The sequence below is a fragment of the Carcharodon carcharias genome, chromosome 8, assembly GCF_017639515.1.
Source record: "Carcharodon carcharias isolate sCarCar2 chromosome 8, sCarCar2.pri, whole genome shotgun sequence".
Lineage (NCBI taxonomy): Eukaryota > Metazoa > Chordata > Chondrichthyes > Lamniformes > Lamnidae > Carcharodon > Carcharodon carcharias.
The window spans coordinates 60582592-60654680 of record NC_054474.1 but is presented as its reverse complement, the minus strand read 5'-3'; the positions used below and the strand labels follow the sequence as shown (position 1 = coordinate 60654680).

General features: G+C 42.4%; 1 protein-coding gene across 1 annotated transcript; it reads right to left on the bottom strand.

Moving 5' to 3' along the window:
* Positions 1 to 20213: 20213 nt before the first annotated feature.
* On the bottom strand, positions 20214 to 37714 carry thoc3 (THO complex 3). Its single transcript, XM_041193813.1, has 6 exons — positions 37518 to 37714; positions 35664 to 35820; positions 30833 to 31037; positions 29605 to 29766; positions 27683 to 27783; positions 20214 to 20922 (listed from the first exon to the last, which is right to left on the bottom strand). The coding sequence occupies exons 1-6, from the start codon at positions 37698 to 37700 to the stop codon at positions 20759 to 20761; spliced, it is 972 nt and encodes a 323-aa protein (XP_041049747.1). The 5' UTR covers positions 37701 to 37714; the 3' UTR covers positions 20214 to 20758.
* Between the last annotated feature and the right edge of the window lie 34375 nt (positions 37715 to 72089).

Genomic DNA, 72089 nt, shown 5'->3' with positions numbered 1-72089 from the left:
CAAGAAGTCCCTCTTCTGTCCATTGCAGCTCCTGTCACTGCAGAGACTAGACAACTGCTGGCCAATCAGATTGGCTGACAGCTGTCTAAGGCAGGATTTCACCCCAAGTGAGGGTTGGAAGTCCTGCCTGCAGCCAATCCTCATTCAAGTGTAGAAGAGTGAGGTAGACAGAATCAGCAGGGATGTGTTCCCCATTGACTCTTCAAATGGCAGGAAGGGAAACCCCATCATCCAAAATATCCTTGGCTGTTAAGTTATTACAGATCGGAGAGTGTAGATGCAAAATTGCAAGTCTACACACTCTGCTTTCATTGTGTGCGTGGCCATGAAAATTATAATAGAACAGGTTTGACAGGCAAGTATGACACCAGGAAGATTTTTTAAACAGGAATACATGCAAGATTTTTAATTGATCATAGATTTTCTCTACATCAACACAAAATCAAAATAAATGTAGATGTTGGAAATCTGAAATAGAAAACAGAAAATTCTGGAAATATTCAGCCTTCTGGCAGCATCTGTGGAGAGAGAAAAAGCTAATGTTTCAGATCAATGTCCTTCCATCAGACCATTCAGTCCTATATAAATATATATATATATATCATCTATATGGCTCAGAATGGCATGCTGCACATCCTTGTTAACTCAGATTTTTTATTTCTTTTTAAACTAACAACAGCTCAAGGGAAAATTAATTTCATTAGTACCTTGTGAGAACAAATAGTTCTATATCCTACACATGAGTTAATGTTCTTATTCTCCCAATCAACTCAAGTTGTAACCAAAGCAACTCACTAAAATTCTGAAATGGATGACATGAGAAAGGTGTTTACTGGTGCTACACTGCTGACTCAGCAAGAACCTGCTACAATCCACAAAAATCCTGTACAAGCTGTAACTAAATAACTTGGAACCAAATAAATCTGTTACCAGAGTCAAGCAAAGCAGCACAAACACATTTTCCATTACTGCATCCTCCTCAATAACACAATGTCAATTGGTGTAATAAGCAACACATTGATGACTGTTTCTAAGTACTTCCACTCATTAATTAACAGTACCTTAATTGGTGCAATAAACATATTTAACAACTACATTTTCCGTATTCTCTGCATTCCTTGCCTTGAGAATGATAGAATTGAATAACATAATGACTGTGCCAGTTATGGTTTAGTCCTGTTCCTCTTCACTTTCAATGATTTATCAACTTCCCCTTAAAATTCTGATTCCCTCACTGTTTCTGGCAGACCAATCAATGCCCTGACAATGCTCGTGTATACCACCAAGTAAAACAAACACATGCTCAACTGCAGGCAGGCATTATTGAACTTTATTTACACTTTCCCAACAGACAGGGCAGCTGAGAGAGCAGTATAACAAAATGCTCAGCCAAAAAGAACAATTTATACATTAAAATATAAAATGGTACATGCACATAATTTCCCAGAATACAATATGACTAAACCAACATCAACAAGATTTGAGAAGTTAACAGGTTGAGTTGCAAATTTGTTGTTACTGTAATCACAACTAAAACACATATGACCAATATTTCCAGAGTAATTTAAATGTAAAAAAATGTTTTTCCTTAACACTAGTATGTCTTTTCAATAAAAAAATCATAATCTGTCAACAAGTAACGAAAGGAAGTTTCCTTCTTCTCCTTTCCTACATATTTTCAATTAACCTAAATGGCTTCTTTCTCTTTGTGTAGCTTCTTCCACATCCATTATCTTGACTGTGCTCTCTCAGCATCTATGTCAAACCCTAACTTTGACTATTAACCCCAATTAATGGTTAGGACTGTGACATTGACTGATTCGTCTTAATTAAAGACTTTGGTTCACTTTACTCTACCAGTGGTTCTGTGATACCAGCAAACTCTCAATTTCTTTCTGACTTTCACTTTGAACAGAAGGAGGAATTTGGATTATGAGGTTTACCTTGCTCTTCTTTCATCAAATTTCATCTTTCAAGCATTGATTTACATGATACTAAAGGAGTTTCTCTCCAATCTTCATTAGGTAAGTGAATGCATCTAGTCTCTTTAAAACAACTCCAATCACATACTTCTCCTCAATGCCTCCATGATTTTTCAGCATGGCCTTCTGACCAGCACTGTCTCTTAAGTGTCATGCCTTGTATATCAAGGCTCACCTTCACTTTGTCTTGCTTTTCTCTCACTTTTCTACTGATGTCAGGCTTAAGCAAACTAAACCCTGTCCTGGATTGTGTTTAAACACTAACCCGTGAGGTGAGCAACCTGTTGTAGATTGTCAGGTTATTCTGTAGAACAGAAAATTGTCTAGCCAATGTCAAAGAGAAACATGGAAATTACTGCCGAGCAAATACTTCTGCAAAGACCTCTTCCCACTTCTTCCTGCAGCACCATTTGATGCTGGGTGCTATGGTGATATTAGGGTGTGTTTGACTCCATTCTTACTCAGAAATATTTCAAACTCTTCTGATGTAAACTGTGGACCATTATCTGACACCAACACCTCTGTCAACCCATAAATTGCAAACAAACCCCTCAAACCTCAATAGTTTTGGCACTTGTGGTATTGGGCGTAGACTCAACATGTATCCACTTGCTATGATTATCTACCACCAAGGTATCTTTTCCCCTCCACTTCAAAGAAATTGACATGTACTCGCTCCCAATGTTTTCTTGTATTTGACCGTGGAATGAAAGGAACTTTGGTTGGATCAATTCTCGTTCTGAGACACAATTAACAACTTCTCACCAACTCTGCAATATCTCTATCTACCTTTGGATATCAAAAATAGGTTCTTGCTACTGATTTCATACAGACTATCCATGTGTGCTCCTGATGAATCTCTCTCTAAGCCTTGGCAGAATGATGATTCTTAAAATCCATAGGAAACAAACTTGATCTACACAATTCATTTCTACATGCAAAATACTCCTGCAATTTCTCATCATCACACTCCTTACTCATTCATGACATAATTGAGCACTTTACTGAGCATCACACCCTTGCGTGTTCCTTCACTAATTTCTCTAGCAGATACTAGAGTATCATTTTTGTATGTAAAGCAATTCACAGGTAACTCCGTGGCCAAAAATGGGTCAGTATTCATGGGAAATCTTGAAAGAACATCTGATAATTAATCTTGTACCGATAGCTTATTTTATCATTTGGTCCTGCTTGCTCAAAGACCACTTTCCACTCTTTTAGCACTTCTTCAATGTCAGACTTACTCTTACTGATCCCTAATGTAAGTAACTCAGTCCAGTTTAACCACATCTTCTTAAGCCAATTCCTTCTTGTCAGGGAGATTTTGTTCCCTCTTACTACTGGCAATGGCAAGAAATCGAATACAGCATCCTATTCCACGCTCACACTGACTTCACCTAATGCTGGATACTAGTGTTGGAATAACAAGTCAGTTTCGTACCAATTTTGCGTAAGGGAGTGTTGCATTGAGATTTCTTGTATTCTCCTTCTGAGACCCATACACAGCTGTAGCTGTATCAACGATGAAAATAAGTTGTGAATCTCCGAATTTCATTTCTACTGTAAACACTGGAATTTTACCTTCAGCCCTATTATTCTTATCTTCCATCTTGCTTTCTGACTGAGTACAATTCTTTACCTTCCTGCTCAATAACATCAGCTTCTGTTTCCAAATCTATCACATACACATTCAAGGACTTCCAGATTCCTAGGTTAGTCTTACATCTAGCATGGTCTTGACCTGGCTTTATTATGACCTAGAGTATTGCTGTTTCCTCTACTCCTGCATTCTGTCTGGATATGACCAACTTTCCCGAAGGCATAGCACTTTGATCAGAAATGAGGGCATTTAGATGGTTGATGACTACAATGTTAATGGAGAATCTAAATTTCAGACTCAAACTGTGAACTTGGATGTCATGGCTTGGATCTTGTTGAAATTCGGCGGAGGTAAGCGGAATGTGGAGCTGAGGCCACAATCAGATCAGCCATGATCTTATTGAATGGCAGAGCAGGCTCGAGGGGCTGAATGGCCTACTTCTGCTCCTGATTCATATGTTCGTATAACCTTTGCTGCCAGCTCAGGAAAAGAGCTCCTTTGCAATCTGCAACTCTCTCTTTCTGCCATTTCCATGGCTGTGGCCTCATCATAGGCCTCCTTCAATGTGAGCTTATTGCCTTTGCTCAATAGCTTGGCCTGGATTTGATTGCTCTACCCCCTACGAATGCGTCTCTAAGGGAGATTTCTAAGTTTGCGCCTTGCCCACAGTGACAAGAGAATTTATTTAATTCAAGAATGTAATTTGCTGCAGTCTCACTTAGCAACCGCTTCCTTTCATGGTACACAACTCTCAGTGCAATCTTATTCTTAGTCGTGCCACAATACAAGCCCAGAATCTCATTAATTTCAGAATAGTCCACTGTACAGGGGTCATATGGGCAACATCAGTTAGACACCACCTCAAAAGCATCTGGGCCTATTCATAACGAAGAAAACATTTACTTTAGCCTTTTACTTTATTCGCTTCCAGTCAAATGTGTAACCTTAGTTCTTAATTGCACCAGTCCTTCTTGTTAATGTTGAATTCTCCCACTGCCCCCAAATGTGTGCCATTTTTCAATTGCGTACCATGCTGACTTACTGTGTACCTGAATATGACGTGCACATAAAGCAATCTTTCAAATCACTCAAATTTCCTCAAAATCAACTTTTGGAATATTGTTCCAAAAAACATGTTACAATATTTGTCAATCCTTAATTTCTCAAATAAATTCTAAAAAAGAATCCCATCCTCTCCTTGTCGCCACCTTTCTGTTCTGTATTACATTGCGTAAGACCAACACTTGCTCAACGACAGGCAGCCATTATTGAGCTAATTCTATTTACACCTCCCTAACAGAGACAGAAGCAGAGTGGGTGTTATAATAAAATGCTTGGCTATTACAATATATTTCAACAACCCTGTGTGCAAAACAAAATTTTCTGTAAGTTATCCTTTTACTCTATTGGTGACGATCTTAAATAAGCCCTTTAGTTACTGATTCAGGCTGTGCAAAAAGTGTTTCTTCCTTTTTGCCTTATCAAACAGCCCAGCTTCTCTAGCCTTTCCTCATTAACAAGACCTTTTATCTTTGATATTATCAATAGATTTCTTATATAGTCTCTCCATGGTTTTGTCATCCTTCATTAGGATGTCCAAACAGGTTAGGTTATTTTCACCAGAGATTTGTATAGGTTTAATATTGCTTCTTTGTTCGAATACTCTGACTGTGCCCCTATTCTTGTGGCATCTGCAAATTTTGACACTGTGAATCTTGCACATGTCTACATCATTTACACAGATATTAAGAACAATGTTCCTAACACTAACACCTTGGAGACAACACTATTTACATCGAAGTCATCCGTAACCACTAATCTTTGACCTTTAGCCGAATCTGACCTTTAGCCGAATTTCAACCTATGCTTCCATATTTTCTTTAAATGCACGCACTGCCTTTGTGGCACCTTGTCAAATGCCTATTTATAAAACATTTCAGTTACATAAAATATTGATATAGGTCTTTAAAATCGTGAAAAGTTTTATAGAGTGAGAACATAAGGCACACAAATATGAGGCAGTCACTAATAAATCCATAAGGAATTCAGGACAAGTTTGTTTCATGAGAGATTAGTGGGGATGTGGAATTCACTACCAATGGACTGGCTAAAGTAAATGGTATAGATGCATTTAACAAGAAACTAGATAAGTACATAAGGAAGAAGGGGTTAGAATATATTTATAGGATGAGATGAAGTAAGGTAGAAGGATGCTTGTATAGAGCGTAAACACCACCATTGACTGAATGGCCTATTTCTGTGCTGTAAAATTCTATATCAATTTTAGCTAACCAATTTTGTAAGTATAGTGATTGTTTATAGGTAATACATATTAGGATTCTGGAATTCACCACATTCATCACTTACCAAAGTAAATGTTAATTGTTCTTTAGCAAGCCAATATGTTTTTGTGTCTTATATGCTAAAGGCACCACATAAAAACACTAAAAGTTTTTTTATTTGGTAGTGACATAGGAGCTATAATATCACCCTGTAAAATAAATCCCAATAGCATTTCTTGTCAAATTACATGATTCACTTTCCAGTACCTGCCATTTATCATTGTACATTGAGACATATGCTTCTTCTCTATGCCCTCAAAATCAACAAAATACACAGAAACAAATAAAAGCTGATTAAGAGAACAAAACAACATGCTAAGACTTCCCCTGATTCTATTTCCAGTCTATACTGAATTAGCTGATCTCAGCCAAAGCAACCGTATAAGTGATACACTTGGCCTCCACATCCTGGGTTGAGATGGGGTATATCTGAGATCCACAAAGTCAAGTCGAGCATTAAGCACATGATTACATATGCCACATGTTACTGACGCAAAGCAACCTGAAGTTCAAAACTTACAGATACTTACAATTATCTTCTGGTAGACCTCAGGAGTATTTAAGTAGATACAATTGTATGGATTTGCTTTACAAAAAGCAGCAACTTTAACAGGATAGGCCATGATAGCAGCTAAATATCACAACTGTGCTACAAACCACTGACTATCGGCATCCACAAACAATGCCTTCCTGAGATTCACTATTGCACAAAAATTACAATACACTATTAGTAAGTCAACATCAACTGTGACAAAGGCAGTCTTAAACTCTTAGCATTTACAGTTTCCTAAAAGCACTGCATGAAAAACTGCTCCTGAACAGTCACATGTGGTGTGATAATGTACTGCAGTGATACTTAGAATGGCAATTCAGTAAGAGAATCACCGCCCATTATGGATCATTATGCCCATTATGAATCACTGCAATATGGAATAAAAACAGAAAATGCTGGAAATATTCAGCAGGTCTGGCAGCATCTTTGGAGAGAGAAACAGAATTACTCTTTCGGGTCTGTGGCCTTTCATCTGATTTCCAGCATCCACAGTATTTTGCTTTTGAGTTAGCAATGTGGACCTTAATTGTTTAAGGATGTGTTTCAAACTTACCAGCAATACCCTTTGAATAAATATAAAATAGGGCTAACAATAATGATGGGTCAACTAGGTCAATTCAGTGCCAGAGAACAAAATCTCACACTTACAAAATTAAACTATTTGTAACAATAAATGAATGACTAGAATTAGTTTTTTTTTGAATTAATAGTTTTTTAAGTAGTCTCTTTGCTGATTAGAAAGGACATACTGCCATCTACTGACAAACTAATGAAATATCATAATTGCATATGAAATGCACATTAATTTATACTTAGTTTTTGTACATTTCTCTGAACTAATCACTCTAATCCAGCCCATTCATTCCATCCTTGCGCAAAGTGTTCATCAATATTATGTGGAACTAATTGAATAATTTGCTGTCATCCCTCAAGAGGTGAACTTGTACCTAAAATCAAACTGAACCACTGTAAAATGTGCAGCATCAGCCATTTAACCAGGGCTGCCAGATACAAAAATGTATATGAGGATGAAAAGAAATTTGGGGTTTATGCGATTTATTTATACATTTGAAGTAGTCAAGAAATCTCTTGCTCAATGCTCAAGCTAGTCAGCAGGCAAAACATGTGACATTAGAGACGGCTAAAAGATAGGATTAAAACAGGGAAAATAAAAATGTATAATACAATATTCACTTAGAAAGGACTTTATTAGCTATGAAGTGCTATGTCATCAAGTCATGAAAGACACTCCAGAAAGAAAGCAAAGAAGGTAAAGAATGAAAATAGATAAAGCATGAGGGGGCTGTCCACTGATTTATTTTTAGTGCAGCTGTTTGTAATGCTATGTTTGCTTTATTTCTATCTTCTTCTGTCTATATTCTTTTGTTGTTATAGGGTAAGGTTATACGAACCAAGTATCGCAGTGCAGAATATACTGGAAATCAGAACTCTGATGAAAGATCATCAATTTGAAATGTTGGGCTTAATTTTCAATTCAAGATCAGGAACTCGACGCTTGGATAATTTCCAAGCCCTCGCACCCATGCCACAACTGCAACGCCCACACTATTTTAAGATGTAAAGACCCTAACTGGGGCTCGAGGCTAGCTTGGTACCCAATTAATGGCAATGAATGTAACCAGATGGGAGCTACCTGCAGGGCACCAGCAGAAAAGGCAGGCGGCAGCCATGATGGGGCCTGCTGCTGCCTTGAAGAAGAAAGCAGGCAGTACCTCAAGAGGGCCAGCAGCTTCATCAAGCACAAAAAGTGGCCAACCAGCCAACGGAAGGCAAAGCTTGTGATCCAGCACAAGGTCCCCAAGTTCCTGAAATTTAACATCAGCAAAAAGACCTATTCTGCCTACTTTGACCAGACAGCTGCTCACTAACCTTCACCAGATTGTTTGGAAGTTTCCATTTGAAAAAATTGCTTCTTGTCCCTCACAGTCCATTAACAAGTTCCTCAAGGAATTTAATAAGCCATTAATTGGAGACAAGCAGGTTCCCCATTCACCTCCTCCCACCCTCCCATTGCAAATTGCATCATGTTCCAGAGGTGGCTGGGTCCAGTGCCACCCTCTGGGAATGAGATTTTCAAATTGTACCTGCACCCGTTCCATCCCCCACAGGCCCATCAACTCTGTTTCTCTCTCCACCAAGAGACCTGCTGAGTATTTCCAACATTTTCTGTTTTGATTTTGGATTTGCTGTTGCTACAATGCTGGCATCTACGCAGCACTGTGGAAAATTGCCAAGTTATATCCTGTACACAATAAGCAGAACAAATCCAACCCAGCCAATTGCAGCTCCATCAGTCTACTCTTGATCATCAATAAAGTGATAGAAGGGGTCATCAACAGTGCTATCTAGCAGCACTTGTTTAGGAATAACCAGCTCACTGACACTCAGTTGGATTCCGGCAGGGTCACTCAGCTCCTGACCTCATTACAACCTTAGTTCAAACATGGACAAAAGAGCTGAACTCAAGAGGTGAGGTGACTGTGACTGGCCTTGACATCAATATAGCATTTGACCAAGTGAGGCATCAGGGAGCCCTAGCAAAACTTAAGTCAATGGGAATCAGGGGGTTTAGACATACCAAGCACAAAGGAAGATGGATGTGGTTGTTGGAAGTCAATCATCTCAGGTCCAGGACATCACTGTAGAATTCCTTAGGGCAGTATCCTAGACACAACCAACTTCAGCTGCTTCATCAATAACCTTCCTTCCATCATAAGGTCAGAAGTGGGGATGTTTGCTGATGATTGCACAATGCTCAGAACCATTCACGACCCCTCAGATACTGAAGCAGTCCATGTCCGAATGAAGCAAGACCTGGACAATATCCAGACTTGGGCTGACATGTGGCAAGTAACATTCGTGCCACACAAATGCCAGGCAATGACCATCTCCAACAAGAGTGAATCTAGCCATCGTCCCTTGATATTCAATGGTACTACCATCGAATACCCCACTATCAACATCCTGGGGGTTACGATTGACAAGAAACTGAACTAGATTAGCCATTTAAATACTGTGGCTGCAAAAGCAGGTCAGAGGCTAGGAATCCTGCAGTGAGTAACGCACCTCCTGACTCCCCAGAGCCTGTTCACCACCTACAAGGCACAAGTCAGGAATGTGACGGAATACTCTATAGTTGGCTGGATGAGTGCAGCTCAAACAACATTCAAGAAGCTTGACACCATCCACAACAAAGCAATCCTCTTGATTGGCACCCCATCCACAAACATTCATTCCCTCCAAACAGATGTGGCAGCAGTGTGTACCATCTACAAGATGCACTGCTGGAACCCACCAGCACCTTCCAAACCCACAACCACTACCATCTAGAAGGACAAGGGCAGCAGGCACATGGGAACACCACTACCTGGAAGCTCCCCTCCAAGCCACTCACCATCCTGACCTGGAAATATATCACCTTCCTTCACTGTCACTGGGTCAAAATCCTGGAACTCCCTCCCTAATAGCACTGTGGGTGTATCTACACCACATGGACTGCAGTGGTTCAAGAAGGCAGCTCATCATCACCTTCTCAAGGGCAATTAGGGATGGGCAATAAATGCTGGCCGAGCAAGTGATGCTCACATCCCTTGCATGAATAAAAGAAAATCTCCAGCATCTGCAGTATTTTGCTTTGGCATTGTAATGCAGTGCATGTGATGTACATTTTAATTTGACATTTGTTTTACCCATATCATATCAGAACATAATTTCAGTTTCATCCCAATCAATGTCTCACAGATATCAACACTTTCAACCTTAAAACCAAGGATGGAAACAGCAAGCCTCCTTTGATTTTTAAATTTGGCAACAGATCACAATTTGATAGCTTTCTTGCCATTCCCTCAACCATATTTCTATTTACTTTACTTCATTTCATAATGTAACAAAGACCAACCTTATACAAAAACTGGGAGTGCAGTATTCTAGCAGTGCTCAAATTAAGTGGCAATCTCTCACTAAACCACTTAAACAGCCCACTTTCTGCAAAGGTTTCTATCATTATTAACGATGCATGGTCTGTGAGGAAGAATGACGTACGAGACCCAGTGCAACATAATAAGGCAAAAATGTATTTACATAATTAGTTTGTTTCCCATCTACAAGTTTATTTAATGGGTAGCAGAACTCTGGTGGGTAAAACCTGTTTTTCCAAAAGATTAAACACTTTTAATGACAATGTTCATATACTTAACTAAATTGGTCTACAAGAAAATAAGAGAAAGAAGCCTTTTCTCTATCCAATTTAATTACTGCTTTTTTGAGCTTGTGAAATGAATTTGAAACAATAAAGTAGGATGACGGTACACAGCAGTTAATAGACTGGACTTAAGAAAATGGCAGTAAATTGGATTTATGGTCAATAGAGAACAGTAGCATTGCTGTAATGTTACATTTTTTTTTTAATTGTTTCACGGGATGTGGGCATTGCTGGCTCAGCCAGCATTTATTGTCCACCCCTAAACTGGACTAGTGATCCAGAGGACTTAATGCTCCAGGGAGAGGGCAGCTGGAAGAATTTAACTTCAATTAATTAATAAATCTGCAATAAAAAGCTAGTCTCAGTAACAATCATGAGACTGCTGGATTGTCATAAAAATCCTTCTGTTTGTGCCATTTTTACCTGATCTGGTCTGCTCCAGACTCTCAGTAATGTAGCTGATTCTTAACTACCCTCTGAAATGGCCTATCAAGCCACTCAGTTGTGTCAAACTGCTACAGGAGAAAAGTGGAAGAAGAAAACAGACAGACCATCCGGCATCAACCTAGGCACCAGGAAAGACAACAACACAGCCGGTCAAGTCAACCCTCCAAAGACCTCCTCACTAACATCTGGGGACTTATGCTAAAATTGGGAGAACTCCCATAGACTAGTCAAGCAACAGCCTGACACAGCCATAGTTACTGAATCATACCCTCCAGCCTACGTCCCAACTCCTCAATCGCTACCCTGGGTATATCCTGTGTCATTGGCAGGACAGACCCACCAGAGGTCACCACACTGAAAGGTTGAGGGCTTGCTCCAGTACCCCAAAACACCTCAAGAGTCAGATGTCTTAAGTCAGCGATCTTTATTACAAGCATGCAAGGAGAAACCCCACTCTCATGAGTAGCGGTTCTACAGTACAATGTTTGAGCAATTAATTTATACAGTTACAAAAAGTTCACTTGGCCAGCTGTTTTGTCTTTAACTAGATCTTTCCACCTTATTCCCCTGATCTTATTTTATCACATTGTCATATGTCTGTCTTTTCCCTCCAATCTCATCTCCTCTTTAGATCTTTCATACATGACCCTGTCTCACAGACAAGCTTCTCTCAAATTTTAGCAGCTTACGTTTTATGTCAAGTATCCCATAATCCCCATTCATCCCTCTCCTTTTACAGCACAATGGTGTACAGTTCGGAATCCTCAACATTGACTCCGGACCCCATGAAGTCTCATAGCATCTGGTCAAACATGGGTATGGAAATCTCCTGATGATTAAAGAGGAGAAGACTACCATACAACCCCTTACGCCTACTCCACCAGTCAATACATTCAAAGCTGGATTTCTGCCTCAACTCTATTGTCCCACCTGCAATCCATATCCATAGATTCTCAAAGAGATGAAAAGTCTGTCTGTCTCACCTTAACCATATTCAATGATGGAGCATCCACAACCCTCTGGGGTAGAGAATTCCAAAGATTCACAACCCTTTGAGCAGAGAAATTTCTCAATTCAGTCTAAATGATCCCTTATCCTGTGACTGCGTTCAAGGTTCCCCAGTCAGAGGAAACAACCTCTTAGTGTGTACCTCTCAAGCCCCTTCAGAATCTTGCATATTTCCATGAGATCAACTTCTAAATCTTCAAAATGCCGGAGTATAGACCCAAGTTAGCCAGCCTCTCATGACAGGATAACTCCCTCACCCCAGGAACCAATCTAGTAAATTTAGCTGTGCCAATAAACCTAGATATACCACTTCCAAGGCAAGTATATCCTTTCTTCAACATAGGTTATTAACTAACCTCCTCCTCAGTTGATTAATCAGTACGCCTCCATGTCAAACACCACTTGGAAGAAGCACTGAGGGTAGCAAGGCAAAAGTTTCTGATGAAAGGCAATCGACCTACAATGTTAACTCCCGTTTTAAAATTCTTTCATGGAACATAAACGTCACTGACAAGGCCAGCATTTGTTGCTCTTCCCTAATCGTCCTCGAGAAGGTCAGGCTGCATCTGGATCAAAATCCTCAGTTCTTTGTTTTTTTTTGTTCAATGGCATTAGGTGAATTGTTCATTCAGAGAATCAGTACAGACACATGGCTTCCTTCTGTGGTGTAACAATCCTATAATTCTAACTGTGATTCCGAGTTCCCTTTCTGACAGTACTGTGAGTGTACCTACACCAGACAGACTGCAGTAGTTCAAGACAGTGGCTTACCACCACCTTGTCTTGTTAGCACCACACTCATCTCATGACTGAATTTTTAAAAAATCAATTTACCTTATGATAAGCATGGAAGGATAGAACCATTGGAGCATAATAAACAGCTGACTTAGGAACACTTGAGCAATTAAAAGAAGCCACTTGTAGTTAATAATTATTGGTTGCACTGCCCAATCCTCTGAACGCCTTGGCTTTAGATAAAAGTTGTATAAAATTTCTGATTTCAGAAACACATCTCTTTGAACAAGGGCTAAAGATAAAACATTAAATCTTTTACTTCACAGAAAAGGTAGTTAATTAAAACTGAAAGACTTTGAAGGGGTGTATGCTGGATTAAAGGCAAAAAGGAGGATACCCTCAGGACTATGAAAATTATTGCTAGACTTAGAACAAACTGATTCAAGAGAGATGTAAAGAGTTACATAACAGTCATACTCGTATGCTTCAAGGACAGAAGTAAAGAGTTTACTTGTAAAACAATTGCAGTAGATAAAACAGAATACCTAACACATGGGGAAAATGGTGACAGAGCGGTCATGTCACTGGATTAGAAATCCAGAGGCACAGGAGATAAATATGGGCTGCTAAAATGATGGCTGCATAGATATAAGTGCAAATTGGAATACTGTAAAAAGGAAAAAAAACAAGTACCATCTTAATGATGGGAATAAGCACAATTAATATTATAACAAAACTCCTGGTGTAGAATCACAGATGCACAGGGCTGAATTTTCACACTAGGGCCAGGAAACGGGAATCAGGACTGTTTCAGGGTCCCAAACCTGCTACCAAGGGGAAACTCATTTGTTTCACAATTTTCATGGGGTGACCCTTTAATTGACATGGGGACAAGTGTGATGCCCAATTAGAGGCTCCGGAGGTGAGAAGAGAGGCAGTTCAGAGGATGTGCGTACCCAACTGAAACTCAGCATGGTAGCTATTACTGAGGCTGTCATTTGACAGAAGGAAGCAAGCTGCAGAGTTTCTCAAAACCTTGGACAGCACTGGAGTGGATCCAGATGTCTCAGGAAAGCCAGAGCCTGACACCCAGACAGGGATACCCTTAGGTTCTCAGGGGCAGACCTCTAAGTTATGTTCATGCTCATCAGGAAGAGGAAGGTAATGGTGTGGGAGTAGGTAGTGGCTGCAGTGAACAACCAGAGCCTGGTTAGAAGGGCTCGGAACCAGTATCGGAAGAGGTTCAATGACCTGAAAGCACTCTGATAAAGTGAGTGCTAATCCCAAACCTCAGGACAAGCCTCTGAGTATTCACCCTTTAGCAGATATACCAGCTGAGTGTCAGGATGCATGCTACTCCTGAACATGAAAGGAGTGTGTGTGCAAGGCACTTACTCAACCCTCAGAATGGTTCAGAATCATAGCGCTGCTGAGGACCTGTCACCACTGAGCTTTGCAGCTTCTAATGGATAGGGGAAGATGACACTGGACACAGAGGGCACAACACCTTATCTCACTCCTTACCAACCTTGCAGGAGAAATGAGCACACAATGTCCCAAAGAGGGCCTCAGACCACAAGAGGAGTGCCATTTTTCCAGCACATTTTCCCAATGGAACAGAGAGCCATTATTTAGCCAGGATAGTGGAAGAAGAAGTCAACCCTGGCGAGTCGGAGTTGGACTTGGTAATTACTGAAGACAATGTGGTCATTATGGGGTTGCAGAGCACTCCATCCCATCTGATACATACACTGAGTAACCTCAACACTGCAGAGACTTCAACTCTCTTAGGCTAGCTCACATCATCTCTTCAGTGTCTCCCACAAGTGCAGACACACAACTCACAGCACCCTCTCTCCCTCCCCTCCATAGGCCCAGAGGAGCAAGGAGATGAAGAAGCACCATCACACCTTACAACAGCACTGTTCACCAGTCGGTCGGTCCTTACGTATATAGACACAGTAGCAGAGGACAATAGTGAGCAGGAGGAACTATGCAGGAGGAGATGCCAGAGGCAGAGGCAGCTGCAGGCAGTTCCCCTCGGAGGAGGGAGGACAGACACAGCCCTGTTCACCTGGGCACAGGTGCAGGGCCTCAGGAATCACCAGAAAGATTGTGACATGAATAGATTGGAGAAGCTGGGGTTGTTTTGCTTAGAGAAGAGAAAGTCAAGAAGGGATTTGATAGAGGTGTTCAAAACCATGAGGGGTCTGGATATCAAGAGGATAGGGAGAAACTGTTCCCAATGACAGAAGGAACTAGGCCCAGGGGACACCAATTTAAGGTGAACCAAAGGCAACATGAATAAAACATTTTTTAGGCAGTGTGATTAGGATCTGGAATGCATTCCCTGGCAGAACGGTGGAGGGAGATTCAATTGTGGCTTTCAAAAGGGAATTAGGCAATTATCTGAAGAAAAGAAATTGCAAGGCTATGGGAAAAGGGCAGGGGAGTGAAACATGCCAAGTTACTCTTGCAGCGAGCTGGCAAGGAAGTGTGGTCTAAACGGCCTCTTCTATGCTGCAACCATTCTATGGTTCTAGTGCATTATTTTACTTTTGATGGAGCCAATATCATTGATGTGCAGCACTGCATACAATAACCCAATGCAGGCCTAAGCAACGTCTCTTGGAATTTTAGAATCAGAGGCTTGCAATTCTCTTCAATGGTCTATGTATAAACTCTAAAATCTTATTTGTCCTTTTATGCTTTTTTCTATATATGCGCTCAACTTTGAAGATGTTATGTGTACCTTAAAATCTTTGTTCCTCGATTTTGTTAATGATATTCCCATTTAGAATACACTTTCCCTATAACTTATTTCACATTTCTCTAAGATAAAAGCAAAAAACTGCGGATCCTAGAAATCCAAAATAAAAACAAAAATACCTGGAAAAACTCAGCATGTCTAACAGCATCTGCAGAGAGGAACACAGTTAACGTTTCGAGTCCGTATGACTCTTCAACAGAACTAAGGAAAAAGAGAAAAGAGGTGAAATATAAGCTGGTTTAAAGGGGGTTGGGACAGGTAGAGCTGGATAGGGGGCCAGTGATAGGTAGAGATAACCAAAAGATGTCATAGACAAAAGGACAAAGAGGTGTTGATTCTGGTGATATTATCTAAGGAATGTGATAATAAAGGTACAGATAACCCTAGCGGTGTTGGGGTGGGGGGAAGGGATCGAAATAGGCTAAAAGGCAGAGATAAAAAAATGGATGGAAATACATCTAAAAATAATGGAAATAGGTGGGAAAAGAAAAATCTATATAAACCTCCGCACCTCATCTTCTGACTAGGCACTTTACAGCCTTCCAGACTGAATATTGAGTTCAACAATTTTAGATCATGAACTCTGTCCTCCATCCCCACCCCCTTCCCCTTTCCGATTCCCCACCCCCCCCCCCGCCCCACCCCGCCACCTTTTTTCCAATAATTTATATAGATTTTTCTTTTCCTACCTACTTCCATTATTTTTAAATGTATTTCCATCCATTGTTTTATCTCTACCTTTTAACCTTTTTTGATTCCTTCACCCCACCCCACACCCCACTAGGGCTATCTGTACCTTGTCCTGCTTTCTACCCTTAATTAGCACATTCCTCAGATAATATCACCACCTTCAACACATTTGTCTGTGACATCTTTTCGTTATCTCCACCTATCACTGGCCCTCTATCCAGCTCTACTTGTCACACCCCACCACCGCCCCCCCACCCCCCCCCCCACCCCCTTAAACTAGCTTATATTTCACCTCTCTTCTATTTTTACTTAGTTCTGTTGAAGGGTCATTCGGACTCGAAACATTAACTGTGCTCCTCTCAGCAGATGCTGCCAGACCTGCTGAGTTTTTCCAGGTATTTTTGTTTTTGTTTTGGATTTCCATCATCCAGTTTTTTTTGCTTTTTTTCTCTTATAATCATTTTCTTCCTCAGTTTGCCATGCTCCTTAAGCTTCAAATAGCTTCACAATAATTATATTTGGACATAAGTCATGAGTAACAGAAATCAAAATCAGTCCCAATCAAAAACATTGAGGCAGATCACTGCTTACATCCTGTCAATCAATAAAACATCCACTTAGTCCTACTAGCTTTGTGTTGCAGTGAAATTCCACTATCCATGCTGCTGTGTTTCCTTTCATACTAAGGGCTTTAACTACTGTCACCAAGTCGTGTGGCACCTTATCAAACACCTTCTGGGATCCACATATGCAGAATATCCACCATTTTGCCTTTAACTTTACACCAAACTCTTTTGAAAATTTAACTAAGTTTGTTAAGCACAAGCAGCCCTTTACAATTCTATGCTGACTATTCTGGATTAGCCATGCCTCACTAATGGTTCACTAGTCTCATCCCACAGGAATGTCGACTGCCAGTCTTTTTCCCTTAGTCTTCCCAATTTTCTTTACATTTTCTTTCTTTTTCCCAATCGCCAATGTATGCCTATTTAAAACCCCATTTATCCTGAAGCTCCAGCCTTTGATACACCACTCCTGCTTCCAGTCAGAATATATTTAACTTGCACCTTCAATATCTCATTTAAATTATCCCACGATACTGAATCTGACTTTATGCCAACAAATTGTGAGTACAGTCCCCTTTGATCTCATTAAAACAGGCTAATTTCTAATCCGTTGCTTTTCTTCATTTTCAATGTGAACATAATTAGGTTATGGCCAGTATTACAAATTTGAGGTCAGCCCAAGCCATTCTCCAGGGTTTCGAATCACCTGACACTTTTGTAAGCAGACTCAGCATTGCTAATGACAAGCTAACCCTCAGGCACAAAACTTAACTCAAGCAAATTTTAAAATATAAATTAACCCAACATTTTCCAATAAATCAAATAGCTAAAACAAAAAAATTCAATACACAAGTGAAATGTAAGGCAGAAGACAGTGCTATGAGGCTTCTGCATTATCATTTGTGCAAGCCTTAATTTTTCATTAAATTTAAATTCATGTGGGCATCGCTGGCTAGAACAAAATTTTTTGCCCATCCCCCAATTGCCCTTGAGAAGGTGGTAGTGAGCTGTCTTCTTAAACCGCTGCAGTCAACATGGTGTAGGTACACCCACAGTGCTGTTAGGAAGGGAGATCAAGGATTTTGACACAGCGACAGTGAAGGGGCAGCGATATATTTCCAAGTCAGGATGGTGTGCAGATTTGGACGGGAACTTCCAGGTGGTGGCGTTCCCATGGATCTGTTGCCCTTGTCCTTCTAGACGGTAGCGGTCGTGGGTTTGGATCCTTGATGAGTTTCTGCAGTGCATCTTGTAGATGGTGTGCACTGCTGCCACTGTTCATCAGTGGTGGAGGGAGTGAATCTTTGTGGATGGGGTGCCAATGAAGCAGGCTTTTTTGTCCTGGATGGTGTCAATTTTCTCAAGTGTTGTCGGAGCTGCACTCATCCAGGCAGGTGGAAAGCATTCCGTCACACTCTTGACTTGAGCCTTGTAGATGGTGGACAGGCTTTGGGAGTCAGGAGGTGAGTTACTTGCCACAGGATTCTTAGCCTCTACATGCTCTTGCAGCCACAGTATTTATATGGCTAGTCCAGTTCAGTTTCTAGTCAATGGTAACCCCCAAGATGTTGATGGTGGTGGATTCAGCGATGGTAATGCCATTGAATGGATATGAAGTGTGTCAGCTCAACTCTCCAACAGAGTCCAAAACAACTTAAACTGATTTACAAATATCAAACATGCTTCACATTAGTTCAGGCAACAATTTAATTGCTCCTCAAAGTTGCAGATTTAATTTATCCAAAGTGTAACATGTCTGCTAGTAAGATCAAACTAAAAATTCAGAGGTTCTATTAATTTAAGGCCTAGGTTACATTTTTTTTCTCCCTTGCATACAGGATTAATGATTTTTTTTAAAAAAGGATTTTTCCCTCCAGCCAACAGAGTGATGCATGATTTGCAAAGGAGATTTGTTGTTTTTCTCTTCAGACTTTTCAATTGCATGCAATTCATTGCATCAGATTGAATGTAGTTCATAATTTTCAAAACTGCTTTCATGACAGCTTTGATATCAGTTACCCCTAACAAGTGATACAAATAAGATTCCAAAATTTGAGAAAGCAAATAGGTTTATAAAGTCCCAACATTGCTAGCACCAAGTTTCTTCGATGGTAACAGATGTCAGAACTTCCATGATGTCTATGATCCTTGAACGACATAATGTTGAGCAGTTCCTCCTTCATTGTGCAGGGCCAGACACAGTAAACAAAAGACTGCAAATTACAACTTGCTCTTACCATCGCAAGATTCATCCAATGCAAGAGTTAAATATGCACACATCAGGGTGTTTGAACGCAGCTGTGATTCAACTTCACTGATTAAAATTTCAGTGGTCTACTCTGTGAAAATAAAGGTGAAGATCTGACATGTCCTTTTGTAATTAACTTACCTGTGCATAGGATCGCAACACTATCAATGCCACACTTTCGCAAACATGCATACATTCAATGCCACTTGATACAAAACAAGCCGAGCCTGTGGCTAGTTAAGTAAATTTACTAAAAATTTGTATTTTTCAAGCCGCTTTCACTTTTAAATATTTCAGAACCCTTTGGAAAGTGTTGGTCAATAAGGTTAGTTCTGAAGATTTGAGAACCTAAACTGAGATAAATGGTCGTGACAAAGAAGTCACAATACTTATCCTTCATAGCAAGCCTCGTTGTGGACTTGAAACTTGTTTAATGCTAACATTTCAAAAGCACTTCGGCTTCTTAAGCCTGCAATTCTAAGCCATCTTAAACAACAAGCAGGCACTTTTCAAGAAACCATTACCTGACTCAATTCGCTGCTGGTAACAAGTAAACATTTTGCCTTTTGCTTCTCTTAGAAAATCCTGATCCCATTTCTAAAGCTAGTGCCAAATTTCCAAAAGTTCCAACTCCCTTTCCCCAACTATGAGGTGTGTGACTGCCTGCAACAAATAAAATCCCACCCTAAAGTCAAAAAGATGTACTTGAGGTCTCAAAAAGCTGCATGTTGCCCACTCCAGCTACAAGCACAGGCTATAAGGAAAGTTAGGGCTTGAAGTTGAACTACAATTAAAACGTCAAAGATGAATTGGAGACAAGGATTCAGATAGAAAGAATCATTAATCATTATAATCTGTTTTGTAAAATAAGTTAGATTCAAATACTTTGATTTCAAGTTGAACCATGACAGCAAGAGACCATAGATACCAACTTTTAAAAGGCAAGTCCAGAACTGACATCAGATGCATTTCTTGCCAGTGACTGATAAATAGAATGGTCTTCCAAGTAATGAAGGTAAAAACTTTGAAGTGATTCAAGAAACAGTTCAATACTATGATGGTTTGGTTTTTAATCAATGATAAGTTAGATGGGTCAAATGGCCACCCCCATCTGTACATACATTTTTGTGAAGTTACCTTTCTCCATTGTTGGATCAAAAAGGATTTCAAAATGAAGTATGGAACTACTGAATTAATTACATATTAAAAACATGTACTAGACATTTTGTGAGTGCAATTCCAAGTGGAATAAATATCAAAGAACTAACCCTAACTTTCAACAGCTGTACATTTTTTACTGAATAGTATACAAAACCTGCAGAGGTTACATTCATACCAAATTGGTCAAAGTATATTTTTAAGCATTATTTTCGCACTTTAATTAGATATGCTGGTATTCTAGTTCTCCATCGGCTGAAGTTTAAACACAGTACAAGTGTAAAAAAAAATTAAAAATAACATTCCATTTCTACAAAGAGTCATCTAAAAATGAAATCCATACATTTGGGTCCACAATGAATGCAGTTTTTATATGCTGTATTTGGCATGATGTTAATGTGTACATTTCAGCTGCACACACTTTCAGTAGTTTAATATTAGGAGTCATTAGGGAGTCCAAAGAGCTTAACTGTTCCAGCTTCCCGACTGCTATCGTACTTGCCATCTTTATCATCGCAAGCAAAAGCTAAGAGTGGTCGCTTCGGATGCCACGCTACAGTAAAAGTAGGTGAGTCGCACTGTACTTCCCATAACTTCTCACCTATGGGAAGAAAAATAACTTAAAATAAGTAACAGAATAAAAGGTACTTACAAAATACTGTTCTACTTTTTAAAATATGGCTGGAACAAGTCAGGTTAAATAACCCAGAGAAAAATAATCAGCCAATCATCCACTGCAGCTGAGATAGCCAAGTGACCACATACTAAAACACTGGAATTACACAAATGACAAATTAGAATCTATATCCCCAGTGGACATTCAAAACTGAATTACTATACGGATGAGAGTTTCTCAATTCTAAATGGAATGCACCATCACCACTGCCAATGCTAAATCCACTTCATAAAAGAAAGGCGAATGGTTGAAAGTTTATTCTTTCATGGGACGTGGGCTCACTGGCTAGACCAGCATTTTTAGTGCCCATCCCTAATTGCCCTCGAGAGGGTTGTGTTGAGCCGACACCTTGAACTGCTGCAGTACATGCGGTGTAGGTATACCCACAGTGCTGTTTGGGGTGGTGTTCCAGGATTTTGATCCGGCGACAGTGAAGGAACAGCAATATAGTTCCAAGTCAGGATGGTGTGGGGCTTGGAGGGGAATTTGCAGGTGACAGTGTTCCCATGCATTTGCTGCCCTTGTCTTTCTAGGTGGTAGAGGTCACAGGTTTGGAAGCTGCTGTCAAAGGAGTCTTGGCGAGTTGCTGTAGTGCATCTTATAGATGGTACACACTGCTGCCACTGTGCATTAGTGGTGCAGGGGGTGGACGTTGGAGGTATTGGATTTGATGCCAGTCAAGAGGGCTGCTTTGTCCTGGATGGTACAGAGCTTCTTGAATGTTGATGGAGCTGCACTCATCCAGACAAGTGCAGAGTATTTCATCACACTCCCGAATTGTGTCTTGTAGATGGTGGACAGACTTGGGGGAGCCAGGAGGCAAGTTACTCACTGCAGATTCCCAGCCTCTGGCCTGTTCTTGTAGCCTCAGTATTTACATTTCTGGTCCAGTTCAGTTTCTGGCTCATGATAGCCCCCCAAGATGCCGATAGTGGGAGATTCAGTGATGGTAATGCCATGGAATGTCAAGGAGAGGTGGTTCCACTCTCTCTTGTTGGAGATGGTCATTGCCTGGCATTTGTGTGGCACAAATGTTACTTGTCACTTGTCAGCCAAGTCTGAATGTTGTCCAATTCTTGCTGCATATGGGCAAGGACTGCTACAGTATCTGAGGAGTCACGAATGGTGAACATTGTGCAATCATTAGCAAACCTCCCCACTTCTGACCTCATGATGCTCCTGCAGTGATGTCCTGGGACTGAAATGAACAACATCCAACAATCATCCTTTGTGCTAGGTATGACTCCAACCAGTGGAGAGTTTGCCCCGATTCCCATTGACTCCAGTTTTGCTAGGGCTCCTTGATGCCACACTCGGGTCAAATGCAGCCTTGATGTCTAGGACAGTCACTCTCACCACACCTCTGGAAGTCAGCTCTTTTGTCCATGTTTGGACCAGGGCTGCAATGAGGTCAGGAGCTGAGTGGCCCTGGCAGAACCCAAACTGAACCTCAGTGAGCAGGCTGTTTCTGATTAAGTTCCGCTTGTTAGTGCTGTCAACGACACCTTCCATTAGTTTGCTGATGATCAAGAGTAGACCGATAGGTGGTAATTGGCTGGGTTGGGCTTGTCCAGTTTTTGGTGGACAGGACAAAGTGAAAACAATATTTTTGATAGTCTTATAATTTTAGGTATTGAGCACTGCATTTGACTCCAATTAACAATGGTCTAGCACTGTCAAACTTCATTCACAAGGCTAAAATTGATACAATCAACCTAAATGCAAAGATGAAAAGATTATGTAACTTAAAAAAATTAAGGGCTATTTCTACAAGGTCGTTATCTACACAGTATCCAGAATTCCAAAGCTTGCTATAACTTCAATATTTCCATCTTTAAGACTCCTCCTTAAAGAAGTTATTGCTGATACTTAAGTACAGAGAACTCACTTTGCTCATATTTCAAATTATGTAACACATTTCATTTACTAAACTTTGCAAAACATGGGGCCTCACATGCTCACAACCTAAAGGGTCAACACTGTGATCCTTGAAACTCAACTGCTCAAAGCTGAAGGCTCACAAACAACATCTAACTGAGGAGGTCTGGGGCCACGAAGTTATAGGCTTGTCCCATGGTCAGCCAGGAAGGAAGCATAAGACAGACATAATTGAGATCCTAAATAAGAGATAAAGAAAACTGCATGCCAGGCCCAGCTGTCGCTCCTCCCCAACACAAAAACAAAACTACCTGGAAAAACTCAGCAGGTCTGGCAGCATCGGCGGAGAAGAAAAGAGTTGACGTTTCGAGTCCTCATGACCCTTCAACAGAACTAGGTGAATCCAAGGAGAGGGGTGAAATATAAGCTGGTTTAAGGTGGGGAATGTTTGGGTAGGGGGAGAGAAGTGGAGTGGGGTGTGGTTGTAGGGACAAGCAAGCAGTGATAGGAGCAGATAATCAAAAGATGTCACAGACAAAAGAACAAAATAACAGGTGTTGAAGTTGGTGATATTATCTAAACGAATGTGCTAATTAAGAATGGATGGTAGGGCACTCAAGGTATAGCTCTAGTGGGGGTGGGGGGCATAAAAGATTTAAAAAATAATGGAAATAGGTGGGAAAAGAAAAATCTATATAAATTATTGGAAAAAACAAAAGGGGGAAGAAACAGAAAGGGGGTGGGGATGGAGGAGGGAGTTCAAGACCTAAAGTTGTTGAATTCAATATTCAGTCCGAAAGGCTGTAAAGTGCATAGTCGGAAGATGAGGTGCTGTTCCTCCAGTTTGCATTGGGCTTCACTGGAACAATGCAGCAAGCCAAGGGCAGACATGTGGGCAAGAGAGCAGAGTGGAGTGTTAAAATGGCAAGCGACAGGGAGGTTTGGGTCATTCTTGCGGACAGACCGCAGGTGTTCTGCAAAACGGTCGCCCAGTTTACGTTTGGTCTCTCCAATGTAGAGGAGACCACTTTGGGAGCAACAAATGCAGTAGACTAAGTTGAGGGAAATGCAAGTGAAATGCTGCTGCACTTGAAAGGAGTGTTTGGACCGTTGGATGGTGAGGAGAGAGGAAGCGAAGGGGCAGGTGTTACATCTTTTGCTTGGGCATGGGGAGGTGCCATAGGAGGGGGTTGAGGAGTAGGGGCTGATGGAGGAGTGGACAAGGGTGTCCCGGAGGGAACGATCCCTACGGAATGCTGCCGGGGGGGGTGAAGGGAAGATGTGTTTGGTGGTGGCATCATGCTGGAGTTGGCGGAAATGGCGGAGGATGATCCTTTGAATGCAGAGGCTGGTGGGGTGATAAGTGAGGACAAGAGGGACCCTATCATGTTTCTGGGAGGGAGGAGAAGGCGTGAGGGCGGATACGCGGGAGATGGGCCGGACACGGTTGAGCGCCCTGTCAACGACTGTGGGTGGAAAACCTCGGTTAAGGAAGAAGGAGGACATGTCAGAGGAACTGTTTTTGAAGGTAGCATCATCAGAACAGATGCGACGGAGACGAAGGAACTGAGAGAATGGGATGGAGTCCTTACAGGAAGCGGGGTGTGAGGAGCTGTAGTCGAGGTAGCTGTGGGAGTCGGTAGGCTTGTAATGGATATTGGTAGACAGTCTACCACCAGAGATTGAGACAGAGAGGTCTCAGGAAGGGAAGGGAAGTGTCAGAGATGGACCACGTGAAAATGATGGAGGGATGGAGATTGGAAGCAAAATTAATAACTTTTTCCAAGTCCCGATGAGAGCATGAAGCAGCACCGAAGTAATCATCGATGTACCGGAGAGAGTTGTGGAAGGGGGCCGGAGTAGGACTGGAACAAGGAATGTTCCACATACCCCATAAAGAGACATGCATAGCTGGGGCCCATGCGGGTACCCATAGCCACACCTTTTATTTGGAGGAAGTGAGAGGAGTTGAAGGAGAAATTGTTCAGTGTGAGAACAAGTTCAGCCAGACGGAGGAGAGTAGTGGTGGATGGGGATTGTTCGGGCCTCTATTCGAGGAAGAAGCGGAGGCTGAGCGTCAACTCGCAGACACTTCCTCCTACCTCTCCCTGGACCATGACCCCACCACTGAACATCAAGCCATTGTTTCCAGGACTGTCACTGACCTGATCTCCTCTGGGGATCTTCCTCCCACAGCTGCCAACCTGATAGTCGCCCAACCTTGGACGGCCCGCTTCTACCTCCTACCCAAAATCCACGAACAGAACTGTCCCGGTAGACCGATCGTGTCAGCTTGCTCCTGCCCCACGGAACTCATTTCTCATTATCTTGACTCCCTTCTCTCTCCCCTTGTCCAGTCCCTTCCCACCTACATCCGTGATTTCTCTGACATCTTACGTCACATCAACAATTTCCAGTTCTCTGACCCCAACCGCTTCCTCTTCACCATGGACGTCCAATCCCTCTACAACTCCATCCCCCACCAGGATGGTCTGAGGGCCCTTAGCTTCTTCCTCAAACAGAGGCCCGAACAATCCCCATCCACCACTACTCTCCTCCGTCTGGCTGAACTTGTTCTCACACTGAACAATTTCTCCTTCAACTCCTCTCACTTCCTCCAAAAAGGTGTGGCTATGGGTACCCGCATGGGCCCCAGCTATGCCTGTCTCTTTATGGGGTATGTGGAACATTCCTTGTTCCAGTCCTACTCCAGCCCCCTTCCACAACTCTTTCTCCGGTACATCGATGATTACTTCGGTGCTGCTTCATGCTCTCATCGGGACTTGGAAAAATTTATTAATTTTGCTTCCAATCTCCATCCCTCCATCATTTTCACATGGTCCATCTCTGACACTTCCCTTCCCTTCCTGAGACCTCTCTGTCTCAATCACTGGTGATAGACTGTCCACCATTATCCATTACAAGCCTACCGACTCCCACAGCTACCTCGACTACAGCTCCTCACACCCCACTTCCTGTAAGGACTCCATCCCATGCTCTCAGTTCTTTCGCCTCCGTCGCATCTGTTCTGATGATGCTACCTTCAAAAACAGTTCCTCTGACATGTCCTCCTTCTTCTTTAACCGAGGTTTTCCACCCACAGTCGTTGACAGGGCCCTCAATCGTGTCCGGCCCATCTCCCGCGCATCCGCCCTCACGCCTTGAAACATGATAGGGTCCCCTTTGTCCTCACTTATCACCCCACCAGCCTCTGCATTCAAAGGATCATCCTCCGCCATTTCCGCCAACTCCAGCATGATACCACCACCAAACACATCTTCCCTTCACCCACCCCCCACCCCCCCGGCCGCATTCCGTAGGGATCGTCCCCTCCGAGACACCCTGGTCTACTCCTCCATCACCCCCTACTCCTCAACCCCCACCTATGGCACCACCCCATGCCCACGCAAAAGATGTAACACCTGCTCCTTCGCTTCCTCTCTCCTCACCGTCCAATGGTCCAAACACTCCTTTCAAGTGAAGCAGCATTTCATTTGCATTTCCCCCAACTTAGTCTATTGCATTCGTTGCTCCCAATGCGGTCTCCTCTACATTGGAGAGACCAAACATAAACTGGGCGACCGCCTTGCAGAACACCTGCGGTCTGTCCGCAAGAATGACCCAAACCTCCCTGTCGCTTGCCATTTTAACACTCCACCCTGTTCTCTTGCCCACATGTCTGTCCTTGGCTTGCTGCATTGTTCCAGGTGAAGCCCAACGCAAACTAGAGGAACAGCACCTCATCTTCCGACTAGGCACTTTACAGCCTTCCAGACTGAATATTGAATTCAACAACTTTAGGTCTTGAACTCCCTCCTCCATCCCCACCCCCTTTCTGTTTCTTCCCCCTTCCTTGTGTTTTTTCCAATAATTTATATAGATTTTTCTTTTCCCATCTATTTCCATTATTTTTTAAATCTTTTATGCCCCCCACTCCCACTAGAGCTATACCTTGAGTGCCCTCAATTAGCACATTCGTTTAGATAATATCACCAACTTCAACACCTCTGTGTTCTTTTGTCTGTGACATCTTTTGATTATCTGCTCCTATCACTGCTTGCTTGTCCCTACAACCACCCCCCCCCCAACAAAAAACCAGCTTATATTTCACCCCTCTCCTTGGATTCACCTAGTTCTGTTGAAGGGTCATGAGGACTCGAAACACCAACTCTTTTCTTCTCCACCGATGCTGCCAGACCTGCTGAGTTTTTCCAGGTAATTCTGTTTTTGTTTTGGATTTCCAGCATCCGCAGTTTTTTTGTTTTTATTTTTGTCCCTCCTCCCCACTGCCCGCGCAGGCAGCACTCAGCGCTGTCACTCATGATCCATGCAGGACGGGCCTTAATTGGCGGGCCCGCATCAAATCACGGTGCGGAGCTGATCGCAGGCGGTGGTCGGCTTCCCAATCGTCCCAGCCCGCCCCTGCCGAGCACCCCCGCCAAGGGAAATATCCTGCCCCAGGTGTCAAAAATGGGAGTGTTTCATTCTCCCCAGCGCTAGAATATTCCTCACCTTGAAAGCAAAACTAAACAAAGTTTATGCACATCAACATTTCACTCCATGTCAATGCGATGCATTAGAATTTTACCAAGAAGAGTTAACAGGGAATTATGTGCACATAAATAAACTTGTGAAAGGCCACTTAAACCTCCATGTGTTGCAATTAAAAAGTAGACACCACAAGCATGAATGAAAGCAAGTTTCCAAAATGCCACATAACATTCAAGTGAAAATGCTAAAGTTAATAAAATATAAATGATTTGTGTGGCAAAAGTATTGGCCATCAGTTAAGATTGTATTTTCATACCAGTTTCCACTTCTGCAATGTCAATGAAGTGGTCCTCTGAAGCTGATGCTAGCATTTTTCCATCATGGCTAAAACTCAACGTTCTCACAGGCCAGTCAAGTCTGAAGGGAGGAGTGGGAAAAAAGTGTACAAAATTTCATTACCCAATAACAGCAAAAGTTCTCAACAGATTCCTGTTTCTAAAGCCTTATCTGCCAACTAATGATTGAAACATAAGAGTAAAATGAAACCTCAAGACAATATTTCCCCACCCCCCCATTTTTACTTCCTTTTCAAATCTGACTAGGACCAAAAATCAATTTTTAAAAACTTGGATTTGCTTTAAAACAACTATTCATTGCCAAAATTGTAATCTCCACTGCCTATTATTACTACTGTCACAGAAGTGATCTTCTACCATTTCTTTTGATGTCTCTGCCTCAAATGTATGCCTAGTGCTAACTCATTTGCCTTGCCACTTCATGATAATTGACCAGCAGAAAAGTAAACAGGCATATGGGGAGAAGCAATGAAATAGTACGCAACAGCTTCTGAATCCTCTGTGTTAGCAGAGGTCTTGAACTTGCTTCGCCCAAAATGTAGGAAGTAACACTTCCCACCCACTAATACAATTCTGTTAAAAAAAAAACAAAAAAACTGCGGATGCTGGAAATCCAAAACAAAAACAGAATTACCTGGAAAAACTCAGCAGGTCTGGCAGCATCGGCGGAGAAGTGAGGACTCGAAACGTCAACTCTTTTCTTCTCCGCCGATGCTGCCAGACCTGCTGAGTTTTTCCAGGTAATTCTGTTTTTGAATACAATTCTGTTGCCTTTTCTGTGTTCCAAATTACATATTACATTTAAACAATGCACGTATGTCCTACAAATATATAGAAAAGCAATATTTAAACTATGAGTAATATTTCATATAGGCCTTTGAATGTTTGAAACAAACATAAAAATTGCATGCATGTAACTGCAGCAATACTAACAGTTAAGTTAATTCACATGTCTTGAACCTCAAGGAGGAAAATAAATAATCTGATTTTAGTAACAGAGTGTAATAAAGCAGCGGGGGTGAAATTAAGTGGTTGAAAGAAATGAAATCTGAACTACTTAGACTTTATAACTATGGTTACCAGCTTTCAAACAACAAGATCTGGGTTATGTGTATGCAGAACAATTACTTAAAAAATAACTTGCATCAATGCAGTCGGCAATAAAAATTCTCCTCAAAGTACAAAAGTATTGTGGAAACAAGTGTAAGAAGAGCCAATAATGAACATCAGTAATTGAGAAGCTTCTCATCACAGATTTACTGGTTTGAAATGTAGTCAACATAACATGAGATGAGCATCAAAGATAAAAACAAAAATAAAAACAAAAAACTGCGGATGCCGGAAATCCAAAACAAAAACAGCAACAGAAATACCTGGAAAAACTCAGCATCGGCAGAGAAGAGCACAGATGACATTTCAAGACCTCATGACCCTTGAACAAAAAATTCTCCTCAAAGTACAAAAGTATTGTGGAAGCAAGTGTAAGAAGAGCCAATAATGAACATCAGTAATTGAGAAGCTTCTCATCACAGATTTACTGGTTTGAAACGTGGTCAACATAACATGAGATGAGCATCAAAGATAAAAACAAAAAACTGCGGATGCTGGAAATCCAAAACAAAAACAAAAACAGTAATACCTGAAAAAATTCAGCAGGTCTGGCAGCATCGGCGGAGAATAGCACAGTTGACGTTTTGAGTCCTCGAAACATCATCTGTGCTCTTCTCCACCGATGCTGCCAGACCTGCTGAGTTTTTCCAGGTATTACTGTTTGTTTTTGTGATGAGATGAGCACCCGTGTTCCACTCCCAAATCTGGTTAACAGTCAATATTTTAAACACATGCCAATGCTTAATGTACATAGTATTTACTGGGCACTCACCTGGAGAAACACCTTACACAGACTAGTTCATCCACACTCCAAAGACTGACCAGCGCATCAGCGCTCCCGGTAGCAAAGTATTTGCCTGTTGGGTCAAACTTAATGCAGATGCAATTTGAAGGATGTGCATTGATTGACTGAATGGGTTTTAACTCTGGATAACTGGAGTATAAAAACAAATTGAAAAAAATACTCAGCATTTTCAAAACATTAAGTGCAATTTTATAACTGATGGTTATTGTATAAAGCTCATTACATTATAGCAAAGCACAATGAGATCAGCCACCAGATGACAACATTTTTGTACGCAAAAGGCAAATATTTGAGATTACACAAAACCATTGTTCAAGTTTATAATACTAAATGTAAAAGTTTGTAGACAGACAATGCATAATTTACATTTCTTTTCTTTGTCCTGAGATCTATAGAATTTTTCAGGTGACTATTCTCTGTCCTACAGACAAAGTGCTTTTACTTTCTTTCCTTATTCCCAATCCCTAGCCTGGACAAATCCTCATGCTCTTGTGGTTTATCGCATTGTCACAGGGTAGAAACTGGTACATGAATAGTTAAAACTGCACAGTTTTTGAAACACCAGTTAGCAGACCACAAAGTAGTTAGGTGTACATTTAAAACTGCAATTTTCCACACACCCGATATCACCCTGTGTCAACCATGATAGCCAAAGAATTTGGAATTTCTAGCCCTATTGAGGAGGAGTAAAACAAGTCACCCCAATTATCTCATATACTTACAATACCAGATCAGGCAGCAATGGAACAAATCTGGAACAGATAACCTGCCTATCTACTTAGCCAGAGTGCTGAAAGTTAGCCAAAAATAAATAATTAATCAATCAATCATTTGTAATATTTTTAAAATCACTACAGTCAAAAATCCAAGCAAAAGCTATAAAGGTGCAGCATGACTGGATGCTTAACAAGATAAATGTTTTGGATAATGCCTACACTAGCACACAATAATGAAATGAAGCCTCCCAACCAACAAATAGGGTGATTAGTTTTTAAATTTAGTTGTGAATAGATTTTTCCAGTTTCTAAAACTGAACTTTTATTAAAACTGAAAGTGAATCACCTGTCCAGTATAAGAAAATGCTTTATGCCTTAAGGAATTTTATAGCAATAATACTATACCAATAAACCAGTTATACATTCATATTCATCAATCCATCTTTAAGAAGTTCAGTGAAGTTCAAAATTTATATTACCTGAGTAAGTTGATGCAGCCATTGCCATTGGTTAGGAAAAACATATCATTATCATTGTTCCAGGAGATCTCATTCACTTCAAACTTAAACTGTTCTTCAGCTTTTGATCGGTGTGATTTTGCATCAATGAAAGTCACTACATCATCTTTGTTTCCCACAGCAATTGTTTGGCCATCAGGACTCCAACAGATGTTAATATTCTCACCTAAATACAAATCAACAACCATCTCTGTTTCAAGGTCAAAAATAATGCATTTTTTCATTATTAAAAAACAAAACACAGCTACAGCAGAATAGTAAATATGCTACTGGACTAGTAATCCAAAGGTCTGTACTCATGAAGCAGAGACATGAGTTCAAATGGCACCCTTGGCAGTTGGGGATTTTAAATTCAAAAAATTAAGTAAACTCTGAAATAAAAAGCTTGTATTAGTGACGGTTACCATGAAATTACTGGATGTCATGAAAACCTAACTGGTTCACTAATGCTGTTTTGATAAGGAAACCTTGAATCTTTACCCTGTCTGGCCTATACGTGACTCCAGACCCACAGCAATGTGATTGACCCTTTACAGCCCTCTGAAATGGCTTAACAAGACACTCAGTAGGATCAAGACCACTACACCAAATAACAGCAGTCCAAGAAGGTGACCTTCTCAAGGGCAATTACAGTTCAGCAATAAACACTGGAATTACCAAGGCCACCCATATCCTTTGAATGAATAAATTTAAAAAACAACACTGAAGTATCTGTAATACTATTTGAAGTAAATTGGTTTGGTATATCACCAGAAAAAAATGCAAGGAAAAAAAAAACAACTACTTGCATTTATATAGTGTCCTCAATGAAGTAAAATGTCCCAAGGAACTTTACAGGGGTGCTGCCAAACAAAACTTGACAACACCACAGAAGGAAATGTTATGATAGGTGACCAAAAGTCTAATCAAAGAGGTAGATTTTAAGGTGCCTTTTAAAAGGAGAGAAAAGATAGAGACAGAGAAGCTAAAGGAGAGAATTCCAGAGCATAAGACCTTGACAGCTGAAGGCACAGCCCACAATGATGGAGCAATTAAAATAAGGCTGCATTTTCTGCCAGCACAGTACATGCACAGTTGTATCACCACTCCATGATGTCATTGCGAGGGATGGAGTCAGAACTCCACCAAGCTCAGTGTGATACTCATATAATATCATATAGTATGAAAAAAAACAAGACCATACCTTTGGCACATTTATCCTGTTAAATAAACACATACAAATGGTCTGTAATCCCTTCCCTTTCCTATCAAACATTTTTCCATACTGAATGCTGCCATGCCAGGTGGAAGTAATGGAAGTCTCTAAATCTTTAGTGCTTTTGACACTTGAAAATCATAAGCAAGCACCTTTACTCATTACAACCTCAAAAATGTTGATAGCATTGAAACATATAAATGAATGAAAGCCTATTCATATTCCTATGATAGCTCCTTTACAGTGTACAATAAATCCCCTGCACAGTGATTCTAACTTGCAAACGTTCATTCTCGCCATGGGATAACTTGCAAACATTTCTTCTTGCTGCTGAAATGTGTGGTTTTACTTTCCAAACTTTTTTTTAAACCAAGCTGACCTCATTGGTTTTCTGCGCAGATGCGTAATGGTGGCCATCTTTGCAGGCAACTTGCATTTGCAAGAGTCACCATGTTAAAATAATTAAAATCGGGTTGCACAAGAAGCCAGGTTTGGAGGAACATAGAGATCTTGCAGAGTTGTAGAGCTGGAGGTGGTTAGAGAGAGAGGAAAAGGTGGGGCCATAAAGGTATTTGAAAACAAGAATAAGAATTTTAAAAATCAAAGCTTTGTTGGACTGGAAGCCAATGTAGATCAGCGGCGGGGTGATGGGTGAATGGGACTCAGTCAGACAGCAGAGTTTTGGATGAGTTCAAGCTTATGGAGGATGTAAGCTGAGGCCGCAGGGTGCATCAGAATAGTCAAGTCTGGAAGTAACAAAGGCATGAATGGTGATTTCAGCAGCGGGGCAGAGTTGGGTGACGTTACAGAGGTGGAAGTAGGCGGTCTTGGCGATGGAGCAGACATGTGGTCAAGAAGTTCAGATCAGGATTGAATACAACACCAAGGCTGCAAACAGTCTGATTCCACTTCAGACAGTTAGCACGAAATTAAGTCAGTGATTAGGGAACAGAGTTTGTGGCAGCGACAAAAGGCAATGGCTTTGGTCGTCCCAATACTTAACTGAAGGAATTTTCTGCTGTCAGCAAGCAGTAGAACACATCAGATAGTGGAGAGGTCGAGGTGGTGGTGAGGTGGAACTGAGTATCATCAGTGTATAAGTGGAACCTGATGCTGTGTTTCCAGATGATGTCGCTGAGGTGCAGCATGTAATGAGAAATAGGAAGCAGCCAAGGATAAATCCTTGCAGGACCCCATAAGTAACAATTTGGGTATGGGAGCAGAAGTCACTGCAACTGGGGCCAATCCCACTCAGCTGGACAATGTGGAAGAACTGTTCGAAGGAGGATGATGTGATCAACAGTGCCAAAGGCTGCAGACAAATCAAGAAGGATGAGGAGGGATAATTTACCTTTGTCACAGTAATATAGGATATCACTTATGATTTTGATAAGAGCCATTTCGATACTATGCAGAGGCAGGTATCTGCTGGGCAATTGTAGGAAAAATGGGAACGGATTTGAGAGGCAACACTACATTCAAGGAATTTGGAGAGGAAAGGAAGGTTGGAGATAAGCCGGTGGTTTGTAAGTGTTGAGGGACCATGGGTAAGTTTATGAAAAAAGGGTGAGCAATTAATAATCACATGCAACATGGGGACCAGGAAGAGAAGTTGGATGGTCAGCAATTTAATGGGAATAAGATCAAGGGTGAGCATTAAGGCCAACATGAGCTTGAAGAAGACACAAGTGGACATAGGAGACAAACTACAGCAATTAGGGATGGTATAAGAAATTGGGGCTTTTCATAAACTGGTATTTTCTGCATAGTACGGAACTTATATGAGATTAGCTAAACAGCACTTATTCTCTTTCTGGAAAGGCAATTTTTAAACACTTTGATTTCTAAACAGGCCCTGGAAACAACAAGCACTTATTCTCTTTCTGGAAAGGCAATTTTTAAACACTTTGATTTCTAAACAGGCCCTGGAAACAACAAGGTCACTTGGTTCAGGCCGCCATGTTGACATTCCTAAGTAGGATGGCGTCTTGTGTACTCCCCTATGTATGCAAAGTGTTTAGTGTTAGGGGCTGGATATAGAGGGGCAGGGGGAGAGGGGAGAGGGGAGAGAGTTTCCTGATACTTTAACTAGAGAGCATAACACTCTCAGAATGTCAGTTTGTGTTCTGGGATCAGTAAACCGTTTTCAACTGTCACAGGTTGTATACTTTTTCAGTCTAATTAATTAATGCATCATATCAAAGTGTTGCTTCTTAATAAACTATTTTAAAATTACTTACGAATAGTCAACTGCCTCTCTTAGGGATCTGTGGCTCCGAATCCAAAAATCTTACAATGGGCAATAAATGCTGGCCTAACCAGTGTTGCCCACATCATGTGAAAGAATAAAAAAGTTGAGAGTTCAGGGCAAGGGAGGGTGGACATCTTGTGGGAGGTTGGTTTAGCGAAGGGAGCCAAGCAGCAGAGGCAGAGCAGATCAGATGCCCGCCACCTTAATGACTTGCTGTTGGAGGCAAGAATGCAGGAAGCAGGGAGAGGGGTTTGTAGTGGACAATACAAAGCAGAGATTATCTTTGTATTCCAGGATGAGCCTAGTGTTTTCGGGGCGGAGGGGGTTTGGTGATGCTGCAAAGGCCAATTTATTACCCATCTTTTGTTTCCCATAGATGGGTTTTCTTCTTGAACCACTGCTGTCCTAACGGCAATGGCACTTATTAGAGAATTCCAGCGTTTTCACCCAACAATGAAGGAATGGCACTGTATGCCCAATGCAGATTGATGCAACTCGGAGTGAAACTTCAAGGTAATGGTGTTTCTATAATATTGCTGCTCGAGCTTCTTGATGGTAGAGATTACAGGGCTGAGAAGTAGTTTGAAGTATATGCATCATGTTGATTGTGTACACTGCAGCCACAGTGCAGGAGTGGTGGTGAGAATGGAGGTTAAGAATGCAATTATTTCGACTGAACAGCAAGCCAAATAATTATACGTTACTATAAGATATCACACAAACTGAGTTTTTAAAAACAAATACTATATTTGGCCAATGCTCATATCTAATACTTATCAGTGATGCTGATCCTATTTTACACCTGATTTTCAAATCCTCTTGATCATCTTCTAGATTAAGTCTATTCTAATGTTGTTGACCTTCACAACAACTGCCTAAGTATGGCTCCACTACGGTAGTGATCAATGTTCCCTCTAAGCTGTGTGGCTGCACAGCAGCCCGAAAGCCCCCACACAGGCTGCACATGAATCAGCCTCTTAATTACCACACAGATGCGACTGGTCAAAAAAACTTAAAGGAGTGTGCACTTAAATAAATTGCACATGCACTCCAAAAAAGGATACATTTGTGGTGATATGTAGTCACGAGGTATACAAGGTTTGATAGTGTGAGATATAAAAAGGAATGGCAGTATATTTCAAGTAAACGATCATTATGTACAAACATTAGTGAGAGCAACTCAGGATATAGAACATTTCAACTACTTATGCTGGTGATAAGAGATGGCACTTTCATAGAGTAATTAATCCAGTCATTACTAATTCATTATATGAACTAAATTTCCATACTTCTACACATTAATTGACATATTACAGTATCCAGAAAACATTTTTAAAATAATGTACCTTTAGTGTTGACAGTAGCAACACATTTTGTAGTTCGGACATCCCAAATTCGAACAGTTTTATCACCAGAGGCAGTCACGAAGAGATCAGCATTGGTAGGGTGCCAACAGAGTTGGTCCACGCTGTCACCATGACCACGATAGTTATTCTCCTTCACCTGAAATATGCAAAAATGGGATTTACAAAAATAAATTTTGAACAGCATGAGAATTAAAAATATTACACACATATATTTCACTTCCTGTAAAGTATGCCTGTTTCAGACCATGTCTTAAATTTTTTTAAAAATTCATTCATGGGATGTGGGCATCGCTGGCTGGGCCAGCATTTATTGCCCATCCCTAGTTGCCCTCGAGAAGGTGGTGGTGAGCTGCAGTCCATGTTGTGGAGGTACACCCACAGTGCTGTTAGGAGCCCGGATTTTGACCCAGTGACAAAAATCTCCAAGGCATACTACCTTTGTTGGTGGAGACTTCAATTTTCCTGGAATTCAGTGCCAAAATTGTTTTAGCCTCTGTTGTGGTGAAGGTGCAACAGAAATTTGTTGAAAATATACAAGACGGTTTCCAACTCAGCACATCAATAAAGCAACCATGTACTAGATCTAGTGTTTAGTAGTGAGCCCAAACTCCTATCAGGCCTCCATGTGAGGGAACATATGGGCAAATGTGACCACAATGTTATATGGTTTCAATGAACTGGTCGAACCATAGATAGTAAAAATCTATAACTGGGGACGATTCAGGGAGAGGGCAAGGGAGGATGTGGTGGGGGTGGGGCTGAGAGGGGTGAAGGGAGGGAGGATACAGGAGGCAGGTGTCAGGAAGATATAATAATTTCCATAATATTATTCGAATTTATTGTAAAGTAATAGTGCGGGTCGTGTGTGTGTAACCTAACTGAATTAAACATAGCTAGTCTGAAGACTTTCATATATCAGAAGATAACCTAGGTTTGAAATGTTAAAAAGAACAACAATGGGGGAACGTTTTAGAATGTGAGGTATAAAGGGAATATTTGCATTTTTAAATAAACCAGACTAGTTTGAATTCAAAAGAGGGGGTGTATTATTTCACCTAGCCAGGAAAAGTTAAGAAACAGTGTGTTATTTTTCCCATGGGGGGGGGGGATGCGGGGGAATGCTGCAGGGGAGGGGGAGAGGGGGTAGGGGGATGCTGCGGGGTGTGGGGGGGGGGTAGGGGGATGCTGCAGGGGAGGGGGAGAGGGGGTAGGGGGATGCTGCGGGGTGGGGGGGGGGTAGGGGGATGCTGCGGGGTGGGGGGGGGGTAGGGGGATGCTGCGGGGGAGGGGGAGAGGGGGTAGGGGGATGCTGCGGGGTGGGGGGGGGGTAGGGGGATGCTGCGGGGTGGGGGGGGGTAGGGGGATGCTGCGGGGTGGGGGGGGGTAGGGGGATGCTGCAGGGGACGGGGAGAGGGGGTAGGGGGATGCTGCGGGGTGGGGGGGGTAGGGGGATGCTGCGGGGTGGGGGGGGGTAGGGGGATGCTGCAGGGGACGGGGAGAGGGGGTAGGGGGATGCTGCGGGGTGTGGGGGGGGGGTAGGGGGATGCTGCGGGGTGGGGGGGGGGTAGGGGGATGCTGCAGGGGAGGGGGAGAGGGGGTAGGGGGATGCTGCGGGGTGGGGGGGGGGTAGGGGGATGCTGCGGGGTGGGGGGGGGGTAGGGGGATGCTGCGGGGTGGGGGGGGTAGGGGGATGCTGCAGGGGACGGGGAGAGGGGGTAGGGGGATGCTGCCGGGCCCGGGGGGAGGGGTAGGGGAATGCTGCGGGGCGGGGGGGAGGGGGATGCGGGACTGCGGGTGAGGCGATGGGTTCTCAATTTCTTTCTTTCCCCTCACCAGCCGGTCTTTCTCCAGCACGAACACGCTGGCTGTCTTGTCGAAAGATCCGGAAGCGAGCCTGCGGCCATCACAGCTCCAGGCCACCGAGTGCACCTTGGCCGTGTGAGCCGAGAACTCCTTGGTGCGGCCGTTATTTTTGAAATGTTCCTGAGATTCCAGCAGGTAACCGGCCGCCGCCATCTTGCCGATCCGAATCACTCTTCAGTCCGCAGGGGGCGCGGGGTTGATTTCAATCACAGGAATCAGAAAACTGACCGCCCTTAGCAGCCATAACTAATACATTCATTCCACTCAAATCAAGATTCAATTCAAAAGATGTTTCTGAATATCGTACTTTTTATTATTGTATATGTTTATGTATTGATCGTACCCCCTGAGGAAGAATGGTAGAGTCAGATGCCACTCATATCACTGCTGCTTCTTAAAGGGATAGTGTCCCTCATATTGGGCACATACAAACCTGTCTACGTACAGTTATTTTCCTGGGTTGGGGAGTTGTATATTGCAGATTTATTTCATCATGTTTCTGTATTTTTACTTATCACTGAATCTGATTTTTGAAATTTTAGGAAAAGGTGACAACAACTTACATTTATATAGCTCCTTTAACAAAATAAAATATCCCAAGGCACATCACAGAAGCTCAATAAAGATAGCACTTGATACAAGCCACCTCAGGCGATATTAGGACAGATTATCAAACCCTTGGTCAAAGAGATAGGTTTTAAAGGAGGAGAGTGAAGTGCCGAGCTTAGAAATTGGCAGCTGATGGAACAGCCATCTAAGGTGGAATGCTCAAAATCAGGGATGCACAAAAGGTCTGACTGCATGAGGGAATGCTGCACAGTATTTGATCATGTTTTTTCATGGATCAATAATATCTCATCTTGAATTTTTTTTTAAATTAAAAATTTCAAAGCTAGCAACAATGAATATTAAAACCCAATTCAGTTGTGCATTATCAATAGAAGTAGGTGGAATGTCAGCAACAAAGCTTTGCATGCAGCTATTTTTTTTCTGTATCAGTAGATATCACATTTACTAAGTGCAACCACGGGCCCAACTCTGTTATTGTTGGGTTGGAATGTTTTTTTTTGTATGTACCATGTTGTGGGCACATATGTTAGAAATATAAATGTAAGATATTATTTGATAGATAAACCGAACCAAAATCATGGCATGCATATGTTTTTAAAACTTACAAAATAATTTGTTTGAAACTTAACACTTCAAAGTTTTTTTTAGAGGAATGTTATTGTTGACTCTCTAAAGAGTAATTTTTGAAATGTATACATTCTGTATCATACAATATACATTTCAGTTGCATCTTTAGTGTATTAAATGGCCAATGGTGCTTCACAGAGAAGGACATAAAAAAGGAAATGGAAGGGAAAAATTTGCAGGGCTATGGAGAAAGGTCAGGGGAGTGGGACTAATTTAGCATCTCTTTCAAATAGGCACAATGGATTGAATGTCCTCCTGAATTGTATCATTCTAAGATTCTATCAATGAATAACAAACTTTAATACTAAAGTAAAGCAAAATAAATAACCAAAACTTGGTTGAAAGTATTGGTTTGAAAAACATTTTTAAAGCTGAACAGAGAAGTGGAGAGAAGAATGGATTTAGGGATGGAGTTCCAAACAAAAAGAATTCCAAGTAACTGAAATTTCTGTTATCAATGATGGGATAAAGGGGAGTTGGAAGTGCACAAGAAAACAGGGTTAGAGGACCAAATGTGTAGGTTGCAATAATAGAATGGGGTGAGGGCTTGTGTGGGATTTGAATATAAAGACAAGGGGCAGGGAGTCAATGTAGGCCGTGAGAACAGAAGTGATGGGGGAGCGGGGCTTATCTGGGAAGAAATGTTTGCCATAAATTATAACAATATGTATTCTGTTTCGTGATCTGTGTACAAACTTAAACCATTACAATAAACACAAGATATAACAGTAAGTTATATTTCTTTAGTGCTTTTAACATAATAAAACATCCCAGGTTATCTCACTGGAGGATTATAAAGCAAAATTAGACATGAAGCCATACAAGGTGACATTAGGGCAGATGGCCAAAATCTTGGTCAAAGGAACATTTCTCTGGAAGAAAGAGGTAGAGAGGTTTAGGAAGGGAATTCCAGAGATTAGGACTTAAGTAACTGAAGGCACAGCCACCAATGGTGGAGCAATTAAAATTGGGAATGAGCATAGACATCTCAGAGGTTTGTGGGCTGAAGAAGATAACAGGGATAGGCATAGGCAAGGCCATGGAGGGATTTGAAAGCAAGATTAAGAATTTTAAAATCAAGGTGGTACTTGACTGGGAACCACTGCAGGTCAGTGATCACAGCAGGTGATGGATGAATAGGACTTGGTGCAAGTAAGAACAAGAGCACCAGTGTTTTGGATGGCCTCAAGCTTACAACAGTGGGGAGTGGGGCAGAATGTGGGAGGCCAGTTGGAATGGTCAAATATAGAGGTATCAAAGGCACGAATGAATGTTTTATTTTGTGGATATGTGGGCAGACCTCACCGCATTCTATTATTGCGACCTACATCTTCAGTCCTCTAACACCGGCTTCTTGTGCACTTCCTACTCCCCTTCAACCTATCATTAATCACAAATCTCTGGGTCAAACATGACACCAAGGTTGTGAACAGTCTGGTTTAATCTCAGTTGCTAGGGAGAGGAATAGAGTCAGTAGCTGGGAAGCAGAGTGCTGAGTGCAGATTTAAGAAAATGGCTTCAGTCTTCCCAATATTTTATATGAGGAAGTTTCTCCTCATTAAGTACTGGATGCAATCTGATAAATTTTGGTGCAGCACCCTCTATAGTGGATATGAGACAAGCAACTGTGTATCTTCTTAACCATTCAGATTGATGAATCAGTGAAAGACCAATGAGCAGCACAATGCCTGAACCAGAAAGTGTCATTTAGAATATTTAATTCAATGTCAGATCAGGTACAGGAAGTGAAATAAAGGGAGAAAAAAAAATGGATTAAAAGAGAGGGAGGGAAAGTTTTCTATTTTTATAATCGATAGTAATAATAAAAATCTGAAAGAATGCAAGTGCACGCTTGTAAGGTTGATTTTCAGTACCAGTGGAGTTGTTTGGCAGCAATTAAGACTTAATGGAGCATTAAAAAATACTTATTCTGGAGTGGACAAGCCTTTTCTGTGAGTTTAGAGGGTATATACAAGTACAGCATCTCAATAGTGCTCCATGTCTTCCAATGCCAAGACTCTCAGCCAGATACTGTTATCAAGCAGCTTCTAGAGGAGCAGGGCAGCTCAGGCAGCAACCTCCTGGTTTCCATGTTTAACTGCAAAAGTGTGGTTTCTGGAAGCTGTTGCCTGATTTACACTCTAATAATGGTGAGTGCTAATAGCCTCCCCCTTATTTCAAGGGCAAAATCTGTTGTAATGATTTTTCTTTACAAAGTTAGACTTTGAAATTGTAAAAGTTGAAGTTGTGTTAACTGCAAGAATTTTCCCAAATTCTTGCATTGTATTTCCAGACTCAAAAAAGCATGAAAAAAATACATTGATACCACATACTCTATGATTCTATTAATCTGACTGCATAAATATGTAGGTGAATGTTTGAGGACAAGATAAAAGGAAAATCATCTTGTACCTCTTTCATTAACTTCCATATAAAACCAATTTTGTGTCAGCAAAATTTCAGACACATACTTGGGCAACATTTGATCTGTGATGGTGCACCAAGGTTAAGGGCTAAAAACTGGATTGCCCGATTTTTGGGCACGAAGGTTGAGATTCATGGCCTGCCTGTGCCAGTTCCGGTGAAGGAAGACAGCACAAAGCATTCGTGTTGCCATCTCACCTGCACAATTGAGGCATGCAGCCAAGTGCGACTCGCAATGCTGGCTGCACATACATTAGGTATCCTGAAACCATGAAAGGCTAACTCTATGTTGCTGTAAGACAGCCATTACTGTTGAGGGCCCATCTGTGGGCAATGAAATACCCAGAAAGGAAGGCCACTGGGAAGCCACCAGTTTTTAGTTGGCAGTTTCCCTTCATGGCAGCAACCCCTCAAAGCAGGCAAAATTCCCATGGAGGTGGGAAGTGGCCTTTAATTGGCCAATAAAGTGGCTCAGTTGGGTTCCCAGATAGCAGCATGTCTCTCAACTTTCCTGCAACTGGCAAAACGGCATAGCAGCACACACCCACCACCTTCCTGTGCCATTTTGCTACCCTTTCTGCCTGTAAGATTCTCGTTGATGTTTCTGAGGGGGCTACGAGGTCCTCAGGCAAGGTCCTCCAAAGGGAATGGGGGCAAGGGAAGTCAATGCCAGGAGTACGGCATCAAGGACCTGGCAGCAGTGGCAGAAGAAGTTCAATGACCACACACACATGGTCAAGGTCAGTGAATGGATCTTCACATCACCTCTCAGCACATCAAAGCACCAGCTTATCAGGCTGCTCAGTGCACCACACTCCCATCACTTACCCAGCAGCACTCGCTAGCAGTCAGAACTCCTACCTAACAAACAGAGACTCCACACCTTCCAATAAGCCAGTCTCACACACACCTCCCACTGTCTCCAGTTCCCAGCAGGAATAGGAACATTATCCACATACAATGCCGCACAATCACTGACTTTCTGCCATTTCACTTGTAGAAAGTCATACTTAGTAGAATGGAGGACCAGAGGGCTGGTAGGTGGGGGTTGCCAAGACTGCTAGACAAAGGGCATGGTGATGAGAATCATGCGGACAGCCACAGAGACTATGACATCCAGTGTCTCCAAGGCCATCGTGGATGATGGTATGTTAATGCCTTAAGCCTTATCTCAACTCCATCCTCATCCCGAAATGTGGTATAAGAATATAGGAAAAAGGAACAAGAATAGATGATACAGCCCATTGAGGCTGCTCTGTCAGTCAGTACAATCATAGCTGATCTTCTGCCTCAACCCCATTTTCCCACCCGCTCCCCATATCCATTGATTTCTGAGAGAGCAAAACTCTGTCTATCTCAATCTTAAGTATATTCAATGATGAATCATTGATAACCTTCTGGGACAGAGAATTCCAAAGATTCTCCTTAGCAGTTCTAAATGATCAACCCCTTATCCTGAAACTGTGTTCTAGATTCCCTGACCAGCAGAAACAATCTCCAGTATCTACCTTGTCAAGTCCCTTCAGAATTTTGTTTGTTTCAATAAGATGACCTCTCATTTTTCTAAACTCCACGAAGCATAGACTCAATTTACTTAGCCCAGGTTCTAGGATGAAAGGCTGAGAGTGTTGACCTATCTAGTGAACCTTCACTATACTGCCTCCAATGCAAGTACTGGATGATCTTTCTTAAATATGAAGATCAAAACCACGCTGTCAACTCCCTGCTTCAGCACACCGGGCACCATATTTAAAGTCGAGCCACAAGCACACATCTGTGCTTCCAGCCCACAACTACTGCAGGCAAGAAGAGCACAAAAGGCAAAAAGACTGCAGCCCCCAGGTTTAATGATGCATCACTGGAATGCCATTTGGATGCCTTGGAAGCCTGCTGTGATGTCCCCTGCTCTGGCTGCAGCACAGGCAGTGGCATCACCAATTCAGCATGGCAGGTGGTGGCAGTGGTCAGCACCAATTCCCTGCAAAAGAGGACAGTCATCCATTGTTGCTATAGGTAAGTCACTCTTCTCATCACTCTACTCACACTCACAAACCCATTACACATCCACAGGGATCTCACACCTCAAGGGCTAACACCACTAACTCTCACACACCCATGCATCTCCATCAGGCTCACAGACTCTGGAACTCACATTGTCATTCCCGTCCATGTCTCCACTCACCACACTAACATTCCACGCAGTGCCACGCGTCCTGCTCACACTCTCTCCATCTATCTTTATGCAGGAGAAGCTGGCTCACAACAGCAGGGAGAGGTCCCAGACCGGAGCTGGAGTGGCCCACTTAGGCCCCTCAGTCACTTTCAGGAGTGTGCCATCATGCTGGCTGATGAGGATGTGGACCCTGCCTGTGGCAATGGTGAGGTTGGCGGTGAACATGCACCTGAGGATCTGCACCACACCATCCCTCTCTCAACACAACTGTGAGCGCTCTCTCTCCTGCTTTTGACTCTGCTATCATGCACTAATGTTTTCTACATTGGTTCAGAAGGAGCTCTGCCATGGGACCGACACCCTCAGCCAGCCAGTCCCTCAGCTCCATCCATGTCTTCATTTACAGCCAAGAGGACACCTCCTCCAGTGAAGAGCTGGAAATAAGCAGCCCGGAAGACCCGTCACAGCAGTTACCCACACCTTCCACCAGTGCAGAGACATAAACTTCAGGGGGACCTAGATCTAGAGCAGGCTCGGATTCACAATCTGGTGGTCACCACACGGACACGTGCCCTTAGCAGGAGGCAAGTTCAGCCAAGCTTCCGGCATTCGGAGGACTGCTGGAAAGGCGGCATCTGTGAGGTCCGTGTCAGATGAACAGCCTTTGGATTTGGCCTTCCAACTCATCCCGGAGATTCAACAGAAGACAGGGGGAACATCATGCAGAGTTGTTGAAAGCCCTTAGCAGAGTGGCATGTGAGTCAGAGGAGTGCATCTGCCTGCTCTCTGGTGCAGTGGTGCCCACATGTGCATGCATGGAGGTCTCCATGGGGAGGATGGCAGACACAATAGAGACCCTGGTCCAGCAGAACACAGATGCGCACAAACCTGCACTCCATCATGGTAACCATGGGTGAGGTTCTGCATTGGCAATGTGAGGAGGAAACAGGGCACCTCAATGTCCCTCCAGGAGAAGGAGCTCCTTCCCCTCAAGGAGTCAGGCCGAGGCCCTCGGGCACCCGAGGGGAGGAGGAGCTACACTGGATCCCCCTCGGGCATCCACTCAGGAATCTGAGGCTGTCCTCCCCCTCGGACTCCCCTTTGTCTGTGACCCCCTCAACCTCATCCTCGGTCACCACTGAGGGAGCAGCTGGCCCACGAGTGATTCTGGAGGGAACAGTGTGTGTGACACTGCCTTTCGGAGCCTCATGCAAGCACTCTCCCACACACGCAGATCCTTCACCTTTCACTTTCATCTCACTGTCCTGAGCATTTTCAATGCTGCCTGCTGGGGTTCGCTTTCAGTTGTTCACCGGAGCTGACCTGCATCTCTGCCCACCCAATGATCACACCCCCATGCAGCACCTGATCTCAGCCACAACAAATTATTTCACTTTCAGTTTGGACAGCACAGTCTGGATTCACTTTTTTGTTAGCTCCCCCATCTTTTTCCCTCCCCCAGTCGCCCATTTCCTTTCCTCCATCACAGTTGACCTCCGCCACCACCCCCCCATACCCCGACATCACCTTTCACCTCCCCTCTGTGACCTACCAGCCACAACCCTTTTCCTTTGGGGATGTCCAGGTGATCGTGCATGTTCCCTTCCTTCCCAAAAATCCCACTCCCATCCGCATTCATCTCCCCACCCCAGGTCCGTGTCTGCCTCCGGGTCCCAACCAACCACCCTCGCCATCCCTTCTATCGCTACCATCAAACCCTCACCCTCCCGCCTCACTCTGCTCTCAGTCATTCTGGACCTTCCTCCATACCACATCCACCCTCAGTTTGCTCTCCAGAAGGCAGACATGGACCTATCTGACCCCTCCTCTGCACATTCACCTGCATCCTCTTCCCCACCCCTTTCCGCCCTCTATCTCTCCCAGCCCCCTGTTTAGTCCCTCCCCCTTTCTCCACCCTTATTTCTTCCTCCAGCCCTACTCCATCCCATCTCCCTCCCCTTGGAGGCCCTCCGCTGTCCACATTCCTTCCCTTACACCTACATCCCTAGTTGCCATCTTCTCCCCCATTCCTCCCTCCTCCTCGTTCTCCCTCCCCCCCAACACCTTCATTCCCCCCTCCCAACCTCACCCCACCAACACCTCTTCCTCTCAGCCAATCCTAGCCCTTCCTCTCCCACCCCTGACCATCATCCATTGAGCATCAATGGTGACTATCCAACCTCCATGAGCTGCTCAACAGCAGAGCCACATCCATGAGAATCCACCCAGGATGCCATGGATGTTCCTCCAAGATCCCATCACTGTCAGGCTCCAGCATCTTCTGCTCCTCGGATGTCCACGATGTGAGCAAGGCCTTGGTGGGCAAATCCCAACATCTGCACGTCACACTTGTCAAGATGTATTCTGCACTGGCGTGTTTTCCAGCCGATGTGGGGTGGACGACTCCAGCGGGCAGGCCTAATAATGATATGCTGATGTATCACAATGAGGTTCCTGACATCTGTTGACGGAGAATGGCTGGCCAAGCGGACAACTGCAAGCTGGTTTCACGCCATCATGAAACCGATAACGCCATATTGTCCGCTCACCAAACACCTGGCACCAGCGGGCATGAAAATCCTGGCCCTTAATTCAACTTTCCTGCCTGGTCCCTTTGCTCCCTCCCCCCCGCCCTCCCCAAAAAAATGTCTAACTCTGCACTGAATATATTCAGTGATCCAGCCTCCACTGCTCTGGGGGAAGAGAATTTGAGCAAACTTTTTGCAGCCTCTGACCTCCACACTATTGACATGTCCATCTAGCTTTGTATCCTCAGAAAATGTAGATATATAACTCTGTCTCTTCATCTAAATCAATAATATAGATGTGAAATAGCTGAGCCCAACAATTATCCTATGCAGCATGAAGTGCCAGCTGCAGATGGTGTAACCATGGACCTCCTGCTTTCCTCCCCACCTAAACTCCCCGATTCCAAATTTCCTGTTCTGCTTTATGCTTTTAAAGACTGCCTGGTCAGCCACAACACACATGGAAAGAGGGGGAAAAGCAACCCTATGCTAGTGAAGAAGCACCATCACGTGATCTCAAATTCACAGTTACCAGCTCAGAGCCAGGGTCTTCACGTAGTGGGTCACCATGCACGAGCGGGAGAGCAAGGTTGCAAAATTCTGCTGCAGGGGCCTCAGATGAGGATTTCAATGGGGCAGCCTACAGGAGAAACTGGCTGAGCATGCACAATAAGATGCTTGCTGCACTGGCAGGCTTGTCAGGCAAGCAAAAGTATGGAAGAGTCCAGCTCCAATTTGGCAGAGAACATTACTCAGAGCTAGGAGTCCAACTCCACAGCAACAGTAGCAGATGCTATCATGTCTGGAGTAGTTGGTATCTCAGCTTCCACTGTAGACAGGCAGAAGCCACACATCTTCAGTGCTGAAGTAAGCTCAAACTTAAGTCCAAGCTTGCTGTCATGCAGGCTCAGCTTGCTGCCATTTTTGCTGCAGATCAGTGCTCAAAGGGCATGTAAGCTCTCAGAGCAGTTCAGCAATCTGTGCTGCAACAGAATACAAGACTTGCAAAGGTGTCACCCTGTGGGAGTGGCACCAAGGAGCATGATGAGCCTCCTGTCCTCTCAGGAAGAGGGCATTCAAGCTCCCATCACTGCCACTCAGCCTGTGCCCCTGCTGTTGCCTGTCCACCAGCCAGCCCAGACTGCTGTCGCCCCTGCTGAGGTGCAGTTGTCCAAAGCTGGGCCCATAGGCTCAGAGCTGCTTGAGGACATGCAGTAAGGCTATCTGCACTCTCCCCAAGTGAACATAAGCAGCATCCATCAGCCATGCTGCAATCACTGGGATAGCACTAGGACACAGATAAGGGCACATGCAAAACAAGCACCAAGAGATTGCACAAGGGACAGTAGTTCGTTTTTAGGTTTGTATATTTCAATGGTTTGTTGAATAAAGATAACTTGAAGATTTCTGTTGGTGGTTTTTATTGTTGGATGGCAGCCAAGGGAATGCTGTCATGGGCCGACTCCGATGCTGTAACAGTGGGGAATCATAGTTCCTTGTTCATCAAGGGAAGTTGCATAACTGAAAACGGAGCCTGATAATCTGCTAGCCCGTCCAGTTACAAGGCATCCAAGATGCTTCCTCCCAGCCTCCTCCTGTTCCTCCTCTTCCTCCCTCTTTGCAAAGCTTCCCTTTTCTGCATAATCTGCTCCATTTCCTGATCATCTTACAGACCAAAAGACAGTGCCACCACAGCTCTCAAATCTGGGTCAGGAATTCCTCTGTCCTTCCTGACAGTAAGCACCAGTTCTCAGGAACCAACTTCAAAAACACTCCAGAGTACTTCTAGACACTTCGTAATAGTAGAAGTTCTTCACATTCATCTTACTTGCGAGATGAGAGCCTGGCCCTTTAAAGAACACTAGTCCTGGGACCCTCTTACGGCTGAATGGTGAGTAACTTAAATTCAAATGGACCTGCATGTTCCAAATTAACACAATGGGAATGACATCCATCAGTAGGGCTCTGTGACATTAGATGCATTGTTTCAGCTTCTTCTAGCACATGGAGGGGACACCTGTGCAAGCGCACTCCTCAAGAAGGCATGCCAGGTAGGACCCAGTGAAAGCAGCTGATGGCATAGTGCACCTCCAGGAGGGTGATCAGTTTTAGTAGCGCCACCTCCAGAAGTGATACCGATATGAATTGTGTTTTATAATGCTTGCAAGACAACATTGTTAAATTATTCAATATGAGACCACATTTTTCTTGATAATCTTGAATAACCCAGAAAATTTCTTCTCTTTAGATATTGAATTTACACTGGAATATAGAATGAAGTTACTAAAATGTAGAATTATCAATGGAAGATAAGATTCAACATGTTGAACGGATGCAGAATTAAAGACGGACCCAGATAGTCAACAAATTTCCGAGCTTGAACAGTAAACAACTGTATGATGAGGTAAGTTGTAATAAAATGTTATTCATTTAATTAACTAGTTTGTAAATAGAAACAAGTTTTAGCCTTAATTTTCCTTATATGGATTTGTTTTAGGAGGTCTTGTGACACAGTGAATAGCAACCCTGCCTCCAAGCCAGAAGCTCTGGGTTCAAGTCCCATTCCAGGACTTGATGGCCAAGGAAGGTGCATTCATACTCTGCAAACAGGTTGAGGTCCAACATTTGCCAATGGCAGGAACATAGGAGCAGGATTAAGCCATTGAATACAATCATGGCTGATCATCCACTTCAATGCCTATTTCCCACACTATCTCCATATCCCTTTATAACATTGACAGATTTTTAAATACCAATCTCTGCTTTAAACATACTCGGTGACTGAGTTTCCACAGCCCTCTGGTGTATAGAAATCCAAAGGTTCACAATCCTCTAAGTAACAACAAATTCTCATCTTGGTCCTAAGTGGCTTCCCCCTTATTTTGAAATTGTGTCCCCGGTTCTAGACTTCCCAATAGCTCTAGTAAATCTTCCTTTGAGGATATTAGTCCTGTCCTGTTAAGGTCTGCAGGTCCCACCTGCCCAGAACTGGTCCCAAAGCCTCAAATCTGATGCCCTCCCTCCTCTACCAATTCTCCAGCCATGTGTTCAATTGCTCAATCCTCCTATTCTTATGCTTACTAGCACATGGCACTGGGAGTAAGCCTGAGATTACTGCTTTTAAGGTCCTGCTTTTTAATTTCCTTCCTAACTCCCTAAAATCTGCTTTTAGGAGTTCATCCCTCTTCCTACCTATGTCATTGGTACCAAAGTGGACCATGACCTCTTCTGGCCAAAAATGATGTCCTGCGACTGCTCCATGACATTGACTCTGGCACCAGGGAGGTAACACACCACCCTGGAGTCACATTGAATCCCTTATTGCTCTTGCTATACTATTGCTCTTTCACTCTTCTTCCTCCCCTCCTGTGTAGCTGAGCCACCAGTGGTACCATGGACTTGGTTCTGGCTGCACTCTCCTGAGGAACCATGACCCTCACCAGTATCAAAAATGGAAAACCAATTAGCTGGCAGCAAGCCGACCCTGCATGGCAAAAAGCTTGGACCTAATCATTTAAGTCTGATCTTACTGCAGCATTGAGATGATGGGTGGCTTCCGCCTGTCATGGGACTCCTACACTACTGGCCTGGTTCTCCTAGACTGCCTGGCAGTCACCCATTCCCTCTCTGCCTGCACGCTTCTAACCTGCAGTCTGATCACGTCCCTAAACATGCTATCCATGTGGTTCTCTGCCTCACGGATGGACCAGTGACTTCAGCCACCGCTCAAGTTCTGAAACCCAGAGCTCAAGCTTCTGCAGCTGGTGACACTTCCTGCAAATGTGTTCGCTTGGGACACATGGCGCATCCCTGACTTCCCACATACCATAGGATGTATATTCCACTCTGATGAGCCATACCATAACTTTAAAAACTATTTATTACAATTAAATTAAGTAGAATAACTTACCAGTTAATCACCAATCACTTCTTCCCCTGTACTGAATGGTCAAGTACAGGAGGCTGTAAAAGAAAGGAGTCACTCCCCAAACTCCCAGCTTGACACACAGTACTCGGAGCAGACCAGGCAACACTGAGGATCCAGTTTTTATACTTTCTGAGAAACAACTGAATCAAGCTTCTGAAAACCAGTTTAAGTTAGTTACCTAATTAACTAGCTGCAGCTGCTCTCAGAGAGCTTATATACCCCTGTTGACGGCTGGAATAAACTTAACTTCTCTTAACTTAGGGATTTTTTGTTGATTGCTAAATTAAAGAAAAAAATAACTAGATATTAGATAGAAATTAACCCTTAAGATGTCCTCACTCGCCAGCTCTGAGTGCCAACAGTAAGAGCAGGAGAGATTCCTGGTCAGCCATGTGGTGGAAAGAAATTTGAGCCTCAACCATCAATATCCATAGCTCCAGACTACAACTTGCATAGAAAAATGTATGTTGCCACAGCAACTGGGACTCACTCCTTGGGGAGCCAGTTAGCTCAGTTGGCTGAATGACTGATGGGATCAGATTGGTGCCAACAGCATGTGGTTCAATACCTGTTTCATGCAGGAGTGGATTCTGACTCCTTGCCTTACCCATGGGGGAGGTTGTGAGTGACGCTGTAGGTCTGTCTTCAGGCAGAGAATTCAAAAAAAAGGATTTGTTTTCAATCCTAATAGTACAATCATTTATTGGGCAGATGTGCTGCAGATTGTGCACAGTTAATACCTTAGAGTTTAAAAAGGGAGATTATGAACAGCTCGAGTCACTACATGTTACAGGAGTATAGATGTAGGATATAATTGTCTCATGTTTGCAGATCAGTAATGTATGATGACTGCATTTTTTTTAGTTTACTGGGGGTGGTTTGCTTGGTTTTCCACATTTATTTTTGCTGTGGAATATTCGACTTATCAATAACGACTATTAAAAAGGATTATATTAGGGAGTTCCTTCAACAAGAGTTCCAAAACATAATATAAACTTATACTTTAAAAACTGGTCTAACAAATTAGCCTAACCTCCCTCAGCTTTCCAAAACAAAAACAGAATTACCTGGAAAAACTCAGCAGGTCTGGCAGCATCGGCGGAGAAGAAAAGAGTTGACATTTCGAGTCCTTATGACCCTTCGACAGAACCGAAGGGTCATGAGGACTCGAAACGTCAACTCTTTTCTTCTCCGCCGATGCTGCCAGACCTGCTGAGTTTTTCCAGGTAATTCTGTTTTTGTTTTGGAGTTCCAGCATCCGCAGTTTTTTTGTTTTTATCTCCCTCATCTTTCCCCTGGTTTGGGGCACTGATGAGAATGCATTAACTCACTCTGCAACTCCCATCCAGGTACTCTTCCAATCATAAAAGACCCACCCTTCTCTATAGCATCACCAGAAGCATCTTGAAAGCAGCTTCTGATTCTATCTCTGTATTTTGCTTCTCAGCTTTTTAAAATTTTGTGCCAATTCCCTTTAATGATAATCAGTGCACCTTTAAGACCTGCAGCACCAAATATTCCATCCCTTTACCCCTGCATACTCAACAACATTAGAAATTTATTTTAAATGAGTTGACCATGCTTTATGGTGTAAAGCCTGCACAATGTGCTCTTTATTTGCCTGCAGCAGCCATGAAATAACAGTCCTGGTGTTTCTGCCATATTATATAGGCACCATTGTACCATATTTTTTCTTCCTTTGTATAATTAGTATGTGCCAAGATAACATATCTAGCACCAGTTGAGATTTAACAACCCACGCACAAATTCCTGGTTATAAAGGCACCATGCATTCTACCTGCATCATAAGGAAACTGTATAATCGGGGTCAGGACCTTGTGAACCAGAGCATTAGTGTGGAGATGCAAGCGGCATCAGAGAAACAGGAACTAGCTGAATATAGGTTCAGGCTGAGACAATTTCTGTTGCAGTGGCCACAAAGTTCTTTAAGTGTAGAATTTGTCTATTATGGAGAGCTCATTAGTAAACAGCAGAGCTTCATATAGTTTTCTGAGAATGATCAATGCACATGTTTGGCTTCATATAGTTTTCTGAGAATGATCAATGCACATGAGTGGCAGAAATACCACTCTGAATTTCCTACTGCATGAGAGGTTCAGAAATTTGCAATCAACCATAAAGTAGATGTCAGATAGCCACCAGTGCCTAGCTCAAAACACATGGTTCCTGCAATAAGATCAAATGGTGTCACCGAATGTCTCCTGTGCATTTTTGTTCCTATTATTATTGTGGGAAAAAGATTGAGGAAAAATGGTCTTGTAGTACAATTAGAAAAAAATAACACCAACAGGAAGTTATGCAAAAGATAAATGCAGGAATTGATAACAGAAAACAAAAAAAATCCTCAGATCTTCAGTTGCAATAGTAAATAGTCAAAAACATCTTTAAGAAGGAAACTCACAATAGCCAGATTAGCAAATCCCAGCAGCACTTGTCCTTTATGAGCACCAGTGGTAATTGGAGTTAGTGAGCAGGTGGAAAAAAATGACTGGCACTTTGAAGTTAGATCAATTTGTATAGAGTTGACTACAATTTATAGCTGTATTAAAGCTCTTGAACATTGTGTGAAAACAATTTTTAAAAACCTTTGTAAAATTTGGTGGCCTGTGGACAGTGTGCTCTGACCTAATTGTCCAAATCATTGGAACGTGCTCTCAAAATGCATGGGCATTGTGATCACAAGGTATACCAATGCTGAATCAACCCTACGGTCTATTTAATGAGATGTACTTTAGCTTTGCTAAATTTACTGGAATCAACTTATCCTTTACCTCAAGCAAAAGAATGCTGTTTAGATTGTCTTATATTTAAGGGTAAACTTATCTATTACCTTGAAAAGTAAAACCTGCCTCTCTAGTTCACTACATCCTGAGAAGACAACCATACAAATTTAGTCGGTCATGTGACAAAACACATTTGTTTTCATGTGTGATGTTAGGGGAAAGAAATAGTTAACGTGTTTGTTACAGGAAGTGGTTGTGATAGGGATGGTGAACTTAGGCTGCACTGTTTTACGTTGCTGCAGATCTGCACCATGCCTGAGCTGAAAGGTTAGATCCCAAGCTATGGAGTTAGTTCACATTTTCCAGCATTAAGGTAATATTTTAACATCATGTTCATAAGCTTTCCGAGACTTAGTCATGCCCAGTTTATTAAGGAAATACTGTTATTATTAACAATCACATGGAGATACTGGTAGAGCTGGCACGACTGCTTTATTGAATTCTATGTTTCAAGTAGTGCATGTACGGGCTTGAAATACTGTCATAATTAGAGCGTATATAAATCTGAAAGTTAGAACCCCACAGGCCTTCTAAATTTAAAGAGACAGATTTAGAGAACATTACACACTCCTGCTCCTTCTAGTATTCTCTGCCTTTGCTTAATTTACCTCCCAGTAAGTTTTAGCTCCCAGCATGAGGCAGAAGCTTGTACAGGAGAGCGCTGAACCGCTGGGATGGGCTTCACTTGAACTGGAATGGGAACGGTGTCCTAGGGGAAAGGATAAATGGGGCTATCAATAGGGCTTTAAATTAATAAGATGTGGGAGTTGTGGGGTGTGATGGGGAGGGACCTGGGGAAAATAACATAAGTTGAAGACAAAAGAAATAGAAGATGAGGCAAAAGTCAGACCTAGGTAAGGAACAAAGGTAACATAAAAGGCCAAGGAACAAATACGGTTATAAACAGAGGTATAAAAAGACTGTTAAAAATGAGATATGAGGTACAGCTACTAAAGATGAATTAAACTGCCTGTGCAGCAATTTACACAACATCCAAAATAAAAAGGAAAAATCCAGGCAATAATCTGTTGTGAGGAACTAAATGCAATTTCATGAACTGAAATATGGTTAAATAAAGGTCAGGACTGCCCACTAAATATTGCAGGTTATAACATCATAAAAAAGAAAAGGGAAGGTGGAGGTGGGGTAGCAATGCTAATCAATTTAATGGGAGTGGAAAAACATGACTTAACTAACAGAAGGTTAGAAACAGAATGCATATGGATTTAAATAAAGCTAAGAGATTGATTACACTAATGGGGTATACTACACACCCATCATGTAGTGCAAAGGAGGTGGAGAGAAAAATGTAAACAAATAAATGAAATGAGGAAAGGACTTGGAATATTAATCATGGGAGATTTTAACAATTCCCAAATAAACTGGCAAGAAGAAGTACTAAAGGAATATAGGAATGGTGTTTTTACACAGTTTGCAGGATGTATCCTTTACTCGGATGTGATATGTCCAAAAGAGAGGGAGCACTGCTAAGTCTAGTAAAGGGAAATGAACTAAAACAGATAAGAGAATTAAGTAAACATAAGGGAACTATCTAGGCAATAGCAATCATAACATAAGGTTTAAGATGAAAACTGAGAAGGCCATAAGTAAGGCAAATATCAAAGTAATTTATTAGCGGCAGGGGGAGGCTGATTTTAAGGGGATGAGAATTGAACTGGGGAAAGCAAACTGGAAAATTTACTGACAAAGGAATAGCACAGCAGTAGGAAGCATTTAAAATGGTGATCAATAGAGTCCTGGAGAAATATACCCCACTAAAAAGAAACAACAGACTAACTAGTACTGACACAACATGGATGAATAAAGAAAAAAGGGTAAAATTGAAAATGAAGAAAAATACATACACTATATACAGCTGAAGAGAGAGTGTTAAAAAGGAAATACAAAAAGGTTAGGAAAAAATAAAAAAAATTATGGCCAGAATTATATGTCCTGTGGGCAGGCACGTGCCCAACCCAAATGGTCGTGAAATCGCGTGAGATGAAGTCAGGCAAGCGTCCCAACGTCATTGCGCACTCGCGCAATATTTCACTCAGCAGGCGCATGCAAAAGTCGGAAGAGCACCTGCTGACAATTAAGAGGGCAATTAAGCCCATTAACAGCCCAATTGTCAGCTCGTTTTCATGGCCCATCCAACCTTACAGTTGGCGGATGGGCCAATCGGCCAGACGGGCTTTACATTTTTGATGAAACCTCATCCAAGGGCGGGATGAAATCTCCGTTAGGATTTAAAATAAAAATAAACATCTGGGGACTGTTTTTTATGAGGTCTGCTTTCAGATGCTTGATTGTGCTGCATGGACATTTTTTGCAGCATTTTGGGGCTTTCTTTTATTATTTGGAGGTCTGCAGCTGCCTGAGGCATTTGTCTGTCTTCAGGCAGCTCACTGGAAGCGCTCATCACCACCCACGGAGACGTTGGCGCCTGCCCTCTTCCCGCCCCCAACAGCAGTGCTGAGCCTGTCTCCGGGCAAATTTCATGCTGGCTGGCCATTAATTGGCCAGCCAACATAAGATCACGGTCGGGGGCCGATCGCAGATGGAAGCGCATTTCACGTCTGCTTCTGGGCCTGCCGTTTGCGCACGCCCAACGAGCGCAAGATTCAGGCCAATGAAAAGAAACTACACTAACAAGGAACATAATAAAAATTAAAGTATTCCAGAGACACATAAATAACAAAAAAATATATAAAGTATACCCTTAGGGTCCTGCGGACTCGAAACGTCAACTCTGTCTTTCTCTCCATAGATGCTGTCAGACCTGCTGAGTTTTTCCAGCATTTTTTCTTTTTCTTTCAGATTTCCAGCATCCGCAGTATTTTGCTTTTATCTTAAGGTATACCCATAATCAACTCACAGGTAAGTACAATGAAATGGCCGATATATAAAATAATTACATTGTCTTGGTATTTACCAAGGAGACGAACATAGTTGACATGACTCTAGAAGAAGAAATCAGAAATGATAGGAAGACATTTAAGATAGAAAGGGAGGAGGTAATTGAAAGATGGAAGATAATTTAAAACTTAGGGAGGATAAACCCCCCGTCCGGATGGAATGCATCCAAGTTAAGGAAGTATTACATATACATAAAAGTTTATCAGAAAAGGGAATAATCCCAGAGGACTGGTAGACAGCTAATGTGATTCTAATATTTAAAAAGGAAGACACAACAAGTTCAACGAACTGTAGACCAATTAGCTGAATGTCCATGGTAGGAAAGAAAAATGATCCTTACTCAAAGATTTAATTTTAAAAAGTCTAGAAATTGAAAATATAATAAGGAGTAGTCAGCATGGATTTGGAAAGGTAAGGTTACACTTTACCAAGCTTACTGAATTCTGTGAAACATCAGAAAGGACAGATAAACTTAATGCTGTAGACATAAAATGTTAAAAATTGGCTAAGGGATTCTCACTCACACCAGTTTCATTGGAGGTAGGGAACACTGAAATTTGGTGCTGCCTCCTCATTGCCATGGGCTATGCTATAACATAGGGCTGAGCATCTGCTGTGTTCCTGTCTGCCTTTGTGCCTTGCAAGGGGCTGGGCAATGATGTCTTGCAAACAGAAGGCGCAGTCAGCCTGCTCTTCTGAAAGGGGTGCTGCACTGAACAATATTGGTGCCATGTAAAACATGGAAAATGGAACACCAGGGTAGAGAGAAGGTTCCCAGATAATGGATGCATGACCAAAGGCATTAATGGTGGAGGTAGGCAGGCAGAAAGATGCCATCAGTCCAGAGAGGGCCAGGAGACCTTCAAAGACCACCTCCAGAAGGGAGTGGGAGCAGCTGACCAGGGAGGTCATTTCCTGGGATCTGGACCCGGGGACATGGCAGCGGTGCCACAAGAAGTCTGATGACCTCAGGTTGGTAGTCAAGGCCAGTGAATGCACCTTAGCAGGACATCTCCAACACACAACACACCAAACTCTCAAGCTGCTCCCTCACCATACCCCATCACTCACCCAGTGGCACTCTGTGGCACTCAGAACTGATGCCTAAGCTCCAAATACTGAAGCTCACTCTCACATATCTGTCAGCTTCACATCCACCTCTCGCTGCCTCCATATACCTCCAGTTATTCAGTTAGGGCAAGCACATCATCCAAACATATTGCAATACAATCATTCTTCCCTCTCACTTGCAGGACAAGTGATGTATAATAGAAGGGAGTAGAGCAGAGCTGACAGGGAACAAGAACACCTGCACTTCCTGAACCCTAAAGAGGAAATGGTTCTCAGCATCATGGGACTGGCTCTGTCAAAGCCCATTTTATCCAGTGTTGTTGAGAATACAGAGCATGATGATATTTTTCTGCCTTATGCCAAGTAAGCTGTGTGACCATATCATCTTGCTTCCCACCCCACTCTCCCCTCACACCAATATTCCTCTTCTGTTTTTTGCTTTCAGACACCCCAAAACCAGCCCTGACAGAGAACACCCTGGAGGCAAAAAGAGAGCAACAGCACAACACTAATAAAGAAGCCACACATTCGATCTAGCACTTGAAGCCACCAGCTCATATATTGGCATTGCGTGTACCTTGGAGGCTACTATAGAGTAGGAATCAACACATGGTGAGCCAGGCCAGGGCTAAAAGAGGGTTTGTTTGCCAGTTCACCAGAGGGCAAGGTCGCAGACAGGTTCTACTGCAGAGGACTCAGACGAAGACATCAATGGGGTGGCATACAGGTAAGTATTGATGCATGTGCACACCAAGTTGCTAGGTGCATTGACTGACCTGCCAGACAGCCTTCTGTCACTGTCAAGGAGCATGGAGAAGTCCAGCTCCAAGTTGGCATGGAGCATTATGCAGAGATCCTGTCCCAACTCCCTGTTATTCTGCAGACCCAGAGGCACTGCTTCTGCTGCTCCCATACCTGTTGTAGCCTTTATGTGAACAAGTCACCTAATCCTCTGCCTGCCCAGTGAGGATGCAGCAACACTTTCTGCTGAATCTAGGAATTCACCAAAACACTTCCAAAAACACTCCAGAGTGCCTCCAGGCATTTTGCCTGGATTGAAAATTGAATGAAGAATTGTAAAGCAGTGAAGTTATGTTAAACTTTTATAGAATCCTGGCTAGACTACATTTGATGTGCTGTGAATAGTTCTAATATTATAAAAAGCATTAAGAAGGCCTGGAAAAGGTGCAAGAAGGATTTACAAGATCCCAGAACTGAGAATTAATATCATGAAAGATTGAACAGACTGTGGGTCTTTTCTCTCAAAAAGAGAAGACTGAGGGATAACCTGAAAGATGTCTTTAAGATTCTAAAACGGATTGATAGGGTAGACATAGAGGTGCTTCCACTTGCAATGAAGACCAGAACAAGGGACCATAAATATAAGATAGTCACTAATAAGTCCAACAAGAAATTCAAGAGTAGCATCTTTACCCAGTGAGTGGTTAGAATGTAGAATTCGCAACCACAAGGAGTAGTTGTGGCAACTAACATCAGTGAATTTACGAGGAAGCTAGATAAAATCATAAGGAAGAAAGGGATAGAAATATATACTAGATGAAGAAGAATGGGAGAAAGCTTGTAAAAAAGCACAAACACCAGCATGGACCTGTTGTGCTGAATGGCCTGTATAATGTCCAGAGGGACCATTCTCCCATAGGGTTTTTTTTCATTTGTTCATGGGATGTGGGCGTCGCTGGCTAGCCCAGCATTTATTGCCCATCCCTAATTGCCCTGAGAAGGTGGTGGTGTGCTGCCTTCTTGAACCGCTGCAGTCCATGTGGTGAAGGGCCACTCACAGTGCTGCTAGGGAGGGAGTTCCAGGATTTTGACCCAGCGACATTGAAGGAACGGCAATATAGTTCCACATCAGGATGGTGAGTGGCTTGGAGAGGAACTTCCAGGTGGTGGTTTTCCCATGGGCAGAATTCTTAGCTCGATGTACAGGCAGTGCCCAACCTGCTCGAGCATAAAATAGTGCATGATGACATGTGGTGAGTGTCCCGACGTCTCGCTCATGCGATATTTCAGTCAGCGGGCGTGCGCAAAAGTCGGAAGCGCACCCAAGAGGGCAATTAAGCCCTTTAAAGTTCCAATTGTCCCCAGTTTTTCGTGGTCCATCCAACCTTACAGTTGGCAGACAGGCAAATCTGCTAGGCAGACTTTGCATTTTTGATGAAACCTCATCCAAGGACAGGATGAGTTTTCCGTTATTAAATTTTTATAAAAATGTTTGGACAGAATTTTCATCATCTATATGTTCAGGTGACTGATTCTGATGCGTGGACATTTTTTCTGGATTTTAAAATCTTTGTTGATTGCTTTTAAATCCTTCAGCTCACTGAAGCAGCTCTCTGAGGCAGCTCTCTGCCGTCAGGGAGCTTTCATTCAGCTCTCCCCTGTGCCCACGCTTACTTCAGTGCCTGCCCTCCTCCAGCACCCACCCCGGCAGTGCTGAGCATTTCAGCATGCGCTTCACGCTGCCTGGCTATTAATTGGCCAGCTAGTGTGAAATCACGGTCAGGGGCCAATCGCGGTCAGTGGTCTGTTTCCCAACCGTTCCCGGGCCCGCCGATCACACCCGCACGCTGACCTAAAATCCTGCCCCATGTGTCTGCTGCCCTTGTTCTTCTACATGGTAGTGGTCATAGGTTTGGAAGTTAAAATGATGGCAAGATTGTTTTGGTTTGTTTTCACTTCCAACTTTCACCCAAGACTTTGCGTGGAAACTATCAACCATCAGTAACTGCCATGTAAACTAGATTGTATTTTAATTTGAGTTTAACATCAACATCTTGCAGCTGTTTACTTGATATTACTACACATCTGTTTCCTCTTTGGAAGCTTCAATCATATTACAAAGAGTGGTTGGTGAATTGCAACTAAATCTAAGATAATCATCAAAAGAGCAAAGAAGACTTTAGTAGTTTTTTCTTTAAGAGCCAGAGCACTGAGACGGGCCTTTTAACCATCCAGCCTCAGCATTTGGCAGTCTCCGTGGCTGCCTCCAAACTGTTTCCAGAGGTGGCAGTTCGGAGTCCAGCATGCACCTCTGCCCCCCGAAACAAAGTTCCCATTCTTCAAAGCACTTCTTCCCAAGGCAGGTGCAGCAAGCTGGGAAAATTTCTGACGCTGCACAGCCACTTCAGGAGCCAAGATCCAGGCCAACGTCTCAGTATCTACCTTGTCAAACCCCCTCTTAATCTTGAATGTTTCAATGAGATCACCTTTGAATATAGACCCAATTTATTCAATATCAAATGCCACCTGCTCACTGTCGATGCCACCTCAAATCAGGCCGGATTTGTTTTGGAGTGTGGCCTTTTCTAACCATCCTCCAGAAAGAGAACTTCCCCTCACTGCCTCAAAAACATCCCACTCGGCATCTGAAAAATGCAGGGTAGTCCTGCCTTGGGCGCTGGCCCTCTGCCTCTCTTCTGGGATCCCTGGTGTTTCCATCCTTGAAGTTAAACAGCACCTATAGTAATGACTGCTGTGGTCTGTTAAAATCGGGCCCACATTTCTTTAGTTCTGCCTCTATTCCCTCCCCTGTGACTGCTAAGTGGCCATCCAATTAACTGTCCCCTCAGCCAATTAACTGTCCGTCCCATGAAAATCAAGGACCGCGACTACTTTGTCCCTCTGGGTGGAGTCAGGACCTGGAAACGTCTCAATGTCCGTTTCCAGACCCTGAAATGAAAACCTTACCCCTGAAATCTATGGAAACCCCAGTTTTCAGCCTTCTGATACTGGATATCTATATAGAAGATGGTGAACATGTTACATTTAGAATTATATAGAGATTATAATGTGGAGACAAGCCAATTGGCTAGGTTGATGTTCATCCTCCACACAAGCAGTAGACTATTGTATGTTGGTTGGTTTAGCTGAGGAATGATTGCTGAGACATTAGTATGTCTAAACAATAACTGGTTAATTAGGTATAACTGAACAATTTACAATTGTCTTTGTCCAGGTGTTACTCTCCTGAAGCGAGGAACATTCTCCCCCTCTACCCTTAGTCATGTCTCTTACATCATCGTTATGAGAGGTGCTACTTACACAGTCCCACACATTAACCCTTCGTTATTATACAAATGATAATAAATGCTGAGTTGTTCAAATTTCATAGGGAAACTTGAAACGACTGCCAAAACTTGTTTGCAGTTTGTATAAATTTCAAGATGTGTGCCATGAATTCAGTAGTAATAAGATCACCAAGTCATATAGGTTTTTATAAAACTAATTTAAACAGTTATTAATAAGAGAAATGAATTCAAATACATATATAGACCTACAAATTACTACTATGATAACTTATAAATCCCATAATCAATCTAACTCCCAGTTACACTTTTGTTAAGGCAACAATACGACACATAAAAGACCCAGGCAAAGAAACATGATACCCTGAACAAGTCGAATGAACCCGGTCAGGTGGTCGAAGTTTCAGTAGGAGAGCATTTCAAGCAAAGTGACCATAATTCAGTAAGTTTCAAGGTACTGATGGATAAGGAAAACAGGAGTCCTCGGGTTAAGGTGCTTAATTGGGGGAAGGCTAATTATAACAATATTAGGCAGGAACTGAGGAATCTAGACTGGAGGTGAATATTTGAGGGCAAATCAACAACTGACATGTGGGGGGGCTTTCAAATGTCAGTTTAAAGAATTCAGGACCGGCATGTTCCTGCTAGGATGAAGGATAAGCATGGCAAGTTTCAGGAACCTTGGATAACGAAGGATATTGTGAGATTAGTGAAAAAGAAAAAGGAAGCATTTGTAAGGGCTAGAAGGCTGGGAACAGATGAAGCCCGTAGAGAATACAAAGAAAGTAAGAAGAAACTTAAGCAAGGAGTCGGGAGGGCTAAAAGGGGTCATGAAAAGTCACTGGCAAAGGAAAATCCCAAGGCCTTTTATACATATGTTAAGGGCAAGAGGGTAGTCAGGGAAAGGGTGGGCCCACTCAGGGACAGAGGTGGGAATCTGTGTGTGGAGCCAGAAGAAATGGGAGAGATACTGAATGAATATTTCTCATCAGTATTCAGCAAAGAGAAGGACTTAGCGGTCGATTTGTCTAGGGAAGAGTGTGTAGATAGCCTGGATCATGTTGAGATCAAAAAAGAGGAGGTGTTAGGCGTCTTGAAGAATATTAAGGTGGAAAAGTCCCCAGGGCCAGATGGGATCTACCCCACAGTACTGAGGGAGGCAAGGGAGGAGATTGCTCGGGCCTTGACAGAAATCTTTTTATCCTCACTGGCTACGGGTGAGGTCCCAGAGGACTGGAGAATGGCTAATGTTGTTCCATTGTTTAAGAAGGGTAGCAGGGATAATCCAGGAAATTACAGGCTGGTGAGCCTTACGTCAATGGTAGGGAAATTATTGAAGAAGATTCTTTGTGACAGGATTTACTACCATTTGGAAGCAAATGGGCGTATTAGTGAGAGGCAGCATGGTTTTGTGAAGGGGAGGTCGTGTCTCACGAACTTGATCGAGTATTTCAAGGAAGTGACAAAGATGATCGACGATGGAAGGGCAGTGGATGTTATATACATAGATTTCAGTAAGGCCTTTGACAACGTCCCTCATGGAATACTGGTACAGAAGGTAAAGTCGCACGGGATCAGAGGTGAGCTGGCAGGATGGATACAGAATTGGCTTGGTCATAGAAGACAGAGGGTAGCAGTGGAAGGGTGCTTTTCTGAATGGAGATCTATGACTAGTGGAGTTCCGCAGGGATCAGTGCTGGGACCTTTGCTGTTTGTGGTATACATAAATGATTTGGAGGAAAATGTAACTGGGCTAATTAGTAAGTTTGCAAATGATACCGAGGTTGGAGGAATTGCAGATAGTGAAGAGGATTGTCAAAGGATACAACGGGATATAGATCGGTAGCAGACTTGGGCGGAGAAATGGCAGATGGAGCTTAATCCGGACTAATGCGAGGTAATGCATTTTGGAAGGTCTAATACAGGCAGGAATTACACAGTAAATGGCAGAACCCTTAAGTGCATCAACGGGCAGAGGGATCTGGGAGTACAGGTCCACAGGTCACTGAAAGTGGCAACGCAGGTAGATAAGGTAGTCAGGAAGGCATATGGCATGCTTGCCTTCATTGGCAGGGGTATTGAGTATAAAAGCTGGGAAATCATGCTGGAGCTGTATAGAACCTTGGTTAGGCCACACTTGGAATATTGCATGCAGTTCTGGTCACCACATTACCAGAAGGATATGGAGGCATTGGAGAGGGTGCAGAGGAGGTTTACCAGGATGCTGCCTGGTCTGGAGGTTATTAACTATGAGGAGAGGTTGGAGAAACTCGGATTGTTCTCACTAGAGCGACGGAGATTGAGGGGGCGACTTGATAGAAGTTTACAAAATTATGAGTGGCATAGAGAGTAGATAGTCAGAAGCTTTTTCCCAGGGTGGAAGAGTCAATTACTAGGGGACATAGATTTAAGGTGAGAGGAGAAAACTATAAAGGTGATGTGCGGGGCAAGTTTTTTACACAGAAGGTAGTGAGTGTCTGGAATTCGCTGCCACAGGAGGTGGTGGAAGCAGGTACGATAGTGGTGTTTAAGAGGCAGCTTGACAAATACATGAATAGGATGGGAATAGAGGGATATGGACCCCGGAAGTGCAAAATGTTTTAGTTGACAGGCAATATGATCGGTGCAGGCTTGGAGGGCCGAAGGGCCTGTTCCTGTGCTGAACTTTTCTTTGTTCTTTGTGGGTTTTCTTAACCTCAGTCCTTTGAAGACAGCAGGTTGAGGCAACAATGTTGAAGGCTTTTTCACACTTGTAAGATAGTTAAATGCCTACATTTACACACAGCCTTCACCCCCTTATACATATTTTTCCCCTTGAATGCAAATACCCATTGTTTCATTATGTCTTTAGACTTTATCTTCCTGATAATAAAAACCTCTCATAGCATTAAATTTTACCAGTAATCTTTGGGACAAATAAACACACTGTTTCTAAACTTCACCTGGCTAGATGACACATTTCGCTCCCTCTTTTGGGAAACAATCTAGTGTGGTTTATTTAAAAATACAAATGTTCCCTTGACACCTGATTAACATTTCAAACCTAACTTCTCTTGTTACATCAAAGCACCTAGACTAGCTTCCTCTAATTCAATTAAGTCTCACATATTCACACAGACAAATATTGACACATAGAAACATCCCACTATTACTCTATTTTATAATAAATTCCAATAATATTATGAGATTTATTATATCTCCTGACATCCTTACAACCCTAACACTACATCTCCCTCTAAGTCTTCGTCCATTCTTTTTTTCACATTCATCTGACTTCACAGATTCAATTTGTCAGGAGGCTGCACAACTCTCCCTGATCGTGTTCTTGTGAGACTTGGAAGTTCAGTCGGCTCTTTTGAACTTCTTTTTCTTGACTTGACTGGTCTTCATTGAGAGTTGCAGCATCTGGTTCTTTATTAATTTCTGACTCAACATCTAGTTCTTCCAAATGTCTGACTGATGGTTATTTTTGAGGAATAGAAATAAGATTCTCCGGTTTCTTCGTGTAGTATCTTCTGAAGTATGTACTAAATAAGATCTCTGCTGATTGTCATCTCTCTAGACTATTATTCCTTCTTTGCCTTGGTCCAACTTTTGGGTCTGGACTTGATCCTTTTCTTCACTCTTTGCTGTGATCCTTTTCTCCATCACTTGACCCTTTCTCTTGATTTGATTTTGCAGGTTTATTCCTCTCTTTGAGTTTTGCATGTTCCCTATCCTTGCCTCTTGAGTATGCACTTGTTCCTTTAAATGGCTTTTTCTGTCTGTCCTTACTTCTGGAGCGATGACTCCTTGCAATCTCCCATTCTTGAACTCTCAGATAATCCTGGACTTCTATGCCTGGAAGTAATTTTTTGGGCAGGATGGGAAGCTGCAAGGAATCCAACTGATCAATATCTTGGTTTCCCTCAAAATCCAGCAGATCTTGTTTATTAACATCTTCTTTCCATGTAGGAAAGCCGGACATTGCATACCTTGGTTTTGTGTCTAGTTTTGGACTTGTTTGACTGCTAGCATCCTCGATGACCACTTTTGATGCATGGATAGGTACAAATGTGCTTTCTAGAAGGTCACCATTGTTGGATGAATGTAGTATTTGAACAGAGTATTCAGTTACCAGATTTTCATCCTCCACTTTTGAAGCAATACTACAGAGTAATGAGTGATCACTCTCATTCTCATGTTTTTTTCAGGTCTAATTGGTTCACTGTGCATTCGGTGTGAGCAAGTCCACTCATGCCTTCCTGGACATCCTCCTGCAAAATGGTTGGACTATCAACCTCTGTGAAGAGGGTGAAAAAATCAGCACTGAAGTCACAATCCAGATCTTCTTTGCAGTTGGATGGTTTCAGGGATTCATTTCTGAATCACCCTTAGATGCTCGCTGATTGATTCTTCCGCTTTCCTGATAAGATTGAGGTCTATATAGGCTTTTCTGCTCAGAAGAGAGAATTATTAATACTGTAGAACATATAATATTTCCAATATCTGCTTTCAATGTACTGGATTGTAGCCTGTAACTTTCCCGTGACTTGTAGTTCAATCCCTCCTGGACCGTCAAGCAGGGTTTCTGTTGGTGACAGGCATTGTATTGGTAACCACGGTTGTTTGTCTCACAAAACCATTACACTTGCTCCAGTATCTAGTTTAAAGTTGGTGATAAGTCCATTTACATAGATATCTGTGTTCCAGAATGCAGAATTGAGGTCATTGATCTCACCAAGGAAACATTTTTATTCTTCTTCTGGCAGAAATTCTTTCACTTTATTAATAGCCTTATGCGTGAAGACTTTTCTTTTGGCAACTGTAAAGTTGGAGGTTTTACTTTGGCACATTTTCCCAAAATGCCAATTCTTCTGCAGAATAAGCATTCTGCAATGTTTGCAGGACACTGTTTGTGCCTGTGGGTATTTTTGGCACCACAGAGCTGGCAGGGTTTTATGGCGCCTTGTACTTTCCTTCTGAATTCTGATGCTTCTTTTACATTCCTCTGCTTAAGGAACTGTATGGTCATTGGAGGTTTCTTGAGCCAAGGTTTTTCTTCACCTCTCAGTATTTTCCTATTCTGTTTATGGAGCTCTGTTTGTCTCACCAGCTGTTTTGCTTTCTCTAATGTTTCTGGACCCTTTTGTTGGATTTGGCCCTTTCCAGAATTTTATTGCTCTTTAAGTTGAAATAGTTGTCAAAGGCTTTTAAGACTTCTTCAAATTTATCAAAGGTCTCATTGATGCCCTGCCTTGCAATAACATCATCTGCTACTGTTCCTATGGAGTTAAGTAATGTGTTGACTTTTTCAACTTCAGACTTACCATCCAATCCTGAAGCAATTCAGAAGGTCAAGATTTTTTTCCTCTAAAGTGCCCGGTTTTGAGTTTGATTCGGTCCTTCCATGTGACCAAACTTCTCAGATAACATAAATTTACAATCCGTGTATTCTTTAAACTTTTAGGTGGTTTATCTAAAGTTTTAAATTTTCCTTCCAGTATCTGCAGCTTTCCCATGCTGTTCTGCCTCTCACTGACACCCGTTGCGGTCACTATCTCTCCCTGCGGAATCTCTCAGCTAGACTCGGTATTTATTTCAACATTGCAAAGCTGTTGAAAACTTCTTTGCTATAAGTTATTTCAATAATCTCTTCACTCCCTTCCCCTGGAACATCGAGTATTTGCAACCACTTTTTTTCGTCTGTGCTGCCTCATGGTCACCACATGTAATGGCACTGAACTCGGACCTGGACTGCAGTTTATTGAAACCCGCGCTTTCTAGGGATGTGGTTTCCCGGTGGTGCCTGCCTAGTGCCCTTATTAAGGGTTGTTCATCAGTTCCACGATCTTTGCATGGTTCTCTGACATGAAGCCGCCGATTGCTGGATCGGAATTTTCTTCACAGACCACTACGCGTTGTGGTGCATGCCCGAATGACTTGAACAGTTGACTTTCGGACTCTTCTGCCTTCACTTTGTCTATGGAGCAGCTTTGGAATTCTTCAACAGTGCCTTGCAGAGTTCTGCAGTTTTGGTGCCACTTTTACAAGTCAGATATCTAAGCTTCTTTAAACCTGAATTTTCAGGGTTTTGGGTCCATCACTGCTGTCACTATGTTGTATGTTGGTTGGCCTGGCTGAGAAATGATTGCTGAGCCATTGGTATGTCTAAAGAATTACGGTTTATTAGATATAACTGAACCTACTACAGATATACATGATTAGGTGTTACTCTACTGAAGCTAGGAACATTCTCCCCCTCAACTCTGAGTCCTGTGTCTCTTAAATTATCATTATGGGAGGTGCTATTTACACACTCCCACACACTAATCCTTACAACCCTAATACTACATCGACTTAATCTCATGTAGCTATCCATATCCCTTTGTCCCCCTTTCCTTCACTCACCTGTGTTAAATGTTGATCTGTGCATCCCTTTTTTGTTGTGCATGCTGCCTCTGCACTGCGTTGATGATCGCTGTTTGTAATGGTGCATCACCCATTTCCAGCCGCATCCTCCTGTTCATCAGTTGAGGTCCAAGCAGCCTAATTGTATGACCCAGTGCCTGGTCAATGCCAGGACGGTGGCAAGGACCCAACTTTTGTCTCTTTCCCTATCCCTTGATGAGCTCCCTCAGCTGTCCAATCTAGGCAGTGAGCCTTTCAACCAGCTGACAACACACCAATAAATGTCAAAAACCTTTTCCTGCCTGCTGACTCACCTACACCTGCAGGCATGCCTTCAGAGGCAAAACTTCCAGCTGCATAGCTCAGCGACTAGTTCTTTTCCCATCCTACCTCTGTTGCAGCCCACATCAGGACAGGAAATCTGGCCTCAGTCTCTCTGTCCTGCACAGACTGGCTTTTTTAACTTCCTCTTGAGATGTGGGTAGTATGGGCAAAGCTATATTTATTACCCATCCTTAATTGTACAGAGAAGGTGGTATTTGCCCTTCTCCTTGAACCATTGTAGTTCTGCTGGTGATGGTGCTTCAAAAAAGCCCACAAACAACTGCAAGGAAAATGTCTCCACAAGCCTTACACAACTTTGCCTGTATAAGATCTTTTAAAGAGTGTTTGAAATAGGAGCATCAGAACTTGTAGCACCATGGAAAGGAGCATGAAATGGCTGTAGTCATTTGGTAAAGGTGGAGAATGGCGTTGCATTGTGCTGATGACTCTTAAACCTCAGTTGAATTTATTGATAAAGTTCCTGCCTGATTCACACAAGATGAGCAGAATTTTTAGGTCGCCGTGCGGGCATGCACCCGACCCAATCGGATGCAAAATCGCGCAAGATGACGTTGGGCAAGCATCCCGACGTCATCCCGTGCTCGCGCAATATTTCAGTCGGTGGGCGCGTGCAAAAGTTGGAAGCGCGCCCACTGAAATTTAAGAGGCCAATTAGTGTAATTGAAGTTGCAATTGTCTCTGAGTTTTCATGGTCCGTCCAACCTTTGTGGGCAGACAAATCAGCCAGGTGCATTTTTCATGAAACCTCATCTAAGGGTGGGATGAAGTTTCTGTTATTAAGTTAAAAGAAAAATCTATGGACAGCATTTTTATCATGTATATGTTCAGATGATTGATTGTGATGCTTGGACATTTTTTTTTCTGATTTTAAGAACATTACTTAATTGTTTTCAAGTCTTCAGCTCCCTGAGGCAGCTCTCTGCCTTCAGGGAGCTTTCATTCAGCACTCACCTGCGCCCTCGCTTATGTCAGTGCCTGCCCTCCTCCCCCACCCACCCCAGCAGCCGGTAATTGGCCAGCCAGCATGGAATCGTGGTCGGGGGCTGACCGCAGGCAGCGGTCCACTCCCCGGCCAAGCCCGGGCCCACTGATTCTGCCTCCCGCCAGCCTAAAAATCCTGCCCGATGTCAAGATTTATGTTCCCCAGAAAGTCTGGCAATACAATTAGTGAAAACTAGGTCAAAGGAACTGGGCTTCGCCTTCTATACACTACTGTCCAAGTTGAGTGCAAAAGGGGTGGTAAGGATCTTTAATGGGGAAGTAGTGAGTAAGAACACGAGTCGCAGACTGGCTTTTTCAATGATTGCATGAATTTCAGTGTTGAGTCCATCAGTAAGGACTGTTAGAGCACAACCTGTGAAGAATCAAGGTACCTCTGACTGTGACCTTCCAGATTACTGTTTTTAACTGCACACGTGCGTACTCTGGAAGTTGTTGTCCGATTTAATCCATAGTAACAGTGAGCACCATTAGCCTCACCATTATCATCTACAGTATCTAAAAGCCAGATCATCAGAAAATATATAACATTACAAAAAAAATTAGGTTCTTTGCATATTTATGGAGTTGCACATGGTAAAATATGTTGAACCTAAGTTTAGCTATTTTTCTATATTTGTGGAGTCTGTGGGCTTGATTTTCAAGTCTGCCAGTTGACAGATGCAGAAAATGATCTACCTAATAGAACAATCAATTAAATAATGCACCAGTACAGATAATGTAGTAAATCTTTAAGAGCCAATTTAATACCGTGAAACTCTCAACTCATTAGTATTAATCAAATAAGTCATCTTAATGACCTTTCGTCACATATATTCTAAGTCCTTGTGATAAAAGAAGTAGCAGATGTAGCTGCTCTGTGATAAAGAGATAAAAAGGATAATTAAATTAATTAAAATTTGTTACACATTGAATGGATTTTGTCCACAAAGTTGATTGTTAAATATAATTAAAATGTATTTGACAAAACTTTTCAATAAATTTAATACTTAAGTTTTAAAATCATAAAATTTGAATTATTCATTGATTAGTTGGCAGAGTAGCATTTGAGATGGTTAAATTGTGCAGTACGAGATATAAACATTGGAATTATAAAGATACTTTAACAGACAGCATTTAAGACATATTAACATTGGAATTTGAGGAAATTCATAAAATAATTTGAACAAAGAATTTTAAAGAGTTTGAATTCTCAAGGTGGATTTAATGTAGAGTTTATTAAGGCTAGCAGAGGAATAAATTGACAAACTGAGGAATTTAGAGAATAAGAGTTAACCTATTTCTTGGTATTATAAACTGGAATATAGAAACATAGAAAATAGGAGAAGGAGTAGGTCATTCGGCCCTTCGAGCCTGCTCCACCATACAAAATGATCATGGCTAATCCTCTATCTCAACGCCGTACACCTGCGCTCTCCCCATAACCCTTGATGCCTTTAGAGTCTAGAAATCTATCTATTTCCTTCTTAAATATATTCAGTGACTTGGCCTCCACAGCCTTCTGTGGTAGAGAATTCCACAGGTTCACCACACTCTGAAGTAAGGAGTTTCTCCTCATCTCAGTCCTAAATGGTCTACCCTTTATCTTGAGATTGTGACCCTTTGTTATACAGCCCCCAGCCAGGGGAAATGTTATCCCTGCATCCAGTCTGTCCAGCCCTGTCAGAATTTTATACATTTCTTCATTCTTCTAAACTCCAGTGAATATAGGCCTAGTCGGCCCAATATCTCCTCATATGACAATCTTGCCATCCCAGGAATCAGCCTAGTGAACCTTCGCTACACTCCCTCTATAGTCCCCCTTTCGTGGGACAAGGGAACTTCTTCTCATTCTCTGGAGATATAGGGAAATCAGAAACTGAAGAACTTGCAGTCTGACTATTTGGCTTCTATCTCTGATATTTTGTAGTTTTGAATCCCAGAGAAACTTTCTCTTTTTCCTATCTCAGACCAATTTATGTAAGGTAGTGATACTGCTGTTAGTCAAAATAATTCTGAGACTGCATTAGATGCAGATAATGATTTGTTTTTGGCTGATCCCCGGCAGGATTAGTTCCTGTCCCTCTGTGACCTGGTTGAGTATTTCTTACCCTCTTTCTAGGATTGGGTCAGTAATGCTTGACCAACATGGGAGGAGTAAGCAGCACTCATAATAGGCAGAGAGATCTGCAGCGGATAGGAAATTGTTACCCTGGTTTCCAAGGTATTTGTTTCTCAGCATATTACAAAAGAGTTGTGTTTGAGGTAATAGTTTGAATTCTTTGTTATAGTATTCCAATTTTTGTTAAATATTCTGTTTAATTTCTAAGCTATAACTTTGGGATTATTATTATTATGATACAATATTAACTAAAAATCTCAAATGAATATGTGAAAATATTATTTGCTATTCCATCTGAAAGCATTGCCAATTGTGGCATAGCTGCTTGCTGTAATGACGTTGTAAAAAGCTTTAAGATTAGTCAAGGCAATCATTAATTATATTGTAAACGTTTGGAACCAGCAAGCTGTTTTATTACAGCTGCAGGGATTGTATGATCAGTAGACACATAAAGTTTCTTTGAGTAGTGCAAAATACACTTAAACAGGTGGAGATATGAAACAAAACATGGAGACACCCAAGAAGGAAAAAATAGTTCATTTACAAAAAAACTTTGCTAGTTATTGCCTTGGCAATATTTAGTTTACTGGTGAGTCAAAATTCTTGGGTTCACTTTTCTTGCAAAGAAACAAGCTCAAATATTTAAACCAATGTTCACAAATGGTAAATAAATAAACAATTTGGCATGTTTCATGGGCATGAAGTTTCAACAAGCAGCTTTTCCTAGTTGTATTGACTAACAATGAAGAGACAATGTCAGGACTTGTTGACTGCCATTATAACTGTCAGGACTCACTTTATTGTAACAGAAATACCTGGAAAATCTCAGCAGGTCTAGCAGCATCGGCGGAAGAGAGCACAGTTGACGTTTTGAGTCCTCATGACCCTTCAACAGAACTGTTGAACTTCTGTTCAGTTCAGTTGAAGGGTCATGAGGACTCGAAGCATCAACTGTGCTCTCCTCTGCCGATGCTGCCAGACCTGCTGAGTTTTTCCAGGTATTTCTGTTTCTGTTTTTGTTTTGGATTTCCAGCATCCACAGTTTTTTGCTTTTATCTCACTTTATTGTACATTGATAGCCTGCTTTATTTATCTTTTAATGACTAGAAAGTGGAGTTCCTAAGGTAGATTTTGGTCTGTGCTCAGTTTTGAGCCCAGACTCGGCATTGCGCATGTTGTATGCACGCACACCAAGGATGGATGGAAATTAGTCTTCAGGCCTCATCACCATGTTGGCTGCAAGCCTCGCGGTGGTTGGTAATCTGTTTTACTACTGTATTTAGAAAACAACAAGAAGTGTTACAATTTACAATGGAAAAATACTTTCCTTTAGATTTTGTACTAAAAATAAACTAATCATGCAGTGCATTGAAACTTAAATGACACTTTAGCTGATTTATACCACTTCCTTTTCAACTTAGAACTCTGAAGAAGTATGTATTTTAGAACTGCAATCTCTAAACATCAAATGGTGAGTGCATTTTGTAATGTCCATAGCGTGTGTATTTTTTAAAGATGAGTAAAACCATGAAGCAATTTTCTGTTCAATTCTTCAAAGACAATGGCCATACTTTGTTGTTCTTTGAAATAATAGTTTACATCACGTTATCAATTGTT

What these genes read in the sequence shown, in the direction of transcription:
- thoc3 (XM_041193813.1), bottom strand. Translation starts at nt 37,700, where the DNA reads ATGGCGGCGGCCGGTTACCTGCTGGAATCTCAGGAACATTTCAAAAAT. An exon ending in GGCTGCATCAACTTACTCAG is followed by an intron (nt 29,767 to 30,832) that starts GTAATATAAATT and finishes TTTATACTCCAG; the next exon opens with TTATCCAGAGTTAAAACCCA. An exon ending in TGTGTAAGGTGTTTCTCCAG is followed by an intron (nt 27,784 to 29,604) that starts GTGAGTGCCCAG and finishes TCCTCCCTTCAG; the next exon opens with ACTTGACTGGCCTGTGAGAA.